A 67,102-nucleotide genomic window follows, 5' to 3' on the forward strand; every position below is an offset into this window, starting at 1 on the left:
GACACCTAGCAGCATGTAGTGGCTACCCAGCAGAATGAAATGATGAACCTCTAGGTGCAGTTAACATGTGATACAGTCCTACTATCGTGGATCCCTACAGGACGGAGGTCATGGACAACTCGTCAAACCCCATCGTCTGTCATATGTCAAGATTTATTCGTCTCGAGTTCGATAGTGAGAAACTCTTTCTCCACTGTGTATACTGCCCCGGCCGAGGTCTTACGAACTCAGTCTTATAAATCACATAGGATCTCTCCTTATCTATCAAGGTCGATAGATTCCATATAGGTGCATACCCTACTCCTACAGTGAACTTACTGCAGCCAATCTACACTGCATGGACCCATATGGCTAGGGACCATGTATGTGTGCAGTCAAACTACAATAACCCCACTGTGAGCAGCCGAAGCACCGCAGGTCAAAGGACCAGTCACACTACTGCAACATCAAGCAAGTCACTGACGAGTGGATAGACATCCAAGTGACTTCTTGTATTGGTCACGCTCAGTACCCTTGTTCTCTAACAAGCACCTGCACTATCACTTCAGTGTCCCTACACTGTGGACTCAAGTCTCGTCCATCCAGAAGGAGAGTGATCTGTGCACTGATCGGATCGATCACCGTCCTCGTGATGATCCTTTGATTAGGAGCATTTAGAAATTAATCACCAATGATACATGGCTCAAATTCTCAACTCTTGAGAATATGTATCATCATCTTATTAATTTCTTGGACGATTCATAGACACATAAACAATATGAATGAAAAAATGCCTTTTATTTATTCAATAATAAATAGTCAAGTACAAAATTATGTCCCTAGAATCAACAATGTGTCAGCCAAATTGGCTTCTAGGGCATACATCTAACAGGCGCCCACTTGCACTAAAGCCAATTGGTCATATATCTTAGGCCCATCTTCTCAAGGTGGGCTTCAGTCTTTTGCTGACTCAGCTGCTTAGTGAAGGGTCTGCCACGTTATCCGCGGAGTCTACTCTCTGCACCTCTACATATTTCTTCTCCACATAGTCGCGTATGAGGTGAAAGCGCCGCTCTATATGCTTAGACTTCTGATGAGACCTTGGCTCCTTAGCAAGGGCTATGGCGCCATTGTTATCGCAGTAGAGTGTTATGGCTCTGATGTCATCACATCCAGCTCTGCAATGAATTTCTTGAACCAGAAGCCTTCCTTAGCAGCTTCAGAGGCGGCGATGTATTCGGCTTCCATAGTCGAATCAGCAATGATCGGTTGTTTAGAACTCTTCCAATTCACCGTACCACCATTGCACAAGAACACGTATCCAGATGTTGACTTCCTGTCATCGACATCAGTCATGAAGTCTGAATCTGTGTACCCTTCTACCTTTAACTCTGATGATCCTCCAAAAACCAAGAATAAATCTTTAGTTCTTCTCAAGTACTTAAGAATATTCTTCACAGCTGTCCAGTGTTCTTCACCTGGATTCGACTGATATCTGCTTGTGACACTCACAGCAAGAGCTATATCAGGTCGTGTACATAGCATGGCATACATGAGGCTTCCTATTGCCGATGCATAAGGAATCTTGCTCATGCGTTGAATCTCCTCAGGTGTGTTGGGGCACATCTTCTTGGAGAGATGAATTCCATGCCTTAGGGGTAAGAGACCCCTCTTGGAGTTTTCCATGCTGAACCTCTTCAGCACCTCCTCTATGTACATTTTCTGTGACAGGCCAAGCATCCTTTTAGATCTATCTCTATAGACCTTTATTCCCAAGATATAGGATGCTTCCCCAAGGTCTTTCATGGAGAATTCTTTTGACAACCAGACCTTGACTGAGGTTAGCATGGGAATATCATTCCCAATCAGGAGAATGTCATCTACGTACAGTACGAGAAAAGCGACAGCACTCCCACTAACCTTTTTATAAACACATGGTTCCTCCTCGTTTTTGATGAAATCAAACGTTTTGATTGTATCATCGAAACGAGTGTTCCAACTCCGAGAGGCTTGCTTTAGTCCATAGATGGACCTTTGCAGCTTGCAGACCTTTGTGATCTCTATCACTGGAAGTGAAACCCAAAGGCTGTTCCATATAGATATCTTCATCAAGATATCCATTCAGGAAAGCAGTTTTCACATCCATCTGCCAGATTTCATAATCATGAAATGCTGCAATGGCAAGCAATGTTCGGATGGATTTTAGCATGGCTACAGGTGAAAAGGTCTCCTGATAGTCAATGCCTTCGCGCTGACTATACCCTTTCGCCACAAGCCTTGATTTATAGGTCTCTACCTCTCCATCCGAACCTATCTTCCTTTTGTAGATCCATTTGCATCCAATAGGTACAATACCTTCTGGTGGATCTACTAAGGTCCAGACTTGGTTGGAATGCATGGAGTCTATCTCTGACTTCATAGCTTCCAGCCATTTCTCGGAATCGATATCAGATATCGCCTCGTTGTAGGTTTTGGGATCCTGTATGTGATCCCTATCTCCCACTAGGAACATTTCCTCGGTATCCTCTTCTAGTATACCTAAGTATCTATCGGGAGGATGGAAGACCCTACTAGATCTACGAGGTGGTTGAGGGACATCGTGTACTGGCTCCTTATGAATAGGTTCTATAGGATCCATGACTCGTTGCTTTTCAGAGACTTTCTCTTCAAGCTCAATTTTCCTCCCACTGCCTCTATCAAGGATAAACTGATTTTCCAAGAAGATGGCATGACGGCTCACAAACACATTGTGATCCTCTGAGACGTAAAAATTGTATCCTAATGACTCTTTAGGATATCCTATAAAACGAGCACTTATGGTCCTAGCCTCTAACTTGTCCGCCTGTAGTCGCTTGACGTGGGCCGGACACCCCCAAATCTTGAGATGACCCAGACTTGGTTTCTTACCATGCCATATCTCATACGGTGTGGTAGGAACGGATTTAGAGGGAACTCTATTCAATAAATAAATCGCTGTGAGTAAGGCATCTCCCCAAAGAAACATAGGTAAATCAGTGAAGCTCATCATGGACCTGACCATATCCAATAGGGTCCGATTCCTCCTCTCTGACACCCCGTTGAGTTGAGGTGTACCCGGAGGTGTCCATTGTGAGATTATGCCGTTTTCTTTGAGATAGTCCCGGAATTCCCCACTAAGGTATTCTCCTCCTCGATCTGATCGAAGGGCCTTAAGAGGTTTTCCAGTTTGTTTTTCTACTTCATTCTTGAACTCTTTGAACTTTTCAAAGGATTCAGACTTGTGTCTCATAAGATACACATACCCATACCGTGAATAATCATCGGTAAAGGTAATGAAGTATGAATAACGTCCCCTGGCTAGCACATCGAATGGGCCACATACATCTGTATGTACTAGGGTAAGTATTTCGGTGGTCCTCTCCCCATGTCCTACAAAGGGCAGTTTAGCCATCTTTCCTTGAAGACAGGACTCGTAAACTGGATATGACTCGGAAGTCAATGAGCCTAAAAGCCCATCTTTATCCATTTTGTTCATTCTGTCCTCTCCAATATGGCCAAGCCTAAGGTGCCACAAATACCTTTGGTTTATCTCATCTCTGGATCTTTTGGATCCTTTGGCACTCACATCTTGCTCGGTAACATTCATAGATACATCCATATGTAAATGATAGAGACTGTCAATCATGAAACCACGTGCGACTATTTTATTTCTTAAATAAATAGAACAGCAGTCTTTGTCAAATGTAAAAACATGACCTTCCTGTGCTAGACATGAAACAGAAATCAAATTTCTGCTAGCAACAGGTACATAATAACAGTCTCTAAGTATTAAACTAAATCCAGACGGTAGTCGCAGATGGTAGGTGCCCACAGCCACAGCAGCAACTTTTGCCCCGTTGCCAACCCGAAGGGTTACTGCACCTTCCGCCAGCCTTCTACTTTCCTTTAGACCCTGCATGGTAGTGCACAAATGAGCACTAGAACCAGAATCTATAACCCAACTAGAAGTAGAAGAAACCGTTAGATTAGTTTCAATAATGAGCAAGTCTATACCTTCTGAAGGTGTGTCACCTTTCTTGTTCTTCAGGCTCTCGAGGTATGAAGGACAGTTTCTCTTCCAGTGGCCTTCGACATTGCAGTGGAAACATTTTCCTTTGTCGTTAGCCTTTTTCTTTTGAACTTCCTTCTTTGGCTTCTTGTCTTTCTTCTGCTTCTTTGCAGGCTTCTTTTTCTTCCAAGTAGACTTTCTCTTGGAACCAGAAGTCAACTCAGCAGCGAGGACATTGCCCCTTGAACCTTTCAAGGCTCCCTCAGCAGTTACCAACATGTTGATTAGTTCAGTCTTAGTGCATTCAATCTTATTCATATGGTAGTTTACTATAAACTGACCAAATGAATCAGGAAGTGACTGTAGGATCAAATCCACTTGCAATTCCTTGTGCATGTCCATACCGAGCTTCTCAAGCTCCTCTAGGTCCTTGATCATGGTCAGACCGTGATCATGGACAGACTGCCCCTCGCGCATCTTCGCTTTGAAAAGCCTCTTGGACACTTCAAAACGAGCTGTGCGACTTTGCTCACCATACAACTCTTGCAGGTGTGCCAGTATGTCCCTAGCAGTCTTTATATTTTCATGCTGGCATTGGAGTTCATTAGACATAGATGCCATCATATAGCATTTTACTCTAATGTCATCGTCCAATCACTTTTTATGCATCTCACGCTGAACATCAGTGGGACGTGCTGGTAATGTGGGGATATCTGAATCGAGTATGTAGCCTATCTTCTCACAGTCCAAAACTATTTTGAGATTTCTAAGCCAGTCCTTGTAATTGGTTCCGGTCAGTCGGTTGGTCTCAAGAATACGGGTCAAAGGGTTTGAAGCCGACATTGTATCTGCAGAGAGTAAAGATTCTAGTTAGACTCTTGTACTTGATCCTAATCTGTCCTAAGGTCTTTTAGAACAAATATGACTCCCACTATTTTCTCGAATTCCTCACACTCCCCTGGTAGGAAAACGGAAATCCCACACGACTAGGGTTTCTAGTGGGTACTGCGGTCCCACCAATTTACATGCCACCTCACCTAACAGTTATTGGTGACACATAGATGGATGAGTGTACAACTCTTGTACAATGCTTCTCAAGCATGTTGCAGTGCAACTTAGTCTCTAAGCCATGAAGACCTCACCTAACAGTTATTGGTCTCATTCTTAGTTAAGTCAGACCCACTGTATAACCGTAGGAATAAAGTCGTCATTGGGTCCTCACCTAACAGTTATTGGTGCCCAACCCCACCTTTACCCTACAACATCTCATGTCTATAGAGAGGTCCAGCCCCCCAATGCAACTTGACCACTGTATCCAGCCGAGACAAGTCAACATCAGAAAGGCCTTAGCAGCTCTACTACAGTGGAAGACCTATTGACTTAATATTGGTTAATCAGGTCTTAGTGTTTGCAACTTGAGCCTTTCATAAGAGATAATCGAACAATTGGCCAGGTAAGCAGGTGGGAGGCTCCCCTTACTCAGAGAGTAAGGTCCTAATTAAGTAACCACCTTTCATGCTTTCCTAGACACCAATTAGATCAATTAATCTAATATGACTTGCTCATGTCGGTTCACTCTCGACTTGATTGAGGAGGTTTTGATTTAGGTCTCAATTGGGTTTGCTACATCACATGTAGACCTATCTACCCGACTCTCATTCACATCACATGCAAACGGCGCATTGCAGGCAGTTATAATCGCGGCAATAATTAAAGCTAAACTTTAACTAGGTGATGATCATGGATTCTAATTAGGTCGTATTACAAGCACATGCACATCAATTGATCAAGTGGTCTTCAACTCTTGAATTGGTTCCAAGCCTCCTTGATTCGATCCTTGATCAACCCTTGATCCCATCGCCATCAACCGCTTGGATCACCTTTCATCTCATGCCTTTGCTTCAACTTGATCGTTGATGTACATCACATCACAGAAATACAACCAGATGTAAAATAAAAATAAAAATAATTTACATCTCCTTTTAGGGGGCACGCAGGCCTCTCAAAACATCAAATAAGATGCATGCAAGCATCTGAAAAATTACATGACATCGCAGATCACATCGCAGGTCATTACATTTGATACCAAAAGGGGTTGAATCCTATGATCATCACCGTATGCTACTATTATAATTTTCAGATCTGAAACTTAACTGATTATATCATGATATAGGTCGCTGATCATGCTAATCATGATTCTAAACTTTGTAATCCCATTAACAATGTAATTAGAATCATCTTTTTATCACATAAAAATCAGCATGTAAAAATTCAGCACCCCTGAAAAATCTGCATGCAGAATTTTTCAGCATGCATGATCAATCAATTTTCAGATCTAATAAGCCTTTAAATATTTAATTCTTACCTTAATCTACGAAGCCTAGGCTCTGATACCACTGTTGGGAACCCGCCCATGCCGCTGATATTTCAAAAATTTTTCAGATGGCAGCGGAATCGGCATGCACGAGTTCGACGTTCATCTCATGAACGTTGTTTCGAGACCTTTCGTAATTAGGTAAGAATTAAATCCTTTTAAAACTAATAGGAAGATCAAATCTTCACCTTGCGCGGGTAGATGATCACCGCGAATCTGAATTCGTGGTTTTAGGAAGAGGGTTCGCTTGAAGCCGTTCAAACGTCCGGCCTCTACGGGTATCCACACGAAGCAGGATCCGATCCAAGCTCTCTATCTCACCGGGGTGCTAGCTCCCTTGCAGAGATAGCTTTTGATGGCTGATCTCCTCTCTTTCAATCAACTCTTGATTGCACTTGAGAGGAGGAAGAAGAAGGATGAAGAAGAGGAAGAAGATCACAGCCTTTCGCAGCCTTCTTCTTTGTCTTGCGTTGGAACAAGGAGGGAGGAGGAAGGGACCCGTCAAGCACCTTCTTTTCTTTTCCTTGCTGTCGGCTGAAACAAGGGAGGGAGAGGGTGGCCACGGCACCAAGGGAAGAGAGGAATCCAATACCTAGGGCGCCGGCCCCTAGTCCTCTTCTTAAAGGGATTGGAGCTCCTAACATTTAGGAGTTCCATGACAACTTACCTAAGAAGGGGCGCCGGCCCTAGCTCCTCATGTCGCCCTAGCCAAGTGGAGAGGGGCTGATGTCCCTCTTACTTGGTTAACCTAATCCTCTTCCAAAGAGGATTAGGTGCCTCTCTCATGGTTTAATCCTAATCTAATTAGGATTAGCCAATTTTGGGTTCAATCTATGCTAGTCCTAATCCAATTAGGACTTGGATGAATCATGACTCAATTGAACTCTTCAATCCTAATCCAATTAGGAGTCATGTTGATTCATTAGATTATTAATTAATTTAGACTTGAGGAATCCTAATCTAATTAGGATTTGTTTAATTTTAGTCCTAATCCAATTAGGACTCTATTTGAATCCAAAGTCCTAATCCAATTAGGATTTCTAGGAATCCTACTCCAAGTAGGAATCCAATTTTGATTCAAAACTCCTAATCTCATTAGGATTGAGGAATCCTATTCCAAATAGGAATCCCAGTCCTACTCCAACTAGGATTCCCAGTCCTAATCCAATTAAGACTCTAGGAATCCTACCCGAAGTAGGACTCTTGTTTCCAGTCCAATTAATTAATTCCCTTTGTTCCTTTTTCAACTTCTTATCAATCAAATTGATTTCTTGTGATTCCTAATCACGATTTCAACCATCGGATCGGTCAATACTTCTAGTGTGTGTGACCCCATAGGTTCTATTCTGACTGGTAGTGAGATATATTGTGATCTCTATCACTATATCATTGAAAACTCCTTTCAATGGGTTGGAACGATTCCAACTCAACTCATTAGGGTTTATCGATCATCAAGATAATCCCTATGAGTCCCACCATCCACCAGTGACACCTAGCAGCATGTAGTGGCTACCCAGCAGAATGGAATGATGAACCTCTAGGTGCAGTTAACATGTGATACAGTCCTACTATCGTGGATCCCTACAGGACGGAGGTCATGGACAACTCGTCAAACCCCATCGTCTGTCATATGTCAAGATTTATTCGTCTCGAGTTCGATAGTGAGAAACTCTTTCTCCACTGTGTATACTGCCCCGGCCGAGGTCTTACGAACTCAGTCTTATAAATCACATAGGATCTCTCCTTATCTATCAAGGTCGATAGATTCCATATAGGTGCATACCCTACTCCTACAGTGAACTTACTGCAGCCAATCTACACTGCATGGACCCATATGGCTAGGGACCATGTATGTGTGCAGTCAAACTACAATAACCCCACTGTGAGCAGCCGAAGCACCGCAGGTCAAAGGACCAGTCACACTACTGCAACATCAAGCAAGTCACTGACGAGTGGATAGACATTCAAGTGACTTCTTGTATTGGTCACGCTCAGTACCCTTGTTCTCTAACAAGCACCTGCACTATCACTTCAGTGTCCCTACACTGTGGACTCAAGTCTCGTCCATCCAGAAGGAGAGTGATCTGTGCACTGATCGGATCGATCACCGTCCTCGTGATGATCCTTTGATCAGGAGCATTTAGAAATTAATCACCAATGATACATGGCTCAAATTCTCAACTCTTGAGAATATGTATCATCATCTTATTAATTTCTTGGACGATTCATAGACACATAAAAAATATGAATGAAAAGATGCCTTTTATTTATTCAATAATAAATAGTCAAGTACAAAATTATGTCCCTAGAATCAACAATGTGTCAGCCAAATTGGCTTCTAGGGCATACATCTAACAGGCGCGCCCCTCGCCGATGGCGCGCCCCGCGCCGCTGGCGAGTCGCGCGCGGGTAGCAGGCCGCGTCCGCGGGCTTCGCGACGGACGGGGGCTGTGCGGGCCCAGCTGGGTGCACGGGGTGCGACGGGTCACACCCATCTGGCGCGGGCTCTCCGTGGGCTGCGCGGGTTGGGCCGATCTGGGCCGCGCCCCTTGCTGCAAGGACGGGGCCCGCTAGCTCTATTAGGGGGGATCCTAGTGGACCTTCAGCGGGGGGCCTACAAGCCCAGTCAGCTGAGTGTTTGGGGATTGGGGCTGCGCAGGACTTTCAGGATGTGCAGGTCCAGGATGATCCGTCTTGGGATCTCGTGGAGCCAGCTGGCCCTTTCCAGTATAGGTCTCCAGGTCGAGGACCTGTCCCAGTGCAGGGGACCCACCTGCTTGTTGGTCAGACCCCTCCTGGGCGGGACCCTTGGGATTCATTTGTGGGTTCTGGGAGAGGGCCCGATGGTGTCTACCGGTTTGGTACTCTGACCCAAGCTTTGGGCGAGCAGCACTTGGCTAGCCCAGGGGTGCCACTGGAGGCAGGTTTGGTGGAGCCCCTGACGCCTCGTGATGAGGCGACAGGGGTGCCGCTCGGAGAGGCGCCACATGAGGGTCTCCCGGATGCAGATGCCAGTGGTGACTGCTCCACGGGCTTAGCTACGGCAGAGGGGGACCACCCAGCTGTCGTGCGACTCATCAGGGCGGCAGTCATGTGCGAGGTATCTGATGAGGTCGAGCAGCTGGGGGATGTAGGCCGCCAGCCTGAGCTAGCTCCCGAGGCCCAGGGGGAGGAGGTACTTGAGGCCGACCGAGCAGTTGTTGATCCATGAGGATTCTAGCCTGGAATTGTAGGGGGGCGGCCAAGCCGGCTTTCATGTCCTCCTTTAAACGGCTAGTGCAGCTCCACTGTCCTGAGATTTGTTTTCTCTGCGAGACACGTTTGTCTGGTGAAGGGCTTGGTCGACTGAGGCGACGCCTGGGGAGGGACTGGGAGACCTATGCAGTCGAGTCCCAGGGGCTGTCTGGTGGCCTTTTGATCCTGTGGAGGCGGGGGGTGGCGAGGATTGATGCCTTCCACAACTGTTCTCAACAGGTAGTGATGGTTGTTTCGGAACCTGAGGCGGACCCCTGGGTGCTGTGCGGTGTGTATGCGAGCACGGACTACAGGGTCAGGAGACCCCTTTGGCATGAGATTACTAGCTTGTTTGCCCAGGGTATCCCAACGGTGGCAGTTGGTGATTTTAATTGTATCTAAAGTGCGGATGAAAAGAGGGGAGGTGCGCCTTTCACTGATAGGATTGATAGGAGGGAGTTTCGCGACTTTGTGCAGCTGAATGGCTTGGTGGACTTAGGCTTCTCGGGGCCACGGTTCACCTGGTGCAATAATCAGCCTGGCGGTGCTAGGGTATGGGAGCGGCTAGATAGGGCCTTTGCTTCCCCAGACTGGATCCTTCGCTTCCCTACCTGCCGAGTTAGCCACTTACCCCGGATTGCATCAGACCATTGCCCCTTGTTGATCTCGACCTCATCGGTATCGGGTCACCATAGTCCTTTTCGCTTTGAAAAGATTTGGCTGTCGTACCCCCAGTCCTGGGACATCGTTCGCGAGGCGTGGCGTGTTCCGGTGCGGGGGGACGCGATGCGGCGAGTCTCACGCAAACTCGAGTTGACCAAACGGCGGCTCCGCCGTTGGAATCGCGAGGTAGTGGGTGATATTTTCCGGAGATTGGAGGGGGTGGAGGAGGAGATTACGACACTACAGGAGAGAGAAGACCTACGGGGTGCACTCCTGGAGGATGACATGTCTCATCTTCGGGGGCTTCTTGCGACGCACCACTCACTGCTACGGCAGCATGAGATTTTCTGGCGACAGAAATCTCGGGTCCAATGGGTTAATGAGGGTGATCGCAACACTAGGTTTTTTCATCGGACGACGGTTATTCGGCGTCAGCGGAGTATGATCCACTCATTGCGTGATGGGTCTGGCCGCCGAGTGGAGGGTGAGCCTGCCGTTGGACAGGTTCTACTCGACTTTTTCCGCGCCAGATGGACTGAGGATGAAGGCCCTGGTGCTGATGACCACCTTCCGCGGGTTGATGTAGGTATTACTGATGATGAGAATATGACCCTGGTTCGGCCGGTGTTGGCGGAGGAGGTGCAGGAGGCAGTCTGGGCGCTGGCAGCGGACAAAGCTCCAGGACCAGATGGGTTCCCCCCTTTTTTCTTCCGTAGATATTGGGGTATCATTCGGGAAGCTGTGATCGAGGCTGTCCAGTGTTTCTTCACCCAGGCAGCCATGCCTGAGGATTGGAAGGCCACTTTCATTACGCTCATCCCGAAACGCCAAGAGGCAGTAGAGCCGGGTCACTTTAGACCCATCAGTCTGTGCACAACCTTGTACAAGGTTGTGGCGAGAATCATGGTGGGCAGGGTAAAGCCCCTACTGCCAGGCATTATCAGCCAAGAGCAGGGGGCTTTCATTGCGGGAAGGAACATTTCCCACAATGTCATGTTGGCTCAGGAGATGATGTGGGATCTCCAGCGAGCATCGAAGCGGGGCAGTTTGATGGCTGTCAAGCTGGATATGGAGAGGGCTTATGACAGGATCAGATGGAGTTTTCTCCGGAGGGTACTGGAGGCTTATGGCTTCCACAGGCGATGGATTGGATGGATCCTAGGGTGTGTCCAGGGGCCAAAGTTCTCTATTTTGGTCAACGGCACACCTTCGGTGTTTTTTGAGTCCACCATGGGGCTGCGGCAGGGATGTCCCTTATCCCTTTATTTATTTATCATTTGTTCTGATATACTGTCCCGTGCCCTCCAGAGGGCGTGTGCAAGCCGGGAGCTGGAGTCCTATGCTCCAGCACCGGGGGCTGGACCTGTCTCTCACCTACTTTTTGCTGACGATTGTCTTCTTTTGTCCAGAGCGCGGGTTTCGGAGGCACGTGTACTTCGCAGAGTGCTGGCAGCTTACTGTGCGGCATCCGGACAGAGAATCAACTTCACGAAGTCAGCCATCCAGTTCAGCCCCAGCACAGAGAGCAGAGTCAGACAGGAGATCAGGAGTATCTTGCAGATGCCCGAGCAGGAGGGGACTCTGGTTTACCTGGGAGTTCCCATCACGGGCTGGAGGCTACGAGTGGCGGAGTGCTCGGGGTTGGTGTAGCGGGTCGAGAGTAGGCTGGAGGGATGGAGGGCATCTTCACTATCCATGATGGGGAGGCTGACACTTGTCAGATCGGTGCTTGGGTCCATGCCGGTATATCTCATGGCCAACACTGTGGTCCCTAAGACGACTCTGTTGAAGATTGAATGTCTTCTCCGGAGCTTCCTCTGGGGGTCCCATGGTGGGGGTCGTGGGGTACATTTGGTGGCCTGGGAGCGGGTATGTCGGCCCACCAGTGAGGGTGGTCTGGGAGTTCAGTCCCTTCTGGAGCGGCGTGAGACACTCATTGCACGGCACGCAGCTCGTTTCTTGTTGGAGCCACATGGGCTTTGGAGTCGGGTGATGGCAGCCAGATATGGCCGAGGGAGCCCCGAGGCGGCACGGCGCGGTCGCCGCATCTCTTTCATGTGGCGTGAGATTGGGAGGTACCTGCCGACCGTGTTAGCCCATACCAGGTGGCTGATGGGCGATGGCCGGACCATTGTTGTGACTGATGACCCGTGGGTAGATACCATTCCCTTGAGATATTGGCCGACGACGGTGGATTTCGAGGCAGCAGTAGGGCTCCGGGTGTGCGACCTCCTAGCACCAGGGAGGGCAGAGTGGGACGTGGACAGACTCCACCAGTTGTTCGGGGCACATCTAGCCGAGAGGATACTTTCTCTGCCAGTACCAGGATGCGAGGGCCCAGATGTCAGGGTTTGGAGCACTTCATGCAGGGCCAGTGTGAGGCTGGGTGATCTGGCCCGGGTGATTCAGCGCGAGCATGAGAGTGGATGGGACGGTGCCTGGATTTGGAGGTCTAGGCTCCACCCGAGAGCAGCACTTTTTCTTTGGAAGGTGACGTGGGACCGCCTTCCGACGAGAGCTGTGCTGAGCCGACGTGGTCTGGGGATCCCTGCGGAGTGTGGGGCCTGCGGTGCGGATGAGTCAGTTGATCATGTACTATTTGGATGCTTTTGGGCGTGGCAGACATGGCAGTGGACGGGTATCCCAGAGGAGGTTTGGCGGGAGAGGAGACTGTTTCTACAGATGATACGGCAGTGGCTGGCTAGTCCCCGGACATGTCAGGAGGCTATCCGAGCGACTTGCACCGCCCACCAGATCTGGTTGGCAAGGAACGCTCGCACCTTTGGCGAGCGTAGGATGTCGCCGAGGTTTGTTGCGGAGTCCGCTCGAGTATTGGCGATGGAGTTCAGACCTACCAGCCCTTCAGATACGACCTTGATAGCTCGGGACACCTGGGGTTCTTTCTCTGCTCAGGCAGCTCTTCGGACGGTGTTCTTCACCTGGGAGCCCCCACCCTCGAGTTTCCTCAAGTTCAATTTTGATGGCTCAGTACTAGACAGTGGTACACGAGGCGGTGCCGGCTTCGTCATACGAGACCCTCACTCTCGGGTAGTGGCAGCGGGCGGCTGCCGGCTATTCGACACATCAGTGCCAGCGGCGGAGTTGCGAGCTGCCTAGGCCGGCCTCTGCCATGCGCGGCGGGTACTACGGGCTAGCTCGATCATCTTGGAGGGCGACTCATCCACTGTTATTGGGTGGATTCGGCGGGAGAGCATTGACCATCCTCTGATCCGGGATATTAGGATGATGATGAGGGATGTTGTGGCCTTTGAGGCCAAGCATGTATTCAGGGAGGCCAACGGGGCGGCTGACTGGGTAGCTGCATATGCAGCACACCATTCGGGATACGCCCTGTGGGCAGGAGAGCGGGAGTTGCCATTGGCACTACGCGAGATTTTGTATTTTGATGTTCTTGGGTGTATTCGGACACGCGTTGTCTGAACAACCCGTTTCAAGCAAAAAAAAAAAAAAAAAAGTGCCATTTATAAATATCCATTTTTAGCCTTCAAAAAGGAAAACGACACAATTAATTTTCTTTACTTAAAAAATATTTTTAATATTCCAAATAATTTTTAAAAAGAAAGAAAGCTAAAAGCACTCTATGCCTTGCGGCGTTAACACAAACGACAGTGTGAGAAAGCTTGTCTCGCACACAAAATCCCGACTGGGTTTTTATTCCCTTTACCACTCGCTTAGCTGTCACACTCCTGCTTCCAAAAACCCTAAGCCCGCCATCCGTCCTCCAAAAACCCTAGGGTGGCGTCCCCTTTTACGGCGGAGATGGGATTGACAGAGCGAACGCTAGGAGATCGACGAGAATCTAGAACCTAGATGCGAGAGCTCGTTCGTACGGTACGGTCCCTTGCACGCTAGATTTCCTCCCGACCAACCCCAGGCGATGGAGAGCGACACCGTGGCGCCGGCGGCCGGTGGCGGCGGTGATCCCGTTGAGACCCCGGAGGGCGGGGCTCTCGAGATCGTGGCGGAGGACGGAACGACGGTGAGGTCGCCGTGGAGAGTGCCGGCGGCGCCGCCTGCGGGGGCGGCGAAGGGTAAGAGCGACGATGGCCCGGTGATGGGGCCGGAGTCGTGGCCGGCGCTCACGGACGCCAGGGCGAAGGGTGGCTCTAATGCTGCTTGTACGATGCCGGCTCTGCCAGCTGTGCTGCCGCCGGCGTCGGCGGCTGCTGCGACCGCCGCGGGGCATGTGGGCCCGGTTCCGAGAAACGGGCCACCACCGCCACCGCCTCTTCCGTTTCAGGTCAGTTTTCAAGTACTCGTTCGTGAGGTGGTGGAATGGATCTCGGGTTTGGTGGTCATCAGTTAAAGAGAATCAATTTTGGGTGGTATCCTGACGCCTTTATCTTCTGGACATTGGTTTTAATCGAATCTCAATCTGCTGCGTTGTGAAAGAAAAGCCTAATGAAGAGTTCTGGAATAAGATGAAATGGAAGGACAAAAGGAAAAGGGATTAAATAAGTATAGATTAAATTAAAAACGAGTCCCATATTCAAGATTGTTGGTGACTGATGTTTACAACCGTTTATGTTCAATTCTTTATGCAAATTCTTGTTTCATGTAATATACTGTTGAAATCATAGTTCTAAGCCTATCGAACTTTTAATTTCCCCATAAAGGAAAACCTTTCCCTTTAATTCTTTTTTCAAAGTGTTATCCACTCTTGATGCAGTTGGAGTACAATATTGATAAACTTCGCTTTATGTATGTCTATATTTGTATTCATCTTGTTGAATGTACTAACTATTATAGGGATAAATTTACTGGATCTCTTGATATGTAATTTTATATTTGTGAAGTTAGACTTTTGTGAATCTGAAGCTGGGATTGATACTTTTGTTGTCACATCCATTATTGAATTGTGAATTTGCTATTCAGTTAGTTGCACAATTCATTTCTACCAACGGAAAGATCAAATCTTAAAATACTCAGCTACGCCTCCTTTTTGTTCACGCAAGCTGTTAAACTATTGATAGGCGAGACCTGTGGGATGAATTTAGAAAAATGACTCTAATTGCTCTTCCCGCCCTTCCCTCAAAAAGCTTCTTAAAAGAGACCCCGAACTGTGAACCTGGAAAATTTTTAAGGACCTTTCTTGTGCTGGTTCTCTAAAATTATTGAGTTTTTCCTGTCTTTGTTGTTGTGAGGCGGGTTTCTCTTACAAGTGAAAAGAATAATTTGCTTCAAGTCTGAAACCAGATTTCAAGTTTTTTAATTGACTAAATGACCTCTAGTAGGTTCATCAAAGCCCACAATTGTTTCCATTGGAATTTTTTTTTCTGCATTGCCTTTAGTGTCATGATGATGGTCATATGTGCAGGGGATGACACTGAACTTAGTACTGTTGTATTTTATACACTGCTATGCTTATTTGTCTCATGAATTTTGATTGTACATGCCATGAAATGATGTAAGTTACTAAAATGCTATTTTGAATTGTATAATTACTTCAGTGCATTATATAGTTACTAATGCACATATATATGTGGGACATATCCACTGTAGAACTCAGCCTTCGACAGATGGGTAGATTACTTTTTTTTTTTAATAATATGAGTTCTGCAGTCTCATGTTAGAGATGTTTTTCTCTTGTATTTTGTTTATTTGCCCCTACTTTCTGGTGTTATGTAAGGTTTGTTTTGTTCCATTGTCTTTCAGATCAGTTTTAATGCCAATAGGCAGATCATGAATCCTTAGTTTTTTTAATTTTAATTTTTTAATCATGGTAAAAATTTTGCTCAGTTGATTTAAAGGATTATGTTTGTTAATTATTGGTAATGACTAAGATGGAGGATTTTTGATGTTAGTATGGAGTAGTGGAACATATAATAGTCATTGAGGGCGTGGTGATTGGGAATGCGGTGGAGGAACTTTCGGAGACATTTGCTTGGGACTTCATTATAAGGGCATGTAAGTAGAAACATGCAAGTCAACTCTATAGTTGATAACAAAAAGAAAATATTGTAAATACAGCGAGTGTGAATATTCAGATTTAACATTGCAAGCTTATGAAGTTGATTGCTAATCTATTTTGTGGCATTATGTTATTAAATGTTTTTGTGGGGAAGAATGTTATACAGCAGGAAGCTATATAAGCAAATTATGGTGCGTTAGAAATTGGATGCTGAGATGAATGCCCAATAACAGTTAGAAATGAGTGAGTGAAAGGTTAAGAGTGGCAAGAGTAGAGTCTACAGTGGAAAATATTTTGGAATTTTTCTAGGGCAATTATTCAATCAAATGGCCCTCAAACTAAATACAAGCATATCTAGGATTTCAATGTCAAACTATATGTATAGTAAAACTAAGAGGGATCAATTCAGTATCTGGATGCCTGGTAGAAGCAGCAAGAGTATATGATAAAGGTGACAAAATTTGCCTCAAGTGGCTTGGGCATCTGAAAGATTGAAACACATGTTATAGAGTTCTTGATTGCCGTCAAGATGGTTTCAATTACAGGCGGAAGGGTTAAAAGAAAAAGTGAAGACTGAAGAAGAGTTAAATTATAGAAATAAGAAATGACAAGTAACACTGAAAGAGCAAAATGTAGAAAGTAAGAGCCCATTCCCTTGATTTGAAAATTGACTACTTCTAGATTTTCATATGATGTCTAGGGTGCTTATTGTGAGAATGAAAGGAGGCTCCACTTACTAGTGCTTCAGATTTGAGAATCCTAATGGTACAACTTCTGAAAGGGCATGTGCTTTTATTTAGGATTTGCATGCACTATTATCATTTTCTTACAATCCACAATTGGGTCCTATATATCAGATAAAAATGACACTTTGAATTCTGATCAGATCTCAGATCAGGATGGATTTAGATCGTAGATTCAGACTTGGATCATAAGATCTGGTAGTGGATCATACGATCACTTGATTTGTGAGATCCAAATCTGGATCATCTTGCCACATATGAAGCAATTAGGACGCCCATCTTTTTATGAACCATTTAATGTCTTTAACTTTTAGAATGACCAATAATCATTCATAACCTTTCAAATCATAATATTATCAATCTTTTGAGCTATCACACCTCTCAAAAGTAAAGAAAAAGAAATTTAGTTGTCTTGGGAGGAGCAAGTAAGACCCAAATATATTTGCAACCTTTCTTAAAACTATGGTTTCTTTTCTTCTACAGGCTTATACCAAACAACAATTGAGTTGGTGCATTTGCGGAGTAAAACATGCCTTTCTGGTTATACCAAGATTAGGATGCAGTTTGTTTGTAAAGACAAGATATGCATGTCAGGATGTTGTACAAACTTCAACTACTGGATGAGGAGGAAAGAAAGAACTTTGTTCGTCAAGAGCCAAAGCGATAGGGAAATCTTGTGTATCAAATTAAATAAAGCCTGTCTTTAAATGCAGTTTTTTTCCTCGTGTCAAATAAAGAGATTTTATTGACTTATGTGGTGATAGAAATTACATCAGTAAGTCATGTCCTTAAATGATGACATCTTACCTTTAATTTACTTGAAATTACGATCTGACCATGTTTCTTCCTTTAGATATTGATTTATTCTTTTTTTTAACGTTTAAAGGAATCAAAGAGGGCTATACAGTCCATGATCTGGTCCAACTCCTTTTGTGGTTTATGATATAGCCTGATCCTGACAACGTGGCTCACATGTATCGCTGGCCAGCAAATGGGCTTTTCCTACTTTGTGTGGTCAAAGATATGAATTTTGAAAGGAAACACGAGAAGATGAGTCCTCATTTGAAAAGGAAATCTAGGAAAAGTTTAAGTGAAGCAGATGGTAAATGATCCCTATCTGAAAGGAGTCCAAGAGAGAGGTATATTCTATGGCCAATCAAGGATGAATGAGAGGGCTGTGAACAAAGCTCAAGCATCTACCTCCCTTTTGAGTACTCTTTTGCTTGTGGGAAACATTAGTAAGACATTATTGAGGGCTGGCTACTTCTGGGGGATGACTAGCAGCTTGCCCCTGATAAATTTTAATAGTCATCCTTCACCATTGAGTAATTAGGGTCCTATAATATCTTTAGTTTGTATATTCTTTTCTCCTTTTACCAGCCTCATAAGTTTATAAGTGGGACATGGTTTTCCATTTTATTTAGTGGCTAGGAATGAATGAGGGGAATAATATGAAAAATTTATTCTTTTTGTTTTCTCTGCCATTTGATTTGATGGATGCGGCTGAGACGGGAGCTTCTTGGTAGTGGGATGCTGCAGTATTATCTGTTTCTTACTCCTCTCTTCTCTGGCTTACTATTTCTTTATTTTTGGATTGAAATATGTCTCACTGACCTTATCTTCAATTCTTTAAACCCTATACTAACTTTTATCCTTTTAATCCATATCCCTATAATTGTCAATCATCCATTCAAATCTTTAAACCTATACCTGCATCGTTTCTTTGTAAATGATAGAGACCAACAAGATATGTTTAATTTGAACTCAACTTCCACGCATAGTTATCTTTTTTTTCTTTCTCTTAGAAAATTAGTCTTTCTTGTTCACTTATCTTAAAAATTTAAACCTTAAGCTAAAGGATAGTAAGCTAGTAGTTCACTTCTAAGCATCTTTAAACCCTTTAATTCCCTCATTTAACCTTTGATAGGTTCACCTCCTCCTTTATTTATTTTGCATTGAGGTCTCAATTTCTTTTCACTTTTATTTAAAAGTCACAACTGAGTTGAAATTTGCAGCAACCTATATGCCTAGACTTATCCCAAATCTTAGTCCCATCCTGTTCAGGTATTTTATGCATCAAGAAGGCACTTTTGTATTTTAGTATTTGACTTGAATAGTGATTGATGTTGAAATAGGGTAGTTACAAATGATACCAGATGATGAATAAAGGTTTTTTGGTTATGCTTATGGGGAATGATTCTTATTGACTGATGCTTTTTATTGGTGAGCATCGAAGTGATATATTATCCATTTTATGCATGACATTATGATTGTAACTAGACCCACATAATTTATTTACTGGATAAAATTATGTCTGAGGTAGATATACAATTTCTCACAGTCGTCAAGGGTAATTGGAGTTTGAGTCTGCATTCTCTTAAATTTTGCAAAAATAATTTCATGTTACCACTATGCAAATAATAACTTTTTAGTAGTAAACATGCAATAACGTATATTTCATAGGGTACACATTCAAAAATCCATATTAAGAGTTGTTCACCAATTTTCTACAAACCATACTGGGAATTTTGTTGGATATCTCTGATTTTATACCTTCAAAATTCTTCAATATTCCCAACCTCTCTTATCATCGTCGACAGTTTTAACTGTCTCTTTAAATTACAGAAGGTAATCTTGCCTTTGTAGGATAATTGCCAAACCTTGATTTGTACGACTCTCGCATGGATTCTGTTAATGATTTTTTTTGGAAGAATAAAGAAATGTGTTGATAATTTTTTTTGAGAAGTATGATTTTGATACCAGCATGAAACGATATCAATCATATTATCATGGTACTGCAAATGATGATGAGAAGCAATGAGAGTAGTTAAATATTAAATAAAGAGAAGATGCATAAAAAGAAAGTTACTGTTGACATAAAACAGATTTGAGAGGAAATGCTCAAATAACTTAGACAATCCAATGGCAAAGCTTCTCCTGCTTTTAGGCTTCCTATTTCCCTTTTTGTAAACATTTTACTTGGCTATACCTCAGATGTGCTTCTCATGTTGTGTCAATTTATATTGAGAATTTGCAATTGTAAAGAAAAAATTGTAGTGTCAGATTGTATTTTATTTAGGTGCATGATTCATATCGAAACCTAACAATTTTCACAATATTCTCATGTTGCAATATGCTTGTTTTTAAGTTAATAACATTCTTTTGTAGTGGTCTTTAGAGTCAAGATAATTGGAAGTTGACTGCCAGATCTAAGTTTTGCTGTAGTATGTAAGCTACCAAGAAGAATTAATGTTGACAAGTATTTAATTGGGGTCGATGAACTTTGTAGAATATAAATTTGGTTGAGTATATATAGTTCACTACTGAAAAGTTAATGCCAACCTGTTATTCAATGTTAGATAATGGATAAGATATTAATTTTGTATTTTTTAACTTCCTGTGATAGTCTAGGCCTGTCACGTAACATGCAGATCCTTACCTGCCCTGGACCCTGCATAGACCTGATCTTAACCTGTATGCCTACCTATGGGTTCGGTATGGGTCCGAAGATAGACCTATGTAGTTTTTGGGGCCAGGTCTTTATCCACTAAAGTTTTACCTGACCGGAACCCAATCTGACCTGACCTGAGTGCAACCCTACCTTTTTCGTTCTTGTTGTTCTTATTGTTTTGTGCCGTTATAGGCCATGCCTTGACCAATTTGGTTAATGGGACACCTAAGCAAGTTGAATGCCTGCTAACTCTGTCAAGGAACCTCTAGTGTACATTTAACACTTTCTAAATATACGTATGCATACATGTCAAATCAAGTTTTCTGGTAAACATCTATAATACAATCCAGGTTGTTTCCTTTTAAAAGTCATAGCTGTAATCATATCCTACAGTAGACTTCTAAGCTTACGCCTATTTCCAGTTTGCTCAACTTAAACAGTGTTAATGAAACTGTTGAAGTAGCCTATGTCTTAATACTTTCAATGAAAATTATTTTGTAGAATGATGAAGTAACCGCTCCTGCATGTTCTTCTGGTTCTGTTTCTGATGACTCTCGGCTGTGAGGAAATTTTTCTGTTCTTTATGCTCCTGTTTTTGTTTGTATGGTTAGGATGGTTTTGCTTGAGAATTTTGGTGCAAGGATTTTTGTGATATGCTGCAACTGCTGATTTGCTGAAGGATGCTAACTGAAGCATTGTTTCTTGGTGAATATTCTAAAATGGCAAACTTAGATCTTGTATCTGGTTGATAATGTTTACAATGCTGAAATTTTATGATTATGTGATATGGAGACAATCTACATGGCTTTATTTGGTTGTTTGTGCCAGTATTCAAATTGCACAGCTGGTATTAGACCTAAATTTTATATAATCTGGATTTTTAGTTAGATCAAAATGATTGTATTTCCAATTTTAGATTTCTTTTTTCTACATTAATTTTTCTTTTTTCTCTCTTCTTGCACTTTCATGCCAATTATCATCAATTTTCTAATCACAGTTATCTTTATTCTTTCTCTCTTTCTGTAAAACTACAAACCATGAAATTAATAGATTATAACCATCTAAAATTTGTCCTACTTTTCTAGAGAAAATCTAAATGATCCACTGTGCAAGACGAATGATAGGCTAACTATGAGTTAGCAGTTCCTAAGATATGGTCTAGTAGTGGACTCAGGTGCACTTAATTGACTAAGGAATAGAAATCGAGGAACAATTTTGCTGGTGAATATCTCCAGATTATGGTAATTTTGCTGGCTGTCTAATGAAGATCATTTACTGGGTTTGTTTTTTTGGAAGATATGGTAAATATATTATGGTAATTCATCAGCCTTTAATTATTGCCACAATGCTAAAGAAGATAACCTACTGAGTTTTCCTTAGTTCATATATGCTTGTTGCTTCAACAACAGCTTACTTATTTCATGCGCAACAGTTACTTTTTGTTTACTAGAAATCTTAGTCCACAGTGCTTACGAAACTGTTCTTTTTCAGGGATCAATTGGAATGCGCAAATCTGAGGGATTTGGAAGCAGTAATCCTTCCAATAGACATCATCCGCTGCACCCTCATAAACATGGTCCAAAGCGTAATGCTCCTTCAAATGGCGTGCCACCATTTCCTGTACCCCTGCCATACCACCAACAACCAGGTCAACCGATGTTATACCCTGTTTTACCACCTCCACCTCTGATGTTTCCTCAGTATGCCTATCAGCCTGGCCCTGCACCATATCCTAATGGTGAACCACATATTGTAAAGTCTGGATGTGAAACTCCCTTGCCGGCCTTTATTCCAACTGGTCATGCTGGAGGAAATGATGGTAATAGGAATTTCCATCCACCAACCCGAGGAGATCCAAATGCTTGGCGCCCCAATGCCAGCAGTTTCGGCAGCAGACCACCTAATGGTCATGAACCTGGTAGCCATTTCAACCAGACATGGTGCAATCAACGGGCTTTGAATCCAAGAGATAACATAAATATGCCACATCGTATTGGTACCAGGACTTTCATCAGGCCAGTTCCCCAATTTTGTGGTCCAGCTCCACGGTTCATCAATGGACCTGGTTATCCTGGTTATGTCTTTAACTTAAGTGTTATGGATTCCATTTCTGGCTTGAGTTTATCAATTCTTGTACATCTCTCCAGTTCTCCCTTGTCATAAATTAATAATGCTCAAAATGCAGGTCCTGCTCCTCCCATGTATTATGTTTCTGCTGCTCCTCTGGAAATGATGAGGGGTCCTCCTCATTTTGTTTCACATCCTCCTCGTCCTCCATATCCTATTCTGACACCAGAGGCACTAGCCTTGAGGGCTAGGATAGTAAAACAAATCGAGTACTATTTCAGGTAGGTCAGTTTTAATTTTTGCCGCATTTATTCTTTAAGCCAAGAAACAGTTAGCCCTTGCAGTTTCATGCACAATCATTGCAAGGAGCCGACATATTCTTTCTGCAATTTTGGGTTCTCTTATTCACCAGCATGCACAACATTTCTCTGGGTCCATATTTCAGTTGGTTATTTAGCATATACGTAACCTTGAATTCATGCAAGCAGTCCAGTATTATCAATTAGAATGAAATATGTTTGTGATTTCATATTGAAAGTGATTTATTTGGTCCAATATGGGGCATTGTTTTTGTTCTAAAAGGGAGACCACAGTGTCTTGAACCATTATGCTTTTGCAATATATATTTATATTAATGTGCATGTATATATATATATGTTTATATATATATATATCCGTATTTGTATATATGTACATATGTATATGAAGTTATGGACACATAATATATGTATGTAAATATTTAAATTTATAGATGTATGTATATAAACATGTATGTATGTATATATACATATGTACATACATATGTATGTATATATACATGTATATATAGATTTGTATATACAGTGTATATATATGTGCATTTGTGTGTATATATGCATATGTGTTTACATATATATGCATATTTGTAATATATATGTACATATCTATATGTACACATATATATGTATATACATACACATATACATATATATGTATATATGCATGTGTGTACATATATGTGTATCAATATGTATATACCTCTATATGCATATGTACATGTCTAATATATATGTATATATATATATATGCATACATATATTTCCTATTTCACTGTTTTAGCTATAACAATCATTATCCTTATTGCAGTGATGAGAATTTGCAGAAGGACCCGTACTTGATATCATTACTGGACGAACAGGGATGGGTTTCTATATCTAAAATTGCAGATTTTAATAGGGTATGCTTTACCTTGATGCTAATTATTTTTCAGAGTGAAATAGTTCATTTTATTATGGATAGTCATTTAATATTGGCTGAGAAAATTTGATGATTTCTTTGTTTGATTATACAGGTTAAAAAAATGACAACAAACATATCCTTGATTCTGGATGCTTTGCAGAGCTCAGAGTTGATAGAAGTTCAGGTTATCATCTCTTTCATTCTTGGCTGATGTGCCATTCTTGTTTATATATATATATTTATGCTTGTCTCATCTTCAAATGCTATTTACCAGTCTATTAGATTGTCATGTATATTTTCTTTTTAAATATTACTTTGTAGGATGACAAGATAAGAAGGAGAAATGACTGGTCAAAGTGGATTCCAGCATCAGCTCAGCAGGCAGTTTCAACAAAATCTCAGTCTACGGAAGGCCAATCTCCTGTCGGCATGGAAAAAAATGACACTAGTGGAAGTAATAATTGTGGCATCTTTCATGAGAGCAATGCTGGCCAAACTACATGTAAAGATAGTGACGAGTGTTTGCCCACATCAAATGATTATTCTAAAGCAGAAGTTAAGAATAGTACAGAATGTAACATGGGGAAGGTGTCAAGTGTTGGTAAATCACTAGCATGCAATGGAGATAGCGAAGAAAAGAGCAAAGAATTAGCATCTGGACCATTTTTGGAAACTAAACAAGGAGAGCCTTGTGGTGACTGTAGCTGTCTGTTAGACAACGATTCTGTCAGGAGCATTTCCGATGTTAAGCATGGCAGCATTGATATTTCTGTTAGATCTGAAGGTTTACAGGAAAAAACCTATCCTTCCAGTAGTGGCACTGATCCTTCCAGTAGTTGCAATCCCGAACTTCAGGAAGTAAACACAAGGTCAAATATGAGACCTGGCACCCCAAGTCTAGGAGGTTCCTTAAATGGTTTTGTGAATAATGAGTCTCCTAGCTTTGCTGGGGAGCAAAACACATTCATGCTTGATGAAGAGCTGGAATTAGAGCAGTCAACAAGCCAAAAAGACCATCCATCATCAAACAAAAGGTATTCAAATGATTCTTTTACTTTGTTGTCCTCGAGCCATATGGTTATTGTGTTCTAAGTTCATTGAATTTAAAATAATCTTTGCTTGTCTTGTAATCCTGTTGAAAGTTCTGAATGCACAAAAATATCAAAATAATTATTAAGCATATCTGAAGATATATGAAGATTCATTTGCAGTTATATTCCTAGATCATTGCATCTATTAAATATCTGATGCTGCTTTGCTTTTGTATACCTAATCTGCTCAAGCACATGCAAGCCTTTCCTTCAACATCATTCTTATTATTATCTGCCGACCCAATTATAATAGAGAAAGCTCGTTGCTTAGCATTATAGCTTGATATTGGTTACTTTTCTTATGGTAGAGAAAGGAAGATAGTAAAGGCATTTATGACATCTTGATTAAGTTATAAATAAACTATCAACGGACAAGCTTATTTAAATGAGAATATCTGTTTTGCTGATTAAGAAAAAAAATCGTAAGTTTAACATGCATAGGATTATGATCAGCCTTAACATAGGGTTTAAAAGGGATTGCCAAACTAACTTGAACTGCCTGGGTTGGGGCATACGGTTCAGTTTCACTTGATTTTGAGCAGTTTGGGGCAGTCCGAACCCTTTATCCTTTTTTTTCTTTCCCTTGTTCTTTCTTTCTTCCCTTTTTCTTTCTTCTTTCTTCTCTTTTTCCTTCTTTCTTTCTTATTTCTTCTCTTTTTCCTTTCTTTCTTTCCTTTCTTTTTCTTCTCCTTTCCGTTCATTTTTTCCTTTTTCTTTTTCTTTCCTTCCTTCCTTCCTTCCTTGCCTTCTCTTCTCCCTTTTCTTTCTTTTCTTTTCTTCTTCTTTCCTTCCTTCCTTTCTTTTCTTTTCTTCATCTTTGCTTCCTTTCTTTTTCTTGTCCCTTCTTTCTTTTTTTCCTCTTTTTCTTCTTCTTCCTCTCTTTCTTTCTTTCTTTCTTTCATTTACTTATCTTTTTAAACAGAAACAAAAGGTCTGCTTCCTTTCCTTCCTTTCCTACTCTTTCCTTCAAAGAATTTAAAACTCTTACCTTTTTAAACATCCATAAACCTTAAATTGATCCTCAAAAACAAAAAAATTGGAAAAATAAAAAAAATGCTATACCAGTATCAAACTGGTATGCATTTTGTGTATTGAGTGTTGGTATGGTATATTTTGATACGAAACTGTACTAGTCAGGTACCAGTGCGGTACTTGAAATTGAAGCTACAGACCTTGGGGTTAGAAGATTTGTCTTTGTATGGGTAGTTCGGGAGATGATGTAGGTTTTTAGTCTTGGGCAATCACATATGCACTTGCTTAATAAATAATGATTTTTTTTAAAAATGTAAGTAAATTGATATATAACAATCTCATTTTTCGCTGCCACCTTTTTTTTCTATATAATGATTAATGAGCAAAGAAGGCCTAGAAAAGATGGTGAATTTGCTTAAGTTCTAGATGACCATAGATGGGTAGGAATTGTTGGTTGATAATCAATAAAATTGTTTACGAGAGTTTTGCCTCCATTTTTGTATATCAATCTAATGGCTAAAACGAGACTTTAGCCTTTTAAGGATGCTTGGGACATGCTCTTTTGTCCCTAACCTAAACTCAACTGTGCATGTTGAGTGGTCCCTTTCCTCTCCTCTCCTTTCGCCCCTTCTCTCATATTCTATCATGGCTGTCACTTCCATGTCTAACATTGAATCCTCTTTGGTCTTGCTGTGTTTGGTGGTGTTTGCTCATATTTGGGATCTTTGCTGCCTCCTTTGTCTTCGACTCATACACCTTGAGTTTCTCCTCAATCCACATGAGCCCCATATTTGTCGATTCCTTCACATCAGCCACCTCCACATGTCAGTGAAACACCACACCTCCTGTTGCTCTCTTGATGTTTGGCCTCTACCTTTGACTTCTTCCCTGTCGCACCTCTGCCACAACCTCCATAGAGGTCGGTCGATTTCCCTTCTCCTAAACATATTGACTATCATGTACCAAACTGGGTCTGATTTTGAGCTATTTGGGATCTACTTGGGCGAGGTTGAGTTGGATGTTGCAGCTCCTTCGAGGTCAAGCTAGGTCGAGCTAAGCTAGATAATTATTGAGCCAAGCTTGAGCCGAACCCAGCTTGCTTGAGCTCCGCTCATTTCCACTTTTAATTAAATTTGTAATAATGGAATTATAAGATATTTACGTTCCATTGCTCAATAAGCAAGTATTTATATTTTGCTCCAAGGGATATTTGGAGGACATGATAGGTCCTTGTCTGTGGAAAGTAGTTTCATTACTAGTGCTTGGTTGTGATGGTGGCATGGAATAGATTGAGCAAAAAAATGAAGCAGATGGTCATTTGTTTCTCACCTACTGTTACAAAGTCTTGAGTTTCATTTTCATTTATTGAAGACTTGTCTATGTCTTACGTCTTACTATAAAGCGCTTAAATTGAGTTTAAGATGATAAAAGAATAGGTTCTCCACATGCCCTAGTGTGTGCTACATATATATAATCATGCAGACCCATGATTAGTATAGATGGTACAAACCAAAGTTCGCTGTTTCGGTACCAAACCCCGTATCGTTGCCACACGAGTATAGTGTCGGTATGGTACGGTATGAAAATTTTTTGGCATACCAAGTTTGATACGCCACCCATATCGAACCAATTAGGTACAGTCTGTATCGTTCGGTTTGGGCCGGTACGACGTACCATGGTATGAACATTACACAAGCCTTTTTGAACAATACACTTTAGTTGTGAAACCTTCAGTTCATTGGCTCTTTATCCTCACATGCTTTTTGCTGTTGCTCTGGAGGGTAACCTTTTCCAATCTCAGCTCCTTGCCTCCAAATAAAATACTTCCTAGTTTACATACTTTCAGCAATAGATCCTACAGGATAAGAGATTACAGACATGAAGTGAGATAGAATACTAGATTATGAAGAATTAGTAGATTATGAAAAATTAGTTTCCTATAGGGCATGGGTTCTACCCTTTTGGCCAGTCTCTCTTTAATTAATATTTTCCAAACTGAAGTCTATCTTGCAATTTTAGGTCTCAAAGGTTCAAGAGTGTCAAGAGTAGCAAGGAGATTTGCAAATTTATGGTTTAGAATATGTTTGTTTTTTGACATGGCAAGGTTTTTGGCTAGTACAGTTTATTCTCAAATATAGAAATATTTAAAACTAAAAAGAAATTGAGGTGTTCAATCTGATCTGAGCTGGCTTGACTAAAGATGAGGCTGTCACTAGCAAATTGAATATATGTTTTGTTAATATTGTAAGACCATCATCACTTTGCCCTTTTTTTTGGGGTCCAAGCAAGTTCAATTCTATTTAGCAACATAAATGTGGAAGAGGTCACCATATTTAAGGCCTTCACAACTTGCAAAAAACTGATGAAAGCATCATAAATGAAGGTAGAAAAGTTGACAGTGGACATACTGGTAGATGCATTTAACCCATGGAGGCCTAAAACCTAGAGAGGAGACAATCCATCTGTAAACCCCTTTTGCATAATTTAACCCCTTTTTTCGTTTCTCTTTCAGTCGATAAGATACAATCTCATGGTTCAGAGCACTCTTTTTTGGATATATCTTTAATAAATGCTGCTGTTTGACTTGTCCTTCAGACACTTCACTAAGGCTCATACCTAGCACCTGTGCTATGATATTATGAAACCAGTAATCTGTGAATCATGGTAATTTACTGATATTCCAAGAGACTAATTTCATTGATGCTGATGAATGTGATTTTATATCCGAAGGTTTGTGTAGAATCTCATGGGAATTTGTGGAAGCTAGATATGGTGACACACTAGCTAATCGCTGTATTTGTGGATGTGAGAAATCTTGCTTTTGTAGGGATCACCACAGAATATTTAATCTGGCAGGAAAGCCAACATCTTTAAGAATTTAGAAGAGCTCCATCTTCTGCTATTTAAGCGACCAAAATATATATTTTTAGTATTGCATAAAACAAATGTGCAGTGATTAGCGAAAGCAAGAGTGTCTATGGGAGTGGAATTGGGTGCAGTACTTGGGAATCAACATGTACGAGTCATCATATCTGGTGGTCGCATAAAATGTTTGGTATGTAGTTTGAAAGACGATAAACCAGTAAATGTTATAATTCATTGATATCATATTGACCTTGATAAAAATGCAATGATAAAAAAATGTTTTTTTGTTAAGAAGACTACATACATCTTGAAGTGGCCGAATAGTAAAGTGGATGGCTATCATAAAGAAAAAATATGTTATCTAGATACATACGCTGTAAGGAAACTCAGATTTGGTGCCATCATATGGTTGCTAGATAGCTGTTTGGCAGGTTCTTTTTGTTTAATACTTTATTCTTGGCTGGATGTCTTTTAAAGCTTCCATTATTATGGGGCTGGCTGTTGGTTAATCGGCATCCAACTGTTCCCAGCTGGAGGCTGACACCATAGATTTCAAAGACATGTTTCATAAGCTCATGGGACTGTTAGTGCAAAGTGCTTGGATTTTCCACATGCTTATCATCTTTAAATGCTAGTGGTAGCAATGACAACTACAAGGGGGAACATTCTATATATGCTTGTAAAACTTGTAAAACTTATTTCATGTGATTCCACTGTCTACTTGTACTTTTAGTTAAAAACCTATTATAGTTTGCTGATACATTGATTCTTGCAAAATCTTTTTCTTCTCCCAAATAATAGTATTTTGAACAGGACTGATGACGAGGAGGATGAGATTGATGTTAACGACCAAGTTGTGCATAAACTTATAATTGTTACCCAGGTAAGGTTATGTGATTGTTCTTGACTTCCGTTGCTTTCACCCCATTTATTAACTATTTTGTTTAATGGGCTTGTATTTTAATAACACAAATCAAATATATTTTCAAGATGAGTGAATTAGTACATACATATCCAATAATATATAATAACGGACTAACTATTGTAGATCAGGTCATAGTTACTTTTTTTTTTCTCTTGGAACTTGATATATTTTTTATCCCGTTTCCCTCTTTTTGAATTTATAATTTATTAATCTAACGTCTGGTTATGTATGTCCAGGCTTGTTTAAAAAGTCAAGTCATGATTTCCTAAAATTCCATCATTTATCCAACGAGATATTAGAAATTGTAGATGAGTGGAAAGCTTTGCTGATGTAGGACAAATTAAGGATGGCCTAAAATGCGCGGAAGGACCTAAACTGAAGGAAAACCTAAGGTTTCGGTTCTACTTTAAACTTGCTGTCCGGTGTCAAGAAACAGAATAAAACATGTCAAAATTAAAGACTGCTGGCTAACAAAAGCTGCTATAAAATGCAGTAATTATTAGAGTATCCTAATGGATACTAGAAATCTTAATACAGAAGTTTTATGCCAATCTGAAGCAGTCTGATCTCTGATGTTCACGTCAGAAAGAAATTCAGATAATTCATAATAGTAATGCAGTATGCAGAATCCAAAAGCAGGAATGCGGAGAATTTAAGAATAATAGCAGAAGAATTCTAAGAAAATAAGATTAGACTTTAATCTTGACCTCAGATCCCAAGTTATGTAGACTAAAAACCAAATCAGGTCTGCAGGATGCGATAAATATAACTATTAAAATTAAGTTGAGCTTAAAAACTACTGAATCAACAGCAGCAAGAATAAGAAAGAGGAATAGAATCAAAAGGAAAAAGCAGCTAGAGAAAGATAGTTCAATAGAAGAGTTTAAAAGAGGGCGAGGGAGAGGCTTGGGCCGGACCTGGCCTATTCTTTCTTTTCCTTTCTTCTCAAAAAACCAATGTACATAATCTAGGATGACTAAAGAAGTCCCATGGAAAACTAACAGACCACCAGCTGCTTCTCAGTTTGAGCCTAATTAGGATGCAACTACATCAGAAAACAAATCCTATCAAAATATTTTAGCCTAGCCAACTAACCAAACACTTAATAAGACTTAATAAGACTTTGAATACTGTATCGATTACCCTTCATGCCACAGTGATGTGTGAATGGTACAACCTCTAAGGAACTTTTGAAACTGATCATAAAACACCATACTGAAAAATCAAAATGAAAAAGCTGATCAATTAATGATAAATCTGTGCCGTTGGATGAAATTCCAGCTGCACTTTGCTTCATGAATGTTCCTTGCAGCAGGGTGAGGCCTTACAATACTACTGTACCAATTTATGATCTCAGCCCTTTGTCAGCATGAACAGCAATCTAAGTATTTCCTGAAGTGATTCTTGTAGCCATTATGTCCTTCAGGTCTTAGCAGCTGATCTTCAGTGATCACCATGTCACTTGTACTATTAGATTTTCCTCTAATACAGTATCAAAGTGAAAGTTATTAGAGTTCTTTGCAGCAAAAAGAGTCTTTGTAGTGAGATCAGGCTCTGAGTTTGAGAAATGATCCTGCAATTTTTTCCCCTTTTAATTGTGCGCTAAGAAAAAGTTGTATGTACTTCTTGGTAATTTCTTAGTGCTGGACTATGATGTTAAAGCTTCTAGTTTTACATGGTTTTTCATATACATGCTATTTTGGGTATGGATTAATTAATTATTAAGTAGCTTCAAGTCATTGCTTCAATATTACCTTCAAGAGAAATATGTTTTGTATTAAAAGGTTTCAAGGTTCATCGAGAAAGGGTACTATATGAATGACTGTTGAGAAGGAATGGTTCCTTTAATTAAGGGCATTGGACCTGCTCCAGAATTGTATCCTACCCATCTCTATTTGCTGCTCTTTTCATGTCTTCAATCATTTGTTGGTGGTTGGCATTTGCTTGTCTTACGACACCACCTTATGCTTCTTTTTGTGGCATATCTCTTCTGTCTGATTGACTTTAATCAAATACTTCAAATGGAACCAAATTACCGCAGAAGAAAATTGTATTGCTAAATGCTTATAAGCTTAAAGCCAAAACAATTATCTGAACTTTTCAAAGATAAATTGATTAGAAATAAGGATGAGTGATCCAAGAAAAATGCTGCACCAACAGTCTATAAATAACTACCATATTCCTTAATGTATAACAATTGTGAAGGGCGAACAATATTATTTGTTAGTAGGATGAAATGGGTTAGATCTAGCAAATATCAAATCTAAACTGATGAGAAACTCAGGTCTAAATTTAGGTTAGGCTTTTACATATTGGGTGGATTTGGTTTCGATCAATTATTAAATAATACTGAAATTCTAACATCAGTGTTTTTAAAGATATTTTTCCTCCAATAATCTTTATTATTGACATAAAATACAGGAGTTATTAATTTAATAATAGAATAATTCCATTGTGAATTTTCTTAACAAATCTATGTTGTTTTCTCAGCTGATAGGAAACTAATGATCATGTGATATCAAACAAGTTGTAGGTTCTAGCTATCTTAACATTCTCTCTAAAGTTTTTTTTTTTTTTCTGGGGAAAAACATTGTGTCTAAGCTGGAAAGACAGTATCTCTAAAACATTAGCGTAAAAAAATTGATATTAATGAAAACCTTATTAATTTATATCACATATCTATTGAGTTATGGATGCAACTTATGACTGAATTTATCAGGTGATCTATTCGGATCTAGCCATATCCAAACCTAATCCACCGATCTTATTGGTTCTGGTTTTAGTATTCAAAGTTGTTTGTTATTTTCCTTTTATAACAATTGCATCGGTTCTCAGATTGGATCATTACAGTCCTAGTTGTTTGAGGTTTTCAGATGTTAAATCACCTTATTATTTTTGGCATGGAAGAACTTATGCAAGTATTGGAAGTTGGAACTTTGTCCTTTAAATTCCTCCTTTGGGCTGAAAGGTGGTTGGCTTGACCCACCTCTAATTCAAACATGATTAATGAGAATTAAAGCATGTTGAATGTACCCACATTTTGATTTTGTAGAATGATTTTGCTTATGATTTTTTTTTGCTGAATTCAACAAAATCTGATTCACATCATAACAATAACCATCAAACCCTGTTCCAGCTATTTGGGGTGGCTAAAATCTGATCCAAACTCATATAGTTAAAGGGTCAAATGTAGCCATGTAGGTCTAAACTCTATTTACTAAGGTGCAATTTGGCTGTCCATGTAGGCAGAAGCATTATTGATGTGGATGTTAATGTTTTTATACCTAATATTGTAAAAAGAAATTCAGGTAGCAGAATAAAGCATATTAGTTATTATCTGCACTAAGTAGCATGCCTCCTGAAAGGATAGAGGTAGTAAAGATTATTTTTATTTAAAATATTGTTGGTTAGTCGTACCATGTAGTATGTCAAAGCTTACGTGCAATTGCTAAAATGCGTAAATCCTGGTTACCACTATAACTTTAATCATTACAATTCTGAGAACTATATCAAACTAAAACTAAAACAGCTTAACTAATCAATAAACCAAAACCAATTCAACCTCCCTGAAGACTTTACGCCTGTGGAAAACACCAACTGCTTTTATAATTGGATTATGGTTGTTAGGTTACCAAGAGACTTGATCTATCTATTTGATGCTAGGTTCACGTCACAACTAATTTGCTGTGCAAGAGGCAACAAATACAACTCTAGAACATTTTTTGGGTTTTGTGCATGATCAGAAGAGGTTGCACCAGAGAAAATATGTGGAAAGTGTCTTCTCGTTGATGGTCCTTTCTGGGCTTTGAACCAAGCAGTTAAATCATTCTCGAAAGATTTGGTTGTAAATTAGAAAGAGGTTGCACTAGTGAACTAATACTGTTAATGCCATGATTTGCATTGAGATGATTATTTTAACCTGCTTTACATTCCTTTTGAAGGCTACTTGTTCCATGTGGTTCATTGACGTTAGGAGGAAAGTGGTTGGCCATGAAGTCTGGGGGTTTGCTGGAGGAAATCCTTGACCTTATAAAGCAGTTAATCTATATTCCATCAGATTAAAGGAGACGCCGATTGAGGGATTAACCCAATTGTTGAACATCACTGGTTATTTTTTGACCATTGGTGGGGCTCAACCCTCTTCTACTCCCACAGCAATCAAGTGATAGTATTGTCAAACTTTTATTATTCAATAAGCAATCAAACATAAAATGGGAGATCTATCCGTTGTGCTACACTATTGGAACAAATTCTTTTGCTTGACTGCTCATTATCTATATAGCTATGATCAAGAATTAAAGAATTGCATGCCTCTGCAATCTGGCCTGGCATCGACACTTGATCAACTGTGCCATGCCAATGCGTGGCAAACCTGGGCGTATAATGTAGCTGCAGCATGTTAAGCAATTTGGCACAGGCATGCAGCTGCTGCATGCCAATAAGGCACAGGCATGATATATACCCAAAAAAAGGCACAGCCAAGATACATTCTAGTCAGTCCCGACTCGCATGAATGGCACTAGAATCAATAAACATGTGATGTGTGGTTAATTAATCTGTTTTTAAAATGTTGTAATGCTTTTCCATAGTCTTTTCTTTCAGGATTGATTGCTTGATAGTAACAATTTCCCATAAATCAACTTTTTGCAAGTGTTCCAGCTGATCTCATATGGACTTGCTTGTGCACCTTCCTAAAAGCAGCTGCTAGTTATATAGTTGTTTAGTGTCATTGCTTGGATTTTTTATGCTGGAGCCGGTTAATTTCTTTCCACAGTTCAACTCTATTCTATCAAACTTCTCTTAATAAAGAAAAGAAACCTTTAGTAGGTTGACATGATATATGCAAATTTCAACTTTTGTTGGTTTTAATTACTAGTGATAGGTTTCTTATTGTTCCATGTCATTAAGTATTAATGTCTCTGAAGTGATATGCTGATCCATTTTGTCTAACTTTGATACAGGATATCAGGATAGACAACGATGAAAGAGCTGGCTCAAGGGAATCAGACCCTATCTCGAATGATCTTGCAACTGCCATCAATGATGGACTTTATTTTTATGAACAGGTAATTCCCTCTTGTTACCTACAAAAAAGTATGTACTTGGGACTATGTCCACCTTGCATGAATATAATATCATATAGGTGTGATGTTGCACCTGTCTTAATTTTGTTTTTTTTTTAATTTTATAAATACATCTTTCAGATGCTACTTCTTTCACCATCTGAGTACAAATAGTTTCAATCCTTATAATAATCATGTCGCTAGCAGGAGTTGCAAGCCAAACAGTCTAATAATCGAAGAAATAATTATGGGATGGAGATGAAAGATGTAGATTTTAAACCTTCCAGCCTTGGAAATTCATCTTTGAATTCAAAGGCGAATGCAAACATTGCTGGGAATAATGGTCCGGAAGAGGCTGGACATGTCAATTCTCGAAGACGGCAAAATAAAGTCACTAGCAAGTCACATTCCTCACATAAACAGCGGTTGTTTCCTGGTAATTTTAGGAGTCATGGCAATGGCCGTAACCGCCATGGAATTGTTTCAGAAAGCCCACCAAGCAATTCAGTTGGGTTTTTCTTTGGGTCAACACCACCTGAAAATTATGGGTGAGTACTGTTCAGTTGTTCCAGTTGAATTAATGCAGCTTGCTTTGGTCCTTTTATATCTTAATCCTAATCTGATCTTTTAACTTTACTTTTGCAGCCTGATGTTGTCAAAATTGAGTGGGTCTCATGGTATTCTTTCTGGAAGCAGCCCACCTGTAGGATCAATGCCAAAATCTTTCCCACCTTTTCAGCATCCAAGCCATCAGCTTCTAGAAGAAAATGGATTTAAACAGCAAAAGTAGATGACTTGATTTTTTTTGACTTCGAACTTTATTTTCATAGTTCCAACTCATCAAAATTTCCCTAGTTACTTTTTATTTTCAAACTGCAAAAATGAAGTTATTCTGATTCTGTTATTTGATGAAGGTACCTGAAGTTCCATAAGCGTTGCCTTAATGACCGTAAGAAATTAGGAATTGGTTGCAGTGAGGTAGGCGAGACTGTAAAGGATTTCTATCAGATACCTTGTTTTTTCAATGTTCAAAATTATTGCATATCAAATATTTTAGTTTCACAAGTTTGCAGATTCCAATGATAACTTGGATATTTTATCTCAGTGTAATAAAATTATCTGTTTAGAACACTATGTATTCATTGCTTCTGTCATTCTGATTATTATCAATATATCTGACAGCATTGTTTTTTATATAATATTTCATCTGAGAGAATAATGATTTTTATTTCTTGCACTTCTCATCAGTTTTCTTGCCAGTATTCTACTCGTTCCAATGTCAGTTCTTTCCCCTGTTGATGCTTGTTCAGCATTGGATTGACATTTATTTTGTGGAACTTTGGACTAGTGTTCTCTTGATATTTGTTTAAGTTTAGATTTTCAATATGTTTTTGTCTCCTATAATTGGTAATACGAAGTATGGTTTAGCTTTTTATCAAAGTGCATAATCTCTTTTATTAATGTAGGGTGTTGTATGAATTCCCTCTTAATACGTATGTATTGCATGAAGCATGCTTTGTTTTTTATATGGCAGGAAATGAACACACTTTACCGGTTTTGGTCATATTTTCTGAGAGACATGTTCAACCGATCGATGTATAACGAATTCCGTAAGCTAGCACTGGAAGATGCAGCTGCTAAATACAATTATGGGCTAGAGTGTCTCTTTAGATTTTACAGGTATTTCTTTAGCAAGCCTCAAATCATAGAAAAATGATGCTGAAATTGAATTTTGATTCTTGCTCTGTTTAGACATATTAGTTGACAAAGTTTTGTGAACTTCATTACTTTCACTGTTCCAGTTATGGGTTGGAGAAGCATTTTAAAGAGGATCTGTATGAAGAGTTTGAACACCTTACGCTTGAATTTTACCATAAAGGCAATCTTTATGGCCTTGAAAAATATTGGTAACACTTACTTCTCACATTAATTTAATTATACTCCTTTGATCCTGTTCTAAGCCTTTTTCATCAATCGACTATTTCCTCATATTTTTGCTTTATTATTCTCAACCTTTAGAATTTAACAAATGTTTCATGTTAACCATGCTATCAAGCAAACTTTTCATTTTACACTGGATTCTGCTAAGACAAGGCTGCCCCATCCTCTGCCTGAGATAATCTGCATTGCTTTTTGATATAAAATTACTGCACAGATTATAATATACTCAAAGTTTTTGGTCAGGAATTACCACCACCTTTTCAGTCATGGGGCCTGGAACTGTATCTCAAATAGAGGTCTATTTTTGATATGCATGCTGCATGCATATTCATCTTCTTTTGCATCCTCAGGAAAGTGAATTGGGTACTTCTGTCATCTGATGCTATGTGCAGAGAAGCCACTTGGAGTTGTACCCCTATATGTTACTGGTCTGATGAAAGAATTTGGCCCACTGCTATTATAACTATCAGAACTATTCCGACAATACTCATCGAATTCAAATGTCACCCAATTGGCCTTTATCATCTGTTTCCTGTTATTTTACTTGGTACTCATCATTAAGTGATTGGATGTGCAACTTGAGCTTTTTATTTAGTATTGTTTTGATGCATACATCGTGGTTGCATCAGACATAATGCTGGTAGAAAATTATATTTAGGGTCATTGCATGAACAGAAAATACCACTGCTTCGTCCCTTTATTTTTTCATTGCTATCATTTCCTTTTTCATGTGGCAGGGCATTTCATCATTTTCGAGAGATGCGAGACCACAATCAGCCTCTAAAGAAGCACCCAGAGTTGGACAGGCTACTGAGGGAAGAGTATCTGAACCTGGGAGATTTCAAGGCCAGGGAAAAGTTGGAGAAGGCATCAGGGAAAGAGTGCAGCAGCAGCAGCAGCAGCAGAAATGGTGCCTCTAATGATAGATCAACCAACTGTTAGTCATGGCTGCATGGTCTGGGAGTCCTATGTGCACAAACCAATCAGTCATGGATTAGTTTGAATTTTGGGTGGTTGATAACGTGAAAGTTTCGGTTTGGCTATAGAGGATCCAGAGGAGGCATGCGTATGCAGATATTGGAGTCCTCTTTCAGTTAGTTCACGGTGGCTGGGTCAGGAATTCTTTTTTCCCTCCATCCCGGATTTGTACATAAGGTAAAGGAATATAAATAATGACTGTATCTGGAATTGTGGAAATGACAAATAAGAGAGCTTGGAATTAGCCATGCTGTTTTAAAATTCATGCCCTTAGTTTCCTTTGTTTTGCTTTTCTAAGTAAATTGCGGTAGTAAATTCCTTTACCTCCTCTCGTACCCCATGCAATATCTGAATTAGGGAAGAGTTGTGGTATTAACTCGTACCTCTTCGGGATACAAGTTTCAGTGCTTTCAGGGGTTGTGGAATGGTAGTCCAAATAAGAAGAAAGCAACAAATCAGCTGAATTAAATGAACCGAAAGTCCTATAGTTGTTCTAGGCCACGTTGAGTTTGTTATGGATGGTACATAAAATTGCGTGAAGACAAATTTTGCGTCCCATCGAGAGGATTCGGAATTAACAAGAGGCATAGCCTCTTTCCTAAGTCTTCGAAAAAAATCTTAATTATATCTGAATTGAAACTTCCAGCCCATCTTTTTCAAAAAAATGTTCAGAATATGAAGCTATGCTATGACAGCTAAATTCAAGATGCAATGACATATACAGTAATACTAATGGAACTCATAGATATTCGTGAAATTGAGTTTCGATCTTGACGTGAGCGGGTGCGTTCTACGCTGGCGGAATAATCGCGCCTGTAATGCTTCATCCTCTCAAATAACATGGTTTCCTAGTTTTGCGCAAGTTGAAGGCAAACGGCTTATGGATCTGTCAGTTTGAATGGGAGATATGTTTGATCTCATCACGAAGCAGGAATTTAGCAACCATGGTCACATACTTGGCATTGCATGATCATAAAATAAAAAGCCTATGGTTTGGTACTGCAATGCATCAAACAGCTTTTCCATCTTTTTAATCTATATCTAAAAAGCCAGAGAATCAACTCCATCCTCCAAACTATAGCGGGTTGAACTTCATAAATCTCTTGTTCTAAGATCTTGAAGAATGTGGAAGACGATGAGCTACCTACATTAACTGCTGCTGCTGTTGTTGAAGACATTTAGGAGCCTGTTCGATTGGTTAATTAGCCCCTCCCCTACTGCAGCTCATGCTCCCCAAACATTTTGAGCTGCCCGAGTCCCTGCAGGATGGTGAGCGAGCAGTTGGAAGAAGTGATGGGTACTAGAGTTTCATGTAGAGAAGAAAGCGTGGAGATAATTTCAAATTTTGGGGCTCTTTGTTTAGCTACCCTGCTTTCCCTTCACTAATATATGTCCCAAGATTACATCGTAGCCACCGATATAGCATTCTATCTTGCATGCATTCAAGCTACATGACACTAAATATAGCAGCCGAATTCATAATCCCCAAACAGCCAAAACCAAGCATGAAGTCCAAAACATGACAAAGGTCAAACTAATTGACCTGCACAAACAAAGCATTAACTTCAGCAACATTAAGCTTTAACCAATCACTACATCTGAAATATGAGACGGATGTCATAAGCATAACTTGATGGTTCAGAAGGACATGGTAAGTCTCGTGACATGCCTGAGATCTTGCATCAAAAAGTCCACAAAGTGCAGAGGGGATGAAGAGTTGCCGTGTCAAAAACCACATCAGTCGGAGACGAGGAGCAGCCGAAAGGGCAGTGGTCGAGTTGACCCATGTACTTCAATGAGCAGCAGAAAGAGGGGCAGCTCTGACACGCAGCAATGCGCCAATGCATCAATAGCCCAACCATCCATCAAGCCCGGCCATCTCTGATGGCCCATCTGATCCAAGGGAGCACGAGCAGAGCCGGAGCACGAGCAGATTTGATTACGTGAAGTGGAGAATTCTGGCTCGACAAACTAGAGTTTATTGTATCAATTAATTAAAATTGTGTTTATGGCACTTTTCCAAGTATCACAATAATCTTTATTTACAGAGGGGCAGAGCACCTAGAAGATATTCCCATCTGGAGTTTATATTATAACTGACGCGTAGAACCTCATTTATTTGCAGTAAGAGGTTACCTCCACAATCCACCCTAATTCCCCCACCAGCAAAAAGCTGAATAAATAAAAATGAAAAATAAAAATGTAATAGAAAGGAGCAATTACAATGGATTACATGATTCCATGGTCTGGCGTTTGTCTCCATGGCTTTATTCAAAACTCGCATGTTACACTAGTTTTATTCCAGAAACTTCACGAGACACCTACTCTTATGAACACATAAAACAGGGCCATATAAATTCAGAAAAGGGGAAACTCTACTGTTCCCTCGCCGGCAGTTAATGTCACCATGCTCATGCCCGACATAGACATTGTAGAGGAACCAGGAGCTCCAGGCTTGTACTTTGTACGCATCGACCAACTTTTGAGGGAGCTCATTCGGTGAGCGAGCACTTTCGGAATGAATGGTGGGTAGTTGTTGTCATCATTGTTGTGATCATCATCACCATCGTCATTGTCATCACTGTTGTGATCATCACCACCATCATCATTGTCAACGTCGCCATGGTTTTTATCATCATCATTGTCATTGCCGTACTCGCAGTTTTGAAGTTCCAAATGCTTCAGATTTGGAAATGCACCACTCTGGAAGGAAGATAGAAGCAGCTCATCATCTACATCCATCTCCAGTTCTCTAACAGAAGGAAAAGCCGAGGGCAGTGCTCTCAGCTTTGGGCATTCAACTATGCACAGCTTAGAGAGACGGGGAAGGAATTCTCCACCTCCTACTGCAGGCCATTCCTCCAAGTCTGACATGAGCTCCAGTGCCAACTCCTCCAATGCGGGGAATGCTGCTTCACCACCATAGAACTCTAAGCCTAAACACCTGACAGCAGGAAGCATCAGTCGGAGAACCTTAAGATCTGATAGCTGCCCGAGTGCTGGAAGGCACGTCACAGCAGGGATCCTGATCAATTTGAGGACCCTAAGGCTGTGTAGCTGCTCCAATGCTGAAAGATGCTCACATATAACACAGGATGTCAGAGACAGCTCGGCCAAATATGGAAGTGAAGACTCCATCAGCCACCATGGAAGTGTCTTGCCTACATATCCTTCGATCTCCAATACCTTCAGATTTTCATGTGGCTGGAGATCTCTGAGCATATCCTCTGCCAAGTCAGCATCAGCATCCCAGACAAATAACTTCATGCTTTCCCCCTCGTTCTCAGTCTCATCAGATGGTTGCCCTGGTTTCACATAAGCATTCAAATCCCATGACAATCTTAGTGAATTAAGGCTTGGTTTCTCCTTCAAGTTGGCTTTTCTGGCCTCTATAGCTTCACTTGCATTCTCAAGTCCTCTAATATCCAATTCACCTACAAGGCTTAGGCGACCAAGCTCACTAAGTCTGCAACTGTTCTTCCCATCAAGCACAAACATGGGCAATGTCCTCAGTTGACTCAACTGTCCTATCCCTGGAGGCATGCAGGCCAGTTCAAAACAATGATATATGTCTAGATGTATGAGGCTTCTCATGTTCTTCATGTTCCCTGGAAACCTATGCAGGAAGTAACAATATCTGAGGCTCAGTGAATGCAGATTTAAAGGGAGCTCAGGGATTCAGGCAATGTTCGGATCTGGGAAAACGAGAGGTCCAAGTTCTGCAAACTCCTAACATAACCGATGGAGTTGGGTAAGGAAACAAAGCTTAAGCAATAATAGAGATTCAAACATAAGAGATTCTGGAGGTCACCAACAGTTTCAGGCAGTGTTCGAAGTTGTGTACAACATGACAGGTCCAATATCTGCAGATTCTGGAGATCACCGATACATGGTGGTAGTGTTTCGATGTCAGTTTGTGAGAGGTTCAGGTATCTCAGATGTTCAAGCTTAGTTACTGAAACTGGCATGGCTTTCATGGGACATTGGCTTAGATGTAATGCTCGTAGCAACTTCATTTTGGAGAATATAGCTTGAAGAACATCATCTTCCTTATCCTCTTCCTTCGTCGTGCCCCTGGATGCAACAAAATACAAAGTGCGCAGCCTTTCTGCATCTTTGAGAGGTTCCCATGCGGAATTTATCGGGCCTCTACATACGAGTGATGAATACCGACAACTTTGGGAAATTACGGACTTATTACCAGCATCTGCAACTGAGCATTCATCACCTGCAACAGATCGAGCAAGATCGTGAAGGAGGTCGTGCATCTTAACCTGCCTTACCACACCATCTCTATCTTTCTGACCACTCTGGAAGAGCGATCTCGATAACAATTCATCAACACACTGCAAACCCACATCTTCCAAGTATGTACTTCCATTAGATGATTGCACAAAGCCTTCTGCTATCCATAACTGGGCCAATTCCCTGCTTCTTATTTCTTCACCTCTAGGAAATATTGAACAATATGCAAAGCATTGTTTCAGATGTGATGGCAGGTGATTGTAGCTCAGCATCAAAGCAGGTAAGATTTCATTTTCATCATTTGGTAAGTTCCAAATTTCACTCTCCTTGATGGCCAACCACTGACTCTCTCCTCTCCTAAACCGCATCAAACTTCCTAAAGCCTTTGCTGCTAATGGAACACCTCCACATTTTTTCACAATCTCCTTCCCAATGGCCACCAAATTTGGGGTCTTCTCAGAGCCCCCCAATCCAAATGCCCTCTTTTCAAATAATAGACAGCAATCACCCTCTGATAGACCTGATAAAAAGTGCGGCGCGACTGTTCCCATGATAGAAGTAACTCGTTCACTACGTGTAGTCACTATAACTTTACTTCCCCTAGCACTACCAATCAACAGAGTTCTCAGCCTGTCCCATTTTTCATAATTCTCACTCCAAACATCATCCAACACGAGTAAAAATCTCTTGTCCTCAATCAACTTTCTGAGCTTATGCTGCATCAAATCCATTTCTGTGAGACTAAATTCGCTCCCGCTTACAGTTTCTATGATGGATCTGGTAAGCCTTTTAATATCAAAATCATCGGACACACAAACCCATATCATTTGTTCAAAATGCTCGCGCACCCTCTGATCATTATAGACTAATTGGGCAACGGTCGTCTTACCGAGCCCTCCCAACCCAACAATAGCTATCACGCCAAGATCACTTCCATCAGACATGTCAATCAAGAAATCTGTTATCTTTTCTTTATCTTCCTCTCTGCCATAAACTTGTGATTCATCAATCAAAGAACCAGTCTCTTCTCTGACTGCAGTCTCGGTCCTAATGTTTTCAGCAACTCGCTCTTGTAGATGAAACTTGGTCCTCTCCCCTGCTATTTCTTCTAATCTCTCCCTAATCTTCTTTATCTTGCGAGCTATCTTAGACTGAAACAGAAATGAGTTTGGGATTGAAGACAATTGACGCATCTTTTCAGTCATGGGGCCTTTGTTCTCTGGTCTTCGTTTCGCAGCTTTGGCCGCAGCCTCATCCAACACATCGTCGACGTCGTAAGCCACATCTTTGAGCTTTCTCAGCCATCCTCTGAGAGCTTTCTCCTTCACCTGCCTTGCCTCGGCATCCTCAAGCACATCATGGATTGTCGATAGGGTACTCTCCAGCTTTTTCAATTCCTTGTCGACACCCATCGACAGCCCAAACTCCTTGAGGATTTTGTTGCCCAGCTTGTCAAACACCAACCTCAGGAGACTGGAAGCGACCACCTCTGCCATTGCTCCTTCGTCCACACCAACAAGGTAGTGATCTTCCTCAATGCTCTTCTACGTGCTTCTGTCGTTCTGATTGCCTGATCAAACTCTAGATTCTGAGCAACATCAGCACATCTATGGAAAGGGAAGTTGCAGTGAACCTTCTGCGAAATAGATCCACCTACTTCCCGTATTATTGAGAGCCTTTCCCAATGAGTCAGGGGTCCATGAGCGTGTCCTTCTAACCGCTTTACATGGAATGACGACTTTCGGCGATTAAAGAAGAGAATAAACTAGAGTTCCCCGCAAGACTTTGAATTATAGGTTTGGTAGGAACTAGGAAGTCACACAACTTGCACTTTGCTGAAAAAAACGAACCAGAGAAACAACGTCGTCATAAAATTACTCATAAATTCTTTTCCCTTCTTTATGTAATTAAATAAAATATTATTATAATAAACAACAATAATTTCTTCAATTTATAAATATTTATTAAATAAAATAATCAAATAATCCACAAACAAAAGACATAATTTTTACATGAAAAATTCTTCAATATGAAAGAAAAATTATAGGACCTAGTCCAATAAAAAATTTCCACCATTTGAAATATTGTGATTATAATGAATCTTCTTTAGTTCAATTAGAGGCTATACAAATATTATCAATATTGAATCTTGGCTTTCATAATGATAAATTGATCACCAATAAAGTTGATTTAAAAAAAAAACAAAATAAAAGGTAGATCTCACCAAATATGGTTATTTGAGATACCCAATGAATAAGATTTTTGAAAGATCCAAACCCATTAATTTATAGGCTGTGAAAGCAACATACTAAAATTTTATCAAAATTAGGATAAAATCAACTATCTGATAATCTGACAATCTACCACAATCACGCAAAGGGGTCCATGCACTTGTCGTTCTAACCACTTGAAATGGAATTGAGAACCTTTTGGCAGATTAAAGAAGAGAATAAATAAAATTTCCCTAAGGAAGACTTTGTGATACCGAGCAACAAAGTGATCAGGTAGGAATAATACCGAGCAACTATGATACCGGAATAATACCGGATGGGAATAGTAAATAATAGGATAAAGAAAAATGACTCCTATGGGATGCAGTCACCACCCAAAGAAAAAATGAGCTCACCACCCGAGCAAGAATGCCAATGGAATACAGAAATCGCCACCCAAAGGAAACTCACAAGGGATACAAAGCCAGAACTTGCCACCTATCGGAAACTACCGAAAGATAAGAGTTTAAGAAAAAGCTCTTCTTCATAAGCCAAAGGCTTAATTTGTTAATTAACTCAAGTCTACCCATTCCATTAAAATGAAGGAGTTTAAATAGGAAAACTTGGAACAACCCTCCAAACATGAGTAATTAAAGCTTACTACTTTCCAACAACTATTAAATAAGATTAATGCGTCTAGTTATTCATGGGTAATTAAAATTTACTACTTCCCAACAACTATTAAATATGATTAATGCACCTAGTTATTCATGGGTAATTAAAATTTACTACTTCCCAACAACTATTAAATATGATTAATGCACCTAATTCTTGAAAAGACAGTAAACGAAAACATGAATTTCCATAGGATACTGCCTGCCTTGCACAACCTTCAGTAAAGTCACCATAACTTTCTCTAGAAAACTCAAAATTGCACACCGTTTAATGCGTTGGAAACTAGAGGCATAGAGATTTCCAATGAGATATTGCTTGCTGGCTAATTCATCCAGAATCTTCCTAAAATTCAAATTCAAAAAATGATCTAGTCATTAGACTAGATAGTGGGCTGGTTTTGGGATTCATTGGGCTCAATGGATAGATTCTTGAACACTCCCATGTCATGTTCCCCTGGTTGGAAAAGACTCAACCTCGAGTCTTGCTATCCTTCTTCATCAGAATAGGGCGAAGATCAGAAACATTGAAAGTTGTGGATATACCATAGTTACTTGGGAGCTCGATCTTGTATGCATTTTTTCTAATGCGTTGAATCACTTTGAAAGGACCATCGTCTCTAGGCACGAGCTTAGCATGGTGCCCGCTAGGAAATTATTCCTTTCGTAGATGAATCCAAATCAAATCACCTTCTTTAAAAGCTACTGGCTTGCAGTGCTTGTTGGTTTGCTTTTTATATTTCTCAGTTTGCTTGAGAATGCGATCTCGAACCTATTCATGCAACTTCTTAATAAACTTCACCCTCTCTTCTTCATCTCCACTAAACTGTCAAGTAGTAGGGAGTGGCGCCAAATCCAAAGGACTGATGGGATTTTGTCCATAAACAATCGCAAATGGGCTACAACCAGTAGTTTGATTAGTAGACCGATTGTAAGCAAACTTGGCCTGTGCTAGCAGGAGATCCTATTGTCGAATATTTCCCACAAAACTTCTCAACAAGCCCAAACTTTGATTAACAACTTCTGTTTGGCCATCTGTTTGGGGATGGCAAGTTGAACTAAATTGAAGATTAGATCCAAGCTTCCACCAAAGGGTGCACCAAAAATGACTCATGAGCTTAGTGTCTTGATCAGAAGTGATTGTCTTTGGAATGCCATGAAGCTTGACAACCTCTCGAAAGTAAAGATCAGCCACATGAGAAGTGTCACGCCCCGAATTCGGATCATGACACGGCTGTGTTATTGCCAAGTTAAGCATACAATAACATGCAGCCACTTTAAAACTTCAAATTGTAAACAACTATATTCATGAAGATCATTAAATGTTTCATGTATCAGAATCCATACAAAGCTTCTAAAGAAGAAAAAAAAATCAACATTTAACATTCCATCTTTCCCATAACCCTGGAACATGTCGCGCTCCTTGTTTCTAGCATCTCCTATTCATCTGTAAGAATATAAATGAATTGGTGTGAGCTATAAAGCTCAGTAAGTAAACAAGCATAATCTTATCGGATCAAGCATAATGTTTTGTATGCTAATGCAATATTTGAAGAACAAACAATTGTAATAAAGAAAGCATTTTCTATAATCAAGCCAGTCATAAAACTATGCGTGTCCATTCATGCAACTTTATAAATATGATTATGCATCATAAAACTTTTGCCATTATTCCATGCTTTGAAATTCGTACTCTGAGATGGTAGTGTAGCTATGGCCGCTCTTATTCCCATGGCAAGGTCTTTACCACTGCAGGGTCATCTTCCAGTTACTATTACCCACTGGCGGGGGTCGTAAAGCCAAGTTACTTTTACCCACTGGCCGGGGTCATATGCCTAGTTACTGTTACCTACTGGCGGGGGTTATACATAGCGATTGAGAGTTCTTAAAACATATCATGCTTTCATAAATCTTATTTCATAGAAACATTGGAAAATGGATAATGACATCATAATAAATAGAATTCATGATCATGCTGAAAACTTTGATTTTCATGCAACTTCTGTATCATCATAAATTTATATACATAATACGATATTCCTGATGAATGTCATCTAATTAAAATCGTGCAACTATTGCTAACACATGATTGATCCTAATTTTGTAGGAACATTAATAGTCATATACAATTTCATAATCAAGTAATCACAAGTATTTGATAAACTATAAGATTATATCAGGGTTACTTACCTTAGTTTGCCCACCAACCTTAGGTTTGCATGCCAATTCTTCAATTACCTAACAACATCGTCAAATTACTTATTAATTGCATGTTCAACTTCATTTATTTACATTCTTTCTTAATTAACCATTTTACAACTCATCTATAGGACTCAATTTCACTCTTAGGTCTCTAACCTGGTTCAAATTTTGATTTGGGTCTACTCAAATCCTCAATTTGGGTCTGACCCAATGTCTGATTTTGGTCTAAACAATTTCTGGTTCAGGTCTGACCCAAGTTTCTGGTTCAGGTCTGAGCCAATTGCATACTGGTTCAGATCTGACCCAATTACTTGTTCAGGCCTGGGTCAATTACATACTGGTCCAGTGAATTCTGGGTTTAATATTATTGGGCTCAGATCAGGGCCTAGCCCGATCTTGGGCTCCTAAAGCCAAATTTATTTGAAGCCCAACCCGAAATCAGGCCCAATTCGGCCCACAGAACTTCTTATTTTATTTTTCTTTTTCTTTTCTTTTCTTTTCCTTCTTTTTCTTTTCTTTTCTTTCTTCTTTTTCTTTTCTTTCTTCTCCTCCCTTCCCGAACCTTCCTTTCCTTTCTTTCTTTTCTTCTTCTTCCCTTCCCGAGCTCCTCTTCCTCTTCTCCTCTTCCCCCATGAACTAAGAGGCGAGCTCGGTAGGGTGCTCGGGAGGAGGCCGGCCCGAAACTGGCGGCGCTGCGGTCAACCGGCGGCACCCGCGGCGGCCGTGGTCCCACCTACAGCCGCCGCGGCCTGACTGGCAGCTCTACTTCTCCACCTTCGACGGAGGAGATGGGTCACGGCCACCCGTCGAGGAGCGGCAGAACCGGCCGAAGCTGGTGGTGCTCGCGTAACGCGCGGCCGACACCCACGGTCGGCCCGATGGCATCTACGGTGGCCCGAGCCGACGACGTCCATGGCCAACAGGAAAATCTTCCTTCGGCCCATCTTCTCCGATTCCCTCCAGCCACAATCAAACTGGTTCCCCCCATGGGAACTGGATTTGTACAAGCCGAGGACCATCCCCATGAATCGAGAGGTAGATTCATCTTTGGATTTTTAGATCTAGGGTTTTAATGGGAGGGGAAACCACAATCGGGTGAAGAAGGAAGATCCTCGGTCAATGTCGGATCACAGCCGATCATTGGCTAGATCTTTCTCCTCCCTCCTCTTCATCTTCTCCCTACTCTTCTTCCTCTGTTAATCATCTCCTAGCTAGATTAGATCTAAGCTAATAGCATGTAAATCATGAATGGAGGAATGGGTTAATAGTTTACCTAGCTCCGAGGAGCTGTGAGGCGTTCCAGCGAGTTACTGTGTCCGCTCCGACGACACAGTGCAGTGACAAGCAGTAGGTCCCTCCTCCTCCGGCGCTGCTGCTCTCGATCCGGCTCCTTGCACAGAAGGAAGAAGATTAAGGGAGGTAAGAAGGTGGTCGATGGAGTCCCATACAGAGGACTCCATGGGCTTTTATAGCCCTCATTCAGCTCGGAGGGGTGGAAATCGCAGCTGTTAGGCGATTAAAACCGCCTCAACGGCTGCCGATCTCCACCGCCTTTCTTTTCAAAACTCTCCAAATGGATTGCCGACTTTGGTCCGAGCCGGTCCATGTGGTCTGGGGTTTATATTCTTCCCTACTTAAAAGAAATTTCGTCATCAAAATTTTACGTACCAGAACCTGCAAAAAGTTGTGGATACTTCATACTTATTTCGTCTTCGAGTTCCCAAGTTGCTTCCCTTTCAGAATGGTTATTCCACTGAACCTTCAATAGGGAATGGTGCGCCGTCTCAAAACCTGCTCCTTGTGATCAATGATGTGTAGAGGAAACTCGTCATAAGTCAGATCCTTTTCAACCTGTAATGGTTCATACTCTACTACATGACTGGGATCTGCAATATACTTTCGTAGTAGAGAGACATGGAAGACATTATGTACACTCGATAGCTCTGGTGGTAAGACTAATCTGTAAGCAACTTCTCCCACCTTGTTCAGAATTTCAAAGGGACCAATGTAGCGGGGACTCAGCTTACTGTGTCTTCCAAATCTCATAACTTCCTTCGAGGGAGACACCTTCAAGAAAACAAAGTCACCCTCATGGAATTCCAATTCTCTTCTTCTTTTGTCTGCCTAACTCTTCTGTCTGTCCTGAGCTGCCTTGAGTCTTTCTCTGATCAGTAAAATCTTCTCTCTGGTAACCTGCACTAACATGGTGTATTGTTATTAATAGCTGTCCTTTTTTTGATGGCAACCTAGAGCACTGCACATTAACCTGTGCTGTAAATCGTGATCCTAGGTCTAATGGATTGGGCTGACTTGACTGTGTGGTCATATGCTTGATTGAAGCATGCACAAACCATCCATATGCTATCTTGTTCCCACGGCAATCAAGTTTTTTGTTGCCTTTATCTAGAGAAGACAGAACATGTGTGCTTTATCTTTTCCGGACTTGGGCATCATTAGCAGATTGAAGTAGCCAAATTGGAAATAGGAATTTTCAATGCACTTGTTTATAAAGATGAAAATTAGAATTGGGAAGGTTCTATTTACTTAGTTATAAAAATAGAAAAAAATATCAAACATGTCATGACTCTAGATATTTTTTCCCACCTTTTATCATTGGCTTTCCTCTTTCCCCTTATGTTTTCCGCTATCTAGGGCTGAAACCGGATTGGATATGATTCGGGATACCAGTATAACTATATCCATATCCATATCTATTTAGTCTGATGAATACAAATACAAATATGGACACTAGTCAAATGGAAAAATTTATATCCATATTTGTTTTAAACGGATACGGATACAAATTAGTTATTGGAAGTATGAAAATATACAGATATAAGTTGAATAATTAAACCTTATGACTACAGAATCAAAGATATTACTAAGTGAATAGTAAATCAAATAAATAACTTGTTAATGTGGTTATATATTCTTCTTAAAATTAAATAAGATTACAAATAAAATCTGAAATTCAAATATCGATCAAATAGTTGTCTATCTATATTTTTTTAATAAAAATAGATATTAGTCTTAATTTTTTATTTATATCTAAATAAATTTACATATAAAAATAAATTCAGATGGACATTATTCTATCCACGCTAATCTCCACAGCTGTCTGTCTTGCAGCGCTCTGCCCCCACCAAGCCCGAAATGGCTTCTGAAGGATTAGGCTCACAATGGCCACGCTGCGCCACTAATTTTTTATTTTTTTTTAATTTTATATTATATGGGTCCCACGTAGAGGATGGAACGCTCCGTCAATGGCTTGGTTGACTTGACCGTGTGGTCATATGCTTTATTTCTAGCATGCGTAAGCCATTAAGATTTTAATCATTTGTTATATAGATGAAAATTGGAATAGGGAAGGTTCGTTGCACTCGTTACAAAGATACCAAAGACGGGGAGAAAAGACCTGGGATTCAAGCGAGATAATGGCATATTGATAATGATGTAATGGTGGGGAAAGGGGGGACTAGCAAAATTAGATGATAGATTCTGCATTGCATCATATATAGGTGCTTTGCTTACGCAAACCCATAAAATTTTTCCTTATTATTAGTGCAACCAGGTGATGACCAGGAAGGGATTGTTAAAATAGAACGTCATCTTCAGCAAAGGTTTGATATCAAATATTTTGATAAAGTTGAAATATTCTTTTGGCATTGAAGTAGTTTATTCAACTAGCAAATATCTTCACAGAGGCCTCGCTTTCACCAAATCCCATCCAAGTTGGGAGTGACTACGCACCAACTTTATGGGGTGAGTGTTAAGAATATTTGGAGATTGTGATGGAAATCTTTAATAGATTTTGGACATTGGTTACCAATCTTGGATGGATTTAGCAAATAACTTGCTACCTCAACCTTCTATATTCAAAAGATCAATTTGCCACAAACCAAGAAGATTTGATTGATTTGCGGTACTAGCTTTCCTCCTATGGAGAAGAGCAGACTGATTTGTTTTGTTACCTTATGTTGATTTCTATTTTTCATATAATTCTATGAGAATATTATTCCTTTCCTAATTAAGTGTACTATTAGATCCATAAATACCCATGGATGATGCAGTGTAAATTATGACAATAAGGAAGATTTCTCCTCTTCCCTTGGATGTTGTCCAAGCTATAAATCTTGTTTCTTCTTTTTTTCTCTACTATTATATTCCCTCGCATTTCTTCACAATGAGGTTGTTGAATGTAGCTCGGAATCTTGAAATGGGTTCTCAATATTTTAGTTGAGTAGAAGAGTTTCTCAAGTATAAGAAGAAAGTACAAATGGAAGAGAATAGGGATGGCAATGGATCGAATAGGCTACCCACTCCGTACCTTTCTCAAAGCGAGGTAGAGTAGGGTAGGTAGAGTTAGACCGATTGGGTTGGAATGGATTAGGTTGAAGAAAGCTACAATTTTTTGTTCCATATAAATCATTTTTTTCCTCGAGGAGAAGGTTTGTGAACACACACACATATGCAAGTCGAGTACTGGATGGGTTTTATCATTATCTACAACTATTGTGGAGCTGTTGCAGTTAGACAAAATCTTCCCAACTAGAATTTTGTCAGACTAGGTCCCAATGGGGTAGAGTAAATTGTCACCCCTAGAAGAGACCTAGAAAAGCCTCATAATCTTTTCTCCTATGGAGAAGAGCAGACTGATTTGCTTTGTTACCTTATGTTGATTTCTATTTTTCATATAATTCTAGAGAATCTTAGCTCAGGTCTGGACTTAGTCTGATCCTTAGTCTTGGGCTCAATCCGTGTGGTCTAGGTCAACCATCAGGGGAGGTCTAGATTTACTCCGATTAAAGAAAAGTCAAAGACTAGTATCCACAATGAATGATTAGGGCCCGAGATGATCATGACCCACAATAGTTGAATAGAGCCCTACACGACCCAATATAAACACAACCCACGTGGATGAACAGGGCCCAAAATAATCACAACCTGCAATAATTGGATAGGGCCCAAAACGAATACGACCCACAATGGGTGAACAGGGCCCAAAATGCATATAAGCCCAACTTGGCCCAAATGGATAAACGGCCCAACATGGCCCCAAATGGGTAAACGACCCAATACGGCCCAAATGGATAAACGACTCAATACGGCCCAAATGAGTAACATAGCCCAACAAGGCTCAAAGGGTGTAAACGGCTCAGCACGACCCAAATGGATAAACGACCCAACATGGCCCGAATGGATAAACGACCCAACACGGCCCAAATGGATAAATAACCCAACACGGCCCAAATGGATAGATGGCCCAATCTGATTGGGACAGGGCCCAAGATGAATGTGGCCCCCAATAGATGAATAGGGCCCAACTCGGCCCATGATGGATGGATTCAACCCACAAGAACATAGCCCATAAATAGGGCCCATCACGGCCCACAGAGTTTTCTTCATCCTGATGGCTAAGAAATAAGGAGGAAGGGAAAGGAAAGAAGAGAGGGAGGAAAGGAAGAAGGGTGAACTCGCGGTGGCCGCGACTTATGGAGCAGTTGGCAAACCGGTGAGAAGGGAAAGACCGAGAGCCTTCTTGGTTGGCTCAAAACAAGGAAAAGATAGTTTTAGTTCGGCTAGAAATCAAAGAGCAGAGGGAAGGGCTTACCGGCGGAGTGGTGGAGAGGATGGATCTCAGCCGAGGGTAGCCGGTTCGAAGGGTTGCGGCAGCGGCGACGCTTCCCGATGGAGAATGAGCAGCAACGCTTGGCCCAGAAAAACAGAGGTAGTGGAATAAGACGGTTTCCAAGGGGTGGCGCTCGTTGGGGGTGGCATCCTATGTTAAAGATGAAAGGAATGAAGATTGAGAAGGGGAGAAAGTTCAGGAGAAAAAGGAGAAGAGCTTTGTGAAGAAACATAGTGGTATTCAATTCAATTCTCTTCCATGTACTTTGCTCTGTTTAAATAGAGCAGCAGTAACCTAATTACTGTAATAACTAATTACAGTTTAACTAACTAAAAAACTGTTATAACAACTAATCCAACTGTTAATCTTTAACTAATTCTCTTACTCACATTAACAGAAATAACAGAAATTTCTTGGTTTTGTTTGTCAGGCCACTGTTTGTATCAGAGTTCCTGTGCATGCCAGTGAGAGAAAGGATGACTGCTATTTGTGCTAGAGAGAGAAAGAGCTTCTGCTATTTTTACGCTCCCCCTCAAGATGGAGTGTGTATATTATGCACACTCATCTTGGATAGTAATGAATGAAACAAAGGACCACTAACTGCTTTAGTAAAATATCAGCTAGCTGATTTTGAGAAGATACATGTAAAGTATGTATAACTCCTTTTCGAATTTTGTCGCTGACAAGATGGCAGTCCAACTCTATGTGCTTTGTTCTTTCATGAAAAATTGGGCTGGCAGCAATATATAGAGCAGCCTGATTATTACAAAATAAAATTGCTGGCCTATTATGTTTTACTTCCAAATCTGTAAGTAAGTATAACAACCATTGAATTTTACAAGTAACTGAGGCCATTGCTCTATATTCTGCTTCGGCTGATGACCTTCATACTGTGTTTTGTTTCTTAAATTTTCAGGACACCAATGAATTTCCAAAAAATGCACAAAACCCTGTTATTGACCTCCTTGTATCTGGACAACTTGCCCAATCTGAATCTGAGAATACTTTTAGATGAAGATCATTGAAGGCTGGAAAGAAAATCCCTTGTACTGGCATGCCTTTAATATATCTAAGAGTAATGTGAGCTGTATCCAAGTGAGGCTGCCTTGGTTGATCCAAAACTGACTTAATGCTTGAACAGCAATGACAAGTCAGGTCTAGTGATAGTGAGATAAAGTAAACCTGCCAACTAATCGTCTATATGCTGTTGGATCTTTTAACAATTCTCCAGAAGATCTATCAAGCTTCATATTTTGTTCCATTAGGATTTTGGTTTGTGTTGCACCAATGAAACCAACATCCTCAAGTATTTGCAATGTAAATTTTCTTTGACAGATTGATATTTTTTTTGTAGACCTGGCTACTTCTAAGCCCAGAAAATATTTCAAAACCTCTAAATCTTTAATTTTAAATTGGATGATCAAGTGTAGATTTGAGAGCATTGATTTCTTCTAAATCATTTCCAGCAAGTATAATATCATCAACATATACTAAAAGAGCAATAAATGAATTAGCCTTTGATTTGGTAAACAATGTGTAATCTGCTTTAGACTGCTTGAAACCTTGTTGAATTAAGAATCAGAGAACTTAGCAAACCATTGCCGTGATGCTTGCTTCAAACCATACAATGATTTATTCAGCTTACAAACTACTTGTGGATGATGGAAGACTCTTCTTTGCTGCCAAATCCAGGGGGCATTTTTCATATAAATCTCTTCATTTAAGTCACCATGTAAAAGTTGGCATTATTAACATCAAGTTGTTGTAAATGCTAATTTCGAGCTGCAGCTACTTCCAATAAAGTTCTAACAGAGGTAAGTTTAGCTACTGAAAGCAGAAAGTGTCAAAGTAATCAAAGCCTTCCTTTTGAGTGTAACCTTTAGCAACCAAACGAGCATTCAATCTTTTCACAGTACCATCCGATTTAAGTTTTATTTTGTAAACCCATTTGTAGTCTATGAGATATTTCCCCGGTGGTAAAGAAGTAAGAGTCCATGTGTTGTTCTCCTCTAAAGTTTGAATTTCTTTAGCCATAGTCTCACCAATCAGGATTCTTAGGAGCTTGTTCAAAAGAAGTAGGTTCCTCAATATTGGAAAGACTGAGTGTGTAGGCAAAATGAGAAGGGAAAAGTTTGTCATGTCCAAGATATTGAGAAAATATCATGACGATTACCTGAATTATAGGGAACTATACTGCTGGAAATTGACTGGCTTGTAAGATGAGGTGGCTAATTTGACAATGATAATTTTGGAAGATAAGAAGGTTTCTTTCGTATCCTAGTTGACCTTCTAGGAGGAGGAATAGGAGAAGAAAAAAATGGATTGTTCTGTAGCTTTTTTGTATGGTTAACATTAGGATGGGAATCAACAGAAGAATAATTGATAAAAGAAGAAACTACTTCAGGAATAAGATGTGGGAAACCAAAAGTATCTGTATCATCAAAATGAATAGATTTAAAAAGAAAACACATCTTAAAAAAACAATGTCATGACTAATGACCACAGAATGGTTTCAAGATCAAAGACCTTGATATCCCTTAATTGGCATAAGGATAAACCAATAAAGATGCACTGTGAGCTCTTGAATCAAAATTTAGATTTAGCTCGGTTTAATGAAGAGGCAAAGCACAAACAACCAAAAGTTCTAATATGGTTGTAAGTCTGGTTTTTGTGGCAAACAGAAGTTTAAATGGTGTTTTACCTTTAAGTAATTGACTCGGGAGTCTATTTATACGATAGGTAGTAGTAAGAATGCATTCTCTCCAAAATATGAGAGGTAACCCTACTTGAAATCTAAGGGGCTCGAGCAATAATTAACAAATGTTGATGTTTTCTCTCCACAATTGCATTCTGTTGTGGAGTTTCAACACAAGTTTTCTGATGAATTATCCCTTTCAAAAGAAAGAATTCTCTAAGGTTAAACTTTGAACCATTGTCAGATCTAACACTCTTAATTTTGCGGTTAAATTGAGTTTCAACTAGAGTGAAAAACGACATAATAGTGGACTGCGTTTGTGCTTTGGACCTCAGCAAATAGACCCATGTAGATCTACTATAGTCATCAACTATAGTTAAAAAGTATTTAGAACCATCAAGTGTTGAAACATTAAAAGATCCCCATAAGTCACAATATATCAAATCAAATGGGAGATGTAGACTTTATTGTACTGAAATTGAAAGGTAATCTATGTTGTTTTGCAAGAGGCGAAGCATCACATTGATGTATATGATGCCACATTTATTTTAGGTATATCATTCTGCAGAAATGCAATTTGGTAGATAAAGAATGTCCTAATCTATAATGCCAAATGTCTGAGATTGTATTGAAGACATTATTCACTAGATGTTTAGAGCAACTATTTGAATCAACCATCAAGTAAAATAGTCCCACCTCTTTCTTTAGCAAGTCCAATCGTTCTCCATGAGCACAGGTCCTAAATAAAACAGAGTCCAAGGGAAAAAATTAGGCAGCAGCTCATATGTTTCAGTAGAGAACTAACTGAAATGAAGGTTGAAGGAGAAGGATAGCACGCAAAGAACATTGTGTAGGGTGATATGTCCAGGACAATTCAACATCCCCTATATTGATAACAGCAACTGAACTTCCATTTGGAAGCTTCACAAATCTGGAAACAGTGGCAGTAATTTGGCGAAGAAGGGAGATGGAACAGACCATATGATCTATGGCTCTAGCATCTAACACCCAAACAGATGCATCATGGTTGAGAAAAATGTTCAGATCATAGAGATTTTACCTACCAAATTCGCTAGAGATTGATCTTGAGAATTTGAGGTGCTACCTACCTTAGATCTTGTGCTTGAACCAGAGCAAGCAATTGGCTGATACTGTTCTCGAGTAAAAGGAAATTCTGAAGACTGTGTGATTGCATCATAAGACCCTTTAGCTGAGGTGGGAAACATCCGTGGATGTTGTGAGACATCAAAACTCCCTTTAAAAGCCGTCCGTGGGGTACTATGAAACATCAGAACCATGGGATTTGCTGGTTCTGCTGAAGCTGCACTTGATTAGCTGCACTTGAAGCAGAGTTCTTTAACTTTGCTTTATATCCGGTGGATATCCATGAACTTTTATAGCATCTATCAATTTTGTGTCCCAAAATGCCACAATGACTGCAAAGAGTTCTTTCCCTTCTATTGTAATTACTAGATCTTATTAAAGTTTCTTGTAGAAACATTGTTTGAATGTATGGAAGCATTCAAATTTCTCCCAAGCATAGCAATAGAATCTGAATTCTGTGCAATGGTAGCAAAAACTTTCTCTGCTTTTCTTCTTGTAAAATCAATGAAACACTTTATTAATTGATGGGAACGGATCAATCGGAGTTATTTGTCCTCTAATATGAGAGAACGATTTATTCAGTCCCATAAGAAATTGAATCACATATTCTTCTTGCTGATAATGTACAAGGTTATTTGTGGCTCGACATGGAACAGATAGGAAGTGATCTGTAACTTTCTAATTCATCCCACAATTGATTTGAGTTTTAGTGAAATAGGAAACTAACCCAAAGTATTGCTCTGATTCAAGGATGAAATTGCTTTCTTTAGCTAGAAAAATTCCGGGGGCCATTGGTTTGAGAAAATCTCTCTTTGAGATCGAGCCATATTCCGTGTGCACTGTCAATTGTAAAGCACGCTTGCTCCTATCTCCTTGGAAACAGAATTCAAAATCTATGAGCTTACCGTGTGATTACATCTCTTCCAGGCTAAGTAGAGAGAATTTCCTGGGCTTGGTATGGTTGCGGATCCATCGATGAAGCATATCTTGTTCTGGCACTGAGTGCCATCTCCATGGATCGGCTCCAAGATGCATAGTTATCACCAGTTAGCACCTGGGATACCAGCATAACTCCAGGACTGTCACCATGATGAAGATATATGGGTTTTCCACATTATCTTCTTCTGAAATTGAATAGAGGATTGGCAATCGAACCATGAGTAGCATCGGAAGATTGCTCTAATACCATGTTAAAGATGAAAGGAATGAAGATTGAGAAGAGGAGAAAGTTCAGGAGAAGAAGGGGAAGAGCTTGGGAAGAAAAAGAGTGGTATTCTATTCAATTCTTGTTGATTAGTTTTGGACTTTGCTCCAAATCACTATTTTGAGAGAGACTTTTTTGCAAGATTAACACCCCATTATAGAAGGCAGCCAATTTTCTTATTTCGTAAGGGTTTTTGTGAGAAGGGGATCCGATCGCCGCCCTCTTATCTCCTCTCGTTCTCTCTTGTGCTCTCGGGTCTCTCGGCAATAGCAGGCATCTATTTTTGATCTTCGCTTGCAGGAGACCTTCCTTCTAGGCTTGCCGTGACTCCTCTCCGTGGCTTCTCATTTCCGTGAAGTCCTTGTTCTTGCTGTTACAGTCTAAAAAAGAAGGGAAGGTAAGATATTTTGATATTCTCTTGAACTGCCATTGAAGCCGTAGAAAGGTTGCCTTGCATACGTTACTCTTTTTGATCTACCATTGTGGCTGCAGAAAGGTTAGTCCGATCGGTTATTTTGCCTTTATATTTGGTTTTACTGTTGCCTCTTCTTGTGATCATTTGGGAGCCCATGTTTTGGGCTTTTATATAGCTTTGTTTGTATCCTATTGGGACGATTGACATAGTGAATTGCTCCTCCTCTCCGTGGATGTAGGCACTTGCTGCTGAACCACGTAAATCTTGTCTTTCTGTGCTTGTCTATTTATGTCTGTGATGTGTTTGGTGAAATGCCTGAATGAGAATAACTATTAATTAGTGAGCCGGGAAGACTCATTCTTGTGCCAGTGATCCCAACAATTGGTATCAGAGCTATAGCTACTGACGAGCAACAAAGTTCCTCTAGGGCTAACAATTCGGCTTCTGTTTCTCATTCCACTACCATAAGGCATGAAGTAGCTGTATTTGATGGCACAGGTGATTTCTCACTATGAAAGATAAGGATGAAATACTTGTTGGTTAAAGAGGGTGCAGCAAAGGCCCTCAAGGGTATGGATGCAATCCCGGGAGATAATGAGGCTGTCAAAGAAGAGATTAATGAGAGAGCACTAGGAACTCTGTTTTCAGGCTTGAGTGATAAAGTCCTGGCGCAATGTTGTGGATGCTTGGTTATAGGCTAAGGAAGTATGAAAAAAAATTGGAAGAGTCTATATATGGCAAAATCTCTTACTAATAGACTGTATTTGAGGAGAAAGTTGCACACATTTCGTTATGGTAGAAGGGACTTCACTCAAAGATCATTTGGATGAGTATAATAAGCTCCTGCCTCGATTTAGCAAATATTAGTGTTGAAGTAATGAAGAAAGACAAGGCTTAAATCCTGATCTACTCACTGCCTAAGTTCTTTGAGCATATTACTACTACTATGCTCTATGAAAAAGAGACAATAAGTCTTGAAGAGGTAGAGCTACTTTGTTGTCGAATGGAGCTTAGATTGAAAGTACAGCTACAACATCAGGTTCAGACTCCAGGCTCAAGGAACTTATAGTTAGAGGTAGAATGAACAGAAGAAAGGTGGACAAGGTAGAAGCAAATCCAAATCAGATCAAAGTCTAAGTCTAAAAGATCAGGTGTTTGTCACTATTGCAAGAAGCAGGCCACTGGAAATCAGAATGTAGACTTCTACAATCTAAGAAAGAGAGGGAACAAAGGATAAAGGAACCATCTTAGATTGGCAACAGGTTGCAGTTTCATTCAGCAGGTCACAACAATAATGAAAATGATGCAATATCTACAGCTGCTTGCAGTGTTAGTCATCCTGATACTTGGATTGTGGACTCTGGAGCATCTTTCTATATGACCACCCCATAGGGGAATGGTTCTCTTCTTTTAGATCATGTGAGGGGGGCACTGTTCTTCTTGGAGATGATGCATTTGCAAAGTGGAAGGTGTGGTACAAGTTCAATTAAATCTAATGCAACATTGTGGTGACTTTAGACAATGTCAGATATGTTTCTCAACTTAAAGAGAAACCTTCTCCCAGTACATGCTTTCGATAGTGCATGTTTGTCGAGGGCAGATGGGGTAGAGGATCAATAACTATCAATAAAGGAGTATTGACTTTATTGAAAGAAAAACTGTGTGGGATCCTTTACCATTTGGATGGTAGTACAGTAGTTGGACAGGCTTCTATTGAGCAGTTGACACACCTGTAGCATCAGAGATTGGGCCACATCTCAGACAAAGTTTACAAGAGCTGAGCAGACATGGTTTGCTAAGTGGTCAGAAGGTTGGTGCACTAGGATTCTGTGAGCATTGGGTGTTCGGAAAACAACATAGGGTCAGCTTTTCTACAGGCGTGCACAGGACAACTGCTATATTAGATTATATTCATTCTGATCTATGGGGCTTGCCCCAATTACATCCAAGGGTGGATCTAGGTATTTACTCACTTTATTGATGACTACTCCTGCAAAGACTGGATATACACTATCAGAAATAAGAGTGATGTGTTTGACACGTTCAAGAAGTGGAAGGCTATGGTCGAGAGGCAAAATAATAGGAAGGTGAAAACCTTCCGAACTGACAATGGATTAGAATTCTGTTCTACTAAGTTTGATGACTTTTGCAAATCAGGAGGACATTGTCAGAACATAGAACCATAGTGGTACACCTCAACAAAATGGTGTGGTAGAACACATGAACCGCACACTAATAGAGAGAGTCAGATCTATGCTATTTAGTTTTGGATTAAGTAGAGATTTTGGGCAGAGGCCACACACACAGCCCGCTACATTATAAACCGATCTCCAGCATCAGCATTGGCGCACGAAAAACTCTGGAAGAGATGTGGATAGGAAGACCTGCAGACTATTCAGTACTCAAAGTCTTTGGGTGGTCCAGCCTTGTGCACATGTAAGAGATGGAAAGTTGGACCCCAGGGCTAAAGAAGTTGCGTAATTCTTGGTATATGCACTGTGGGGTAAAGGGCTACAGACTATGGTGACAGAGCCTGGATCCCAAAGGATCTCTAGTCAGTAGGGATGTGACATTTCATGAGATTAGCCACTCCTTTAAGTTAGCTACAGCCTAGTTCTTCTCAGAGAGATTAGGATCAGGATCAGATGGATAGGACTGTTATGAATATTGATCAGACTATCAGATCACAGCATTAGCAGGCAAATGAAGATACTTTTATTCTGAATGAGCAGTAACAACAGACAGATGCAGAGATACAGACTCAGAAGGAGGTTACCATGCAAGGTCAGGATCAGATTGATAGCATTGCCACTCGTAGACCCAGACGTCATATCAGAACACCATAAAGGTATGGCTTTGAGGATTCAGCTTGTGCTGGATTAGTTTATTATGCCCTGAGCATTGCAGACACTATTGGTGATGAGCCGACCACATATCAAGAGGCTATTAGTAGTTCACAGGCTGAACAATGGACCATGGCTATGGTTGAAGAAATCCAATCTTTAGAGAAGAATCAGACTTGGGAATCAATCGGATTACCAGAGGGCAAGAAGGTAATTGGCTACAAATGGATCTTCAAGAAGAAAGAGAGAGCCAGTCCTCAGAATTTTAGATGTAAGGCCAGGTTGGTAGCTAAGGGCTATAGTCAACGGGAGGGAATTGACTACAAGGAGATATTTTCTCCTGTAGTCAAACACTCTTCTATCCGTGTATTATTTGTTTTAGTTGTTTTTCAGAATTTAGAGCTGGAACAGCTAGATGTTAAAACAGCTTTTCTTCATGGTGATTTAGAGGAAAGATTTATATGCAACAGCCACCTGGTTTTGAGGTTCAGACAAAGAAGATCATGTATGTTTGCTCAAGAGATCATTATATGGTCTCAAGCAATCTCCAAGATGGTGGTATCACAAATTTGATAGGTTTATGGTCGACCATGGATACAACAGATCTCCATATGATAGTTGCGTATATCACCAACAGTTTTTAGATGGACCCTTTGTTATTTATTGCTGTATGTGGATTATATGACGATAGCAGCCAAGGATATATCAGGCATCCAAAATCTGAAAGCTGAGCTCAGTATGCATTTGAGATGAAGGATCTTGGACCGGCAAAGAAGATACTTGGGATGGAGATCAGTCGTGACAGGCAGTTGAGTAGACTTTTTCTTACTCAGCATGGATATATAAGAAAATCTTGGATAGATTTGGTATGTCTATAGTCAAGCCAGTCACTACTCCCTTTGCCAGTCATTTCAGATTATCTGCCAGACTTTGTCCTCAGACTGAGGATGAGGAGAGATATATGTCCAGAGTGCCATATGCAAGTGCAGTAGGCAGCATCATGTATGCGATGGTCTGCACTCGATTTGATATTTACAGGTAGTAAGCATAGAAAGCAGATACATGGATAAGCCTGAAAGGCTCACTGGTTAGCTGTGAAATGGATACTTAGATATCTGAAAGGCACTTCTAATTTGGGATTGGTATTCTCGCATAATTGCACCGTTACAGGATTTTCTGATTCAGATTATGTTAGTGACTTGGACAGAAGAAGGTCATTAACCGGATATGTATTTACTCTCTCTTGTTGTGCAGTCAATTGGAAGGCTACTTTACAGCCTACAGTTGCTTTATCTATTACAGAAGCAGAGTATATGGTGTGACAGAGGAAACAAAGGAAGCTATTTGGCTAAGAGGGTTGGTACAGAATTTGGATCTTGAGCAGGACCATTTGGATATTCATTGCGACAATCAGAGTGCTTTGTATCTTGCCAGAGACCAGATGTATCACGAACGCACTAAGCATGTGGATGTCAAGTATACTTCATCAGAGACTTGGTGGAGACTGGTGATGTTCGGCTTCAGAAAATTTACACTGCTCATAATCTGGCTGATATGCTCTCTAAACCAATCACATCAGTTAAGTTCAGGACTTTTCTGAACTTGATTGGTGTGAGCACTTGTTAATGCCCTTCCGGGCTTGTGGTGAGGAGGAGGTTATTTTTATCAATCTATATTTGATACTAGGTACATGATTTGTCGCAAGGAGGAGGATTGTTGATTATTTTGGACTTTGCTCCAAATCAGTATTTTGAGAGGGACTTTTTGCAAGATTAACACCCCATTATATAAGCCAGCCAATGCTCTTATTTCGGTAAGGAATTTTGTGAGAAGGGGATCCCGATCGCCGCCCTCTATCCCTCTCGTTCTCTCTGTGCTCTCGGTCTCCCGGCAACAGCAAGCATTTGTTTTGATCTTCCGCTCGCAGGAGACCTTCCTTCTATCGTGACTCCTCTCTGTGGCTTCTCATTTCCGTGAGTTCTTGTTCTTGCTGTTCACAGTCTAAGAAAGAAGGGAAAGTAAGATATTTTGATATTCTCTTGATTTGCCATTGAAGCTGTAGAAAGGTTGCCTTGCATACTACTCTTTTGATCTACCATTGTGGCTGCAGAAAAGTTGGTCTGATCAGTTATTTTGCCATATATTTGGTTTACTGTTGCCTCTCTTGTGATCATTCGGCGGCCCATGTTCTGGGCTTTTATGTAGCTTTGTTTGTACCCTATTGGGATGATTGATATAGTGGATTACTCCTCCTCCCCGTTGATGTAGGCACTTGCTGCCGAACCACGTAAATCTTGTCTCTCTGTGCTTGTCTATATAGGCCTGTGATGTGTTTGGTTTCCTGAATGAGAATAACTATTAATTGGTAAGCTGGGAAGACTCATTCTTGTGCCTAGTGATCCCAACAATTCTCTTCCATGTACATTGCTCTGTTTAAATAGAGCGAAGTTAACTGATTAACTGTAATAACTAATTATAGTTTAACTAACTAAAAACTGTTATAACAACTAATCCAATTGTTAATCTTTAACTAATTCTCTTATTCACATTAACAGAAATAACAGAATTTTCCTTGGTTTTGTTTGTCAGCCACTGTCTGTATTCAGTAGTTCCTGTGCATGCCAGTGAGAGAAAGAATGACTTGCTGTTTGTGCCAGAGAGAGAAAGGGCTCAGCTATTTTAACACCCTAGTCACTGTAGAAGAGGGAAGGGAGGGAGGAGCTCGGCCTGTACTGCGGCAACTAGCGACGACTGGTGGTGGCGACGCTCTAAATCGAGAGATGGATCTCGAAACAGGGTATTCGGAAGAAAATAGAGAGGGAGAAGGGGAAGAGAGCTCGGCGGAGCTCAAGGCGGTGGCCGGAGGTGAGGAAGGAGGAGGAGGAAAGGGAAGAGAGGGAGCAGTGGAGAGCTTGGTGCCCTCAGAGGGCTGAAGGGAGGCTTGTACAGAGCCTCCGAAAAGGGATAAGCTCCGTGGGACGGTTGCGCCGCCGCGAGGATCGTGGCAACGGCGCACGAAAACAGCCGGCGACCGTTCTAACTCCTGGCGTGGTCGGGAGTTTCAAACTGCCACGGAGTGGCCACGACTCCACGGCAGACTTGCTCTGATGAGACGGAGCAGGACTCCCCCACTGTTCCTGGGTTTTGAGCTTTGAGCTGAAGTCGGCTGGGCCTGCCAGCTTTAGCTCATTTAGGCCTATTCTAACACTCTAATTGCTGCAAAGATTGGAGTTCCTTTCTCTATAGAGCAATAACTTTTGGCCAAGCTTGACAGGGATGAATAGAAAGAACTTGAGTTCTCACCATGACAAAAAGCTTCATTCAGACCAATCAAAAGTTGGAGAGCTCTTGCAGTTTTGCTAAAAATGTTGTATTCCCCTGAACTCCTCTATAAAAAAAAATTAGGAACCCAGGACTATACCTGTGTTCATTCCAATTATGTTTCTCATTTTGAAAAAGCATGGTTACAAGTAAACATTCTTGTTCTGAGGCTTGAAATAGCAATGTTTGATCTCGTTAATTCTTAGCTCATTGCCTTAAGAACTTTCCTCAAGGTTAGCACAAGACGCTGCCAGAGCTATAATTAAGGATACATGATATGATGGCTTATCCTTTATCATAGCCTTTTGATGACCAAGAGAAGGCCATGTAATTGCACCTTCAATAGATTTGATTAAGTGAAGTGGAAAATTCTGGCTTCTATGTGTTGGTATCGACAAACTAGAGTTTATTTTATCAATTAAAATTTGTTTTTATGGCTCTTTTCCAAGTATCACAATAATCTTTATCTATGGAGGGGCAGAGCTCCTTGAAGATTTTCCCATTAGAGCTTTATTATAACTGGCTCGTAGAACCTCATTTATTTGCAGTAAGAGGTTACCTCCACAATCCACCCTAATTCCCCCACCAGCCCGCCCCTACCAGCAAAAGCATGAATAAATAAAATGAAAGATAAAAATGTAATGGAAAGGAGCAATTACAGTGGATTACCATGATTCTATGGTCTGGGGGTTTGTCTCCATGGCTTTATTCAAACTCGCATGCTACACCAGTTAACTGGTTTTTATTCCAGAAACTTCACAAGACACCTACTCTTATGAAAACATAAACAGGGCCATATAAGCTTAAAATTGACCACAAACACATGCCAAAAAAAAAGAACTCTTAAGAGGAGAACCTATTCTATATCTATGGAATTCACCAGTGGTCAATGCCCAGACATATAAGAAGACAAGCAGAAACTGTTTGGAAATCAAGAGGATTCACACTCACAAATTATTCTATGGAAGAAAAGTGGAGGGATTTAGGCACACATGGATAACTTGTATTCCACTTATTTCAAAAAATAACTAGAGTACATGGATATTTATAGGCATCATTAGATGGCTTTTTAACCTCCTAATTGAATTGGTCATTACACCATTCATAACCCCAAATAAATATCAATAACTCCCCGCTAAATAAATCCCTTATAATCCATGTAACTCCCACATGACTAAAACCCAAAAGACATGTAACTCTCACCATACTAATATGCATTACAGAAAATCAAACCATAGTTACTATATTAAAACCAGTTTAATAACCAACACCCCTCCTTAAATTTGGTTTTGCAACTCAAGCAAAACCCTTAACCTTGCAAAAAGTTTCACTCTTGAGGGGCTTAGTGAAAATATCCGGCAATTTGATCTGAGACTTCATGTACTTGAGCTCACTTCCTTCCTAGCCATACATTTTCTAAGAAATGATTACTTGTATCGATATGGCTTACTTCGCTCATGAACACCGATTCTTGGCTAATGCTATTACTGATTTGTTGTCCACAAAAATCTCCGTTGGTTCTTCTTGTAACATATGAAGCTCCTTCAAACAAATACCTTAGCCAAATGGCTTGACAAACACAACTTGAGATAGCAACAATACTCCGCTTCACAAGTAGAAAGTGTAACAATAGGTTTGCTTTTTTGAAGACCATGTAAAAGCTGGCACTTTCCATAAAGAAACATATCCCATCGTACTTTTTCTTTCATTGACATCTCCGGCCCAATCACTATCACTATATCCAACAAGTGTGAAATTATCACAAATGAATAGAATAGGCCATAATTAAGGGTACCTTTAGATGTAGCGGAGAATTCTCTTGGCCACCTCAAATGGGATGAAGTAGGAGCTCCATATACCGACTAACAAGTCCAACCCCAATAGAATATCCGGCCTTGTGCAAGTTAAATATCTTAAACTTCCAACAAGACTTTTGAAAGAATGTAGGATTTACCTTTCTCCATCTTCATATCTTGATAATTTGACTCCATATCCACGGGAGTGCCTCATCGGGTTGCTATCATCCATCTTGAACTTTTTGAGAATTCTTTAGCATAACCTTCTTTAGAGATGAAAATTCCATCTTCCATTTGCTTCACTTCAATGCCAAGGTAATAAGCCATAAGGCCAATGTCAGTCATTTCAAACTCTTGAGAACATAGCTTGCTTGAATTCTTCAACATAATAAAATTGTTGCCGGTAAAATTAAGTTATCTACATACAAGCAAACCACAAATATATCTCCATTATCATTGACCTTTGTGTAAAGGGTATGCCATAAGGACATTTGGTGAACTTGTTATCTTGGAAATACTTGTCAATTTTGGTATTCCAGGCTCTTGGTGCTTGCTTCAAGCCATATAAGGCTTACTTTAATTTCAAAACTTTGTCTTCTTGCCCTTTCACAGTATATCCCAAAAGTTTGTTTTACATAAACCCCTTTTTCAAGAAAACCATTCAAAAGAGCGGACTTCACATCCATTTGATGGATTCTCCATTGTTTTCTGCCACCAAAGAAATAATTAATCTAACAGTTTTCAAACGAGCAACGGGTGCAAATACTTATCATAGTCGATCCCATGCTTTTGGTTGTATCCCTTGACAAAAAGTCTTGCCTTGTGCCTCTCGACTTCTCCTGTTGAATTCTCTTTGCCTTGTACACCCATTTGACTTCGATTGCCTTTTGCCCTTCCGGAAGAGTGGTGAGCTCTCAAGTTTCATTCTTCTCTATGACTTTGATTTCTTCATTCATAGCATCTCTCTACTTCTTGTCTTGAGTTACTTCTTCAAAGCCTAGAGGTTCACTACCAGCAAAAGACAAAAAGCGTTAAATCACTTAATCTTTCCGTTACCTCATCCGTGGCATCATATATGTCTTGAAGAATCCTTGTGCCTCTTGGTCCTTCACTTGAACTTGCCTCACTTGATGATGGAGATGATTGCACTTGAGCGGATGATGGAGGTGTTAGAGATGGAGAAGGGGGCTCCTCCTCTTCAAAGAAAGGAAAAAAGTCATACTCTTTTTTTGGAGAATTCCAAT

The 67,102-nt window shown here is 40.4% G+C and overlaps 1 protein-coding gene and 1 pseudogene across 4 annotated transcripts; one reads left to right on the forward strand and one right to left on the reverse strand.

The window, feature by feature from the left end:
* The first annotated feature begins 13,912 nt into the window (after nucleotides 1-13,912).
* LOC103717450 (la-related protein 1A-like) lies at nucleotides 13,913-37,788 on the forward strand. 4 transcript variants are annotated; one of them, XM_008805841.4, is made up of 14 exons: nucleotides 13,913-14,538; nucleotides 21,895-22,477; nucleotides 22,589-22,751; nucleotides 23,596-23,686; nucleotides 23,801-23,872; nucleotides 24,010-24,722; nucleotides 29,418-29,499; nucleotides 34,503-34,607; nucleotides 34,809-35,152; nucleotides 35,250-35,390; nucleotides 35,519-35,582; nucleotides 36,139-36,284; nucleotides 36,407-36,511; nucleotides 37,283-37,788. In XM_008805841.4, the coding sequence occupies exons 1-14, from the start codon at nucleotides 14,176-14,178 to the stop codon at nucleotides 37,485-37,487; spliced, it is 3,177 nt and encodes a 1,058-aa protein (XP_008804063.1). In that variant the 5' UTR covers nucleotides 13,913-14,175; the 3' UTR covers nucleotides 37,488-37,788. The 4 variants fall into 4 exon arrangements, with proteins under 4 accessions (XP_008804063.1, XP_008804064.1, XP_008804065.1 ...); XM_008805842.4 differs by having other exon boundaries at nucleotides 13,914-14,538; nucleotides 34,812-35,152; XM_008805843.4 differs by having other exon boundaries at nucleotides 13,915-14,538; nucleotides 29,430-29,499.
* Nucleotides 37,789-39,705: 1,917 nt separating this feature from the next.
* Nucleotides 39,706-43,342, reverse strand: LOC103717455 (annotated as a pseudogene).
* Between the last annotated feature and the right edge of the window lie 23,760 nt (nucleotides 43,343-67,102).

The sequence above is a fragment of the Phoenix dactylifera genome, unplaced genomic scaffold (genome assembly GCF_009389715.1).
Source record: "Phoenix dactylifera cultivar Barhee BC4 unplaced genomic scaffold, palm_55x_up_171113_PBpolish2nd_filt_p 000222F, whole genome shotgun sequence".
Taxonomy (NCBI): domain Eukaryota; kingdom Viridiplantae; phylum Streptophyta; class Magnoliopsida; order Arecales; family Arecaceae; genus Phoenix; species Phoenix dactylifera.

Bases quoted from the DNA above. Each gene is read 5' to 3' on its own strand.
- LOC103717450 (XM_008805841.4), top strand. From the start codon at position 14,176: ATGGAGAGCGACACCGTGGCGCCGGCGGCCGGTGGCGGCGGTGATCCC. The intron at 22,478-22,588 runs GTTATGTCTTTA...CTCAAAATGCAG, and splicing joins CAATGGACCTGGTTATCCTG to GTCCTGCTCCTCCCATGTAT. The intron at 23,687-23,800 runs GTATGCTTTACC...TTGATTATACAG, and splicing joins AAATTGCAGATTTTAATAGG to GTTAAAAAAATGACAACAAA.